The 72,089-nt window shown below is 39.5% G+C and overlaps 1 protein-coding gene across 2 annotated transcripts; it reads right to left on the bottom strand.

Annotated features, from left to right (window-relative positions):
• Positions 1-4,136: 4,136 nt before the first annotated feature.
• On the bottom strand, positions 4,137-15,918 carry IL7 (interleukin 7). Of its 2 annotated transcripts, XM_077186668.1 has the most exons (6): positions 15,501-15,918; positions 11,676-11,818; positions 7,510-7,596; positions 6,591-6,743; positions 5,129-5,281; positions 4,137-5,024 (listed from the first exon to the last, which is right to left on the bottom strand). In XM_077186668.1, the coding sequence occupies exons 1-5, from the start codon at positions 15,508-15,510 to the stop codon at positions 5,135-5,137; spliced, it is 540 nt and encodes a 179-aa protein (XP_077042783.1). In that variant the 5' UTR covers positions 15,511-15,918; the 3' UTR covers positions 4,137-5,024; positions 5,129-5,134. The 2 variants fall into 2 exon arrangements, with proteins under 2 accessions (XP_077042783.1, XP_054500101.2); XM_054644126.2 differs by having other exon boundaries at positions 4,140-5,281.
• Between the last annotated feature and the right edge of the window lie 56,171 nt (positions 15,919-72,089).

The following is a 72,089-nucleotide window of genomic DNA, read 5'->3' on the forward strand; positions in this document are numbered from 1 at the left end:
CAGCAATTAAAATATGTATTTCTATGAATAATTATTCTTACCACTGCAGGGAGGTGGGCACAGGAAAGTGCTTCACCCCCATTTCAGGTTGTAACTATGAAATGGACATATAGGCAGAATTTTTCAAATTTGCCAAAGGGAGTTTGCAAACTGGAGGGAGGGGGAAAGCTCCACCTGAGCATTCCCTGGCTGGGAGGGGGTCAGGCAGGGGCAGCTCTCCTCGGTGCTCCAGCTCTGAGCCTCTCCCGTGTGCAGCCACACGTCCCGTGCCTTCACAGGAGGGGAAGGCACAGGGTGTATTGTAACACCTGACCCAGGCTTTATGCATCATGGAAGTGCTCTGTCATCTGCAAGGGCCTGACTCCTAATCCACCATCACAGCTGAGAGCCAGTGCCTGAAATGCAGGGAGAGTGTTTGCATGATGCCTGATTGCCGAGTCAGTGGGAGGAGGTATGACTGCAGTACTTTAAATAAACAAGATATGTGCACACTGATGTAGACTGTGTAAACATATAAAACTGAATGGTATTGTCTATGTATTACAAAGGTCACAAGAAGTGCAGTTTCCATCACATAGACTTTGTATATCTTCAAGGAACAAACCTGTTATGAGTGTTTTTAATCTTGGCTGAAGAAATTGTGTTTAGTAAGAGCACTTTTTTCAGTTGTATTTCTATCCAGCTTGACTAAGCTATGAATAGTTAAATGGGTTGTATGAGAAGGTGGAATTTTCATCTTTGGTAAAACTTGTTTCAGTGACTGGTGAAAATAGTTTAATTGCCTTTCAAGTACAGCTTATTCCAACTTGTGATTGTTTTGTTGCCGGTTGGTTTGGTTGTTTTTTTTCCATCTGCTAAGTAAGGTTTGAGTGTTGTTGTTGGAAGAAGTGTTAGGTAAAAGACTTCATTAGCTGAATTCAGTAGTTACTTGGTTGATATTTTCATTCCAGTATTCACAGTATAAGAGATTACTCTTGCATACTAGTTCATTTTTTGGTTTGTTTTGGGTTTGGTTTTTTGGTGTTACATCAGTCCAGAATAATACACATTTCTGGAGAATCCTATTTAGTCCCATTCTACTTCATCTTGCCAGAAAACAGCTTCTTCATATTTTCTCTTAATAAGTGTTCATTCTTTACAAAAATTATATTTTCCCAATTTGAACATTTGAGTCAGCAAATCAAATACTCAGTTTAATATGGCTGAATACTGAACCCACATTCTAAACAGAAGTGCATGGTTTACCATAGTTCTATATTTCAGTTTGGCCTTCTGGCAGAACCATGAATGGATTTGGGTGGGATCTGTAAAGTGCTGAGTACAGTACAACTGTTACAAAACCTACTTTATATGATTGCTCTAACTCTTGATGTTCATCCTTCATATGACACTTAATATGTTTCTCTTCATAAGTTTATTTATTAATGTTCTCTGTTTTTAAATGGCGTGTTCATTCATGTGTTGGACGTGATTAATTTTTTGAGCATTGCATTTATTATGTTTGCCTTGCCCCTCAGTACATGGAATATTTGTTTGTGACCATCCAGTGAGGTGTTTTTTTTTTGCCAGAATTCCTTGGTTTGTTTGCCTCTTATTTTGTATATTATGTTTATTTTAAATTGTCAGTTCTGTTTTAATTAATAAATGTAAATCACCACCTAATGCTAATTTGGCACTTGTTAACAATAAAGCAAATATGCCAATAAAGCTTTTTGTGATGTGCAATTTTTTGTAGTGAAATGTAAAATTATCTTATATAACATAGCATACAGGTAGGTAATATAATTTCAGTCTTATTAATATTGTGATGTCTGATCTCAGGTACACAAAGAATAGGGTTTTTTAATTGAGTGAGATGAGATTTGGATTCCTAAGTCACCTTGAAAAACATACCAGATATTTAAATCAGTGTGATCTGCTTATTTAAAGTTAACCCTCTATCTCCTCTATTTCCCCAATTATACTGAGAATTTAGTTTATGTAGAGCCTATCACTGTGACATCTTTAGTAATTCTTTTTTTTCTTCTTCTTCTTAATAATAAAACTGTAAGGCATAGTTAGCTTGATCTGGGTTTGTTCTCCTTCATGACATTAGAGCACTGTTGTATTGATGAAATTATTAAGAAAAAAAGGAAGTTGTTTATATTTTTCTTCAGAAGTTCATTTATGTGAGCAGAAATTACAATAAGGGTTTGGATTGCTTTTTTTTTTTTTCCTAAATATGGATGAATAGAGATCAATGCCTTCATTTTTTTTTTTAGGGGAAACTTCCTTCTACTGAGCTCTTTAATGTACTTGGAGAGATATAGATTTGAAGGGTGGACTATTCAGTGGAAAAGGAATTGACTGAATGGATACAGCTGGAAAGTGGTGGTCAGTGTGTCTATGTGTCTATGTCCAGGTGGAGGCTGGTATCCAGTGCTGTCCCTCAGGACTCTTGTTTTAAAACTCTTGTTTTGGTGCTCTTTTAGTATCTTCATCAATGACACAGTGAGACTGAGTGCACCCTGAGCAAGCTGAAGGACAGGATGCCATCCAAAGGGACTGAACTGCCATGACTTCTCAAATGTCCTCAGATATTCCCTCAGAACCCACAGATGTATTACATCAGCTCCCATGGACTTGTGCACTTTAGGTTCTTTAGATGGTCTCAAACCTGAACCTCTTGCAACAACATTGTGAAAATCCTTTCAATTTAAATACCTACGTTTTTATCCTTGACACTTTCCCATAAATTCCATGTATTTCTAAATCATGGTTTTGACCTACTCATTTCTTTTCTGTGGCCAAATAAGTAAATAAATGCATAAGTGAAGGTGGCAGGCAGGTAGGCATGATGGTGACAATAACATGCACAGTTTTCATTCCTTTGCCAGTTCCTGAAAAGCACTTTAGTGCCACATTTGAAAGTTCAGGAAACCTGAGGAAGTTTTCAAATTGAAGGAACAAATCAAAGAGCACAAGTCAATGCATTTAGCAGTTAGTGTTTACATGTAATTGGTGACAACAGGAAATTTGGCAACAAGAATCAGACAGGCAGGATATTTATTAAGAGAAGTAATCAGAAGAAATCCACAGTTTCATAATCACTTCATTTAAATTTCTGCTCTGGATCTACCCTTGGTCTTTGGCCCAGGGTAGTCCTGGAATTGCTTTATTTCTCTCAAGACTTAAGTTGTGGACTGCTGCTTAAGTAACTTACACTGACTGACCTTTCAGTTTTGTAGTAGCTAATACTGCATCTGTGTATTTTTGTTTTAACTCACACAGCCCTTTGCTTGCCAAGTGGTTATTAGGAAATAAGTGCTGGCTTTCAGCTGTTCTTGAATTTCCAAAAAATATCAAAACAACCGTACTTCAGTCTCAGAGACCAACTGAATCCACAGTCTCCTGGGTCCTCTTTCAGAAGAAAGGACTTCCAGAGAAGTCCTTACACTTGTGCTTACATTCTCTTTATCTGCAGTGTGATACTGGGAAATGGTTCCTTTCCCTGCTCCATAAAAGATTTATGGGTTGGGGTTGGTTTCGGTTTTTTAAGGTGTTTGGAGTGAAAGTTGCCATCTCTTATACAAAGAGCTAAAGAGAATATGTGAAAGTCTCAGTCACAGTTTACAAAGTTACCACCCCTGCCTCATCATCAGCATCAATACATGGGGGGTTGGAGAGGGTGTATTTCAGGAAAGCATGGTATGCTTTGCTCTTAACCTCTTCCCTCTCAGATTCAGGAGAGCAATCTTATTCCAGTCAAACACATAAAACTAGTGCTCTTTACAATCAACTGAGCTAACAGTTCTTTGAAGTACATCCTACTGGTTTTTCGGGTGTTTGTTCTGAATACCAACATTTTTACAGAGTAGTTTTACAGAAAAATTCTGTATAGCACAGATAAAACAATTTATGTTAGTTTACTTCAAACCAGGAAACAACAGGCTGACTTTACTAAAGCTTTCCTGAAGTATTCAGTCCAAGGCAGATGGCTGGTATGAAAATGTTTACCTCAATTGGGCAGGTTACAGGCAGCTAAGAAATGGGTATTTTAAGACAGGAATTCCCCAACTGAGCTTTGAATGATTATCTCTGAATAAAACCTAAAAAAAGAGTAATGGTAGTCAAAAAGTGAACAGCCCAATTTCATAGAAGACAAATATTTTATTACCAAAGGAGTTATATCAAAGTAAGAAACTGCAAAAGTGTAATAACTATAAAAATACTTCTATTTATTCAAAATAAAATATGAGCACTTTATTAGTTAAATGCCAATATATTATTCTCTGACAATATTCACATATTTTAAGTCATGTTTGCCTAACATCTTAAAACATGTTACATAAAATAATTGCATATGAGAAATCACAATCTGAAGCTAAGGAATTCTAGCTCCTCCTGCAGCTAACTCTGGGTTGATCAAATGAATGAGTGTAGTGCTGTTTCCAGTCAACTGAACAACTTACATTCAGGCATCTTCTTCTTCTTCCACAGGATTCAGTCTTGCCTGTGCTTCAGCCAGCAGAAGCATGCTGCATCTCTCAAAAATCAGTACCCTTCTTGAGTTTTTTCAAAAAGCTAACTTTTTCCCTGTTTTTCCAAACCCAAATCAGTTAGCAGACCCATCAGACCCACACCAAAACCACTTCTGTGTCAGGAGAACATATCCACGATAATCTGCTGCTTTGGTAAATTGTTACTTTTGGTCCTTGGTGTGTTTTGCATAAATATAAAGCAACCAGCTACTTTTTCATACTCTTCATACTCTTTTTCTTCACGTGCAGATTCCAAGATGTTTTTGTAAAATCCAGTACACATGTAAGTGGCTGCTTTCATATGACATTATTATAAGGTTACTTGAAGAATTGGAAAATTCAGAGTAGTTTCCAGAGCACAAAAGTTGGACACAGACTTCTGCAGAGTTCTTTGTTTCAAATGCTGGTCTTCTATTTCCACTTCTCGGACTTCAGCAGCTTGGTTCAGCCATTTCTGTTTCTGTCATCTCCAGGAACAAGGTACAGTAGCCTTCCATCAGAATTCTGGCACAAAGTGTTCATATAAGCGAGCAAGTTTACTTGAAGAATGCATATAAAATGCAAAGATACCAAGTAATGCCACTTCGAAAGAAAAGAGCAGGATTCACCTGGAATCACCTGGAAATTATTTTTTCAAATTTATTCCAGCAGGATCGAAGGCTAGATATATTTTCTTTCAGTTCACAAACTTCTTGGTTACATTTCTTTTTGGACTGTTCACCTGTCTCTGTATCTTCTAAACTAAATACATGTGAGCAAACCTGAAACAGAACAGATTGTATGAGAACTGCTTATTCTATTTCTGTAGCCATCTTTCAAAGCAAACCAATTGCTTTACATCTGAATACTGGAGAGACCCTGCCCATGGGACTGTGAGAATGTGGCTTTAACTCAGAGCAAATAAGAACACCTGAAACAAGCCTGTCCAACCGAGAACATGTACATCCTCCATCACAGATTAAAATTTATCCTCCATTTTCTGAAGGACTGAGAAAATAAAGCCAAATAATTTGTGAGCCAAACTTTGACTATATGTGTCAAGACCAGTGGAACAAGACAGACCAGTTCCAGGGGCTGATGCTGTGCCCTAATGTTCAAGATCTCAGCCAGACAAAACTACTGTAGTCCTTGTTCATATTCAATGACTGCTCATTTTTTTCTTTCTAAATTACTTTAATTAAAATTAAATCTTTAAATAAAAGCAGGAATCCATAAGGTTAGGCAGGAGTTGCAAGGGTGACACTGACTTCTATGACTTGACTGGGATGTAAGGCAAATGTTGGATTCACCAGAGGTGACAAAGGAAAATATAAACACCAACATTACTTTGAAGATCTCCTCCCAGACTGTAAGTCTCTCCACTTCAAGGAGAAAAATAAAAAGCTAAATGAAGCCTTCAATCCATCTGTTTAAACACTATATTTTTGGTGCCTATGAGGATACTTTGATGCTGGTTAATATTTTTGTGTTCAATAGGTAACACTGAGCCACACTTAAAAGAACATTCTTCCTTTGTTACAGTAGTCAGTAGATCACTGTGCTACATTTAAGCAGCACCTCAAAAAGAAGATTCTGCCAAAGACTAAAAACCCAAATAGTATCATACCCAATTGTTCTTGTTGAATTTGAGAGATTGTGGTTAAAATAAAGACCAAAGAGATTACAGAAAAGAGAGAATCTCACCCTAATTGTTTGTTGCGAGAAACCAAATTAAACATTACTCTTAGAGTTAGTGAGAAGTTACAACTCTGACAATACTCCAGAGAAGTTTAAATGCCTTCTTTGCACAAGTCTAGTCCTTGTCTCTCACTGGAGAATTAGTTAAGTGAAATTCAGTTCACTACTGAACCAGAGCAGGTATCTTCACCGTAGACTTCCAGATGATTTTCTGAGTCTTTGCACTGGGCCTAATGTCTATTACAAGACAAATACTATACAGAGGAAACTTCCTTTAGCATGGAACATGTGCAAGATGGTTGTATCTTTTAGAGGCAGATGTGATAGTCTGTGTTGAAGAGCTCTAGAAAATAAGAGTTAAACTATTACTCACTAAAGTTGAATACAACTCACCTTTTCTTTTTTAGGTCTTTCACATTTACACTGTAGAACTTGTAATGTCCCACATGAGACGAATGCTGCTTTCTGTCTAAAGGCTTTGTTGATCCTCTGCTTATTAAAGAATCTGAGCATGTTGCATGCCATGCTCTGTAGTGATTCTATTTCCTGTCAAGACAGCAAGGAAAATATGTCCTGAAAAGTTTGTGCACCATTAATTATTTGCAATGTTGGTTTATCCTTAAAAACCCCAAACTCTCCATCAATTACTATTGGTTTCTCTTGTTTTCATAGTGCAAATCTTTCTCAATAAAATACATAACTAATCTGACTTACCTGCCATCTTTTTGAGACATTTAAAGCAGCAATTTTTAGTAGTAATAATAGTAGCATAAGGATGTTAGGGAGAAATCACAGCCGTAATCAAATCAATTGATGCAGTTAGGAAAACAAATGATTTATGCAGCCAGTCCTTTTACCAAGTCATGAAAAAATCTGTAGCAACAGCTGCCAATTGTGCTTTCTGGCATTTGAAATCTGCCAAAACTACTATTTTAAAGCTTTCAGGTCGGAAGTGAAAAGTTTAGCTAATATAACTTTCTGTAAAAAAATTTTAAAAAGAGATTGGGAAATTGTAATATTTACTTCCATTGCTAAAAAGAAAAGTATCTGTTTTGTTTAAAAAATATAGAAGAATCTTCATAGTAGGGAATAAAACCCCACATTTCTTGGATATGGAATGGCTTAATATTTAAATGTTTAAAATATCAATTTACTCAACACATATAATTCCAGATTCAAAAAACAAACCATCCTGAATACTGTGATTTGACTTTTAAAACTAAATACTATCCTATCACCCTATTTTATCCTGGACTGTACAAAGAACTCACTTGGGTTTGTATTCTCTACATTCTGAAAAATTAAATTTTACCTCAGTATCATTGCAGAAAAACACTTTGATATTTTCATATTTTTTATTCTTGCAGCACCTGTCACGATTCTCTGCAGACATTTTTACCTGTAAAATATCGTATATGTTTAGACATGAAAGTACTGTGTCAGTGCTCAGTCACCCTGACAGCAAAAAGCTCTTTCCTGGTGTTCAGAAGGAACCTCCTGTGTGCTGGTACGTGCCCACTGCCCCTGGTCCCATCACTGGGCACTGTGGATAAGAGCCTGGCTCTGCACTCTTTGCCCACTCACTTGAGGTATTTCCACACATGGATGAAATCCCTCTGAGCCTTCTCTTCTCCAGGCTGAACAGCCCCAGCTCTCTCAGCTTTCCTCATCAGAGGGATGCTCCAGTCCCTTCAGCATCTTAGGGGCCCTTCACTGGACTCTCTCCAGTAGCTTCATATTTCTCTCATACTGGGGAGCCCAGAAATGGACACAAATCTGTTCAATTTAAATCTTTATATTCTATCAAATTGCTTTGTTCTTTGGAAATTTTGAGACATGGAGCAATGTTTAAATCTTACAATGGAATTGTAGCATTGAATACAGTGTTTGTCAATGTTTGTCTCAATAAATACATGTCTTAGCTCTAAACAGATGGTAGCACTCACTTTGTATGTGTAATAACAGAAGATGGCCTAAGCAACATCACATGGTCTTTTGCCTGATTATAATATTTTATCAATACTTTATCCTCTCTTGTAGTTTTTTCTTCCACTTTCACACTTGTCATCAAGATGACAATGGAAGTCAACTCAACAGAAGCTTTGTCTTCAGCCTGTATCCAGACATTCCAGTTAAGCCAAAGGGCTTTAAAAAGGCAGCTCACGACAGTATTGTTTTAGATCTCTTCACTTAGCCATGCATATGAGCACATCAGACAGTTAATTCCTAAAGTTTTTCTGCAGAAACTGCCTGAATTTCAGAAGCTCACCCAAGATAAACAGAACTTTATCCAAAAAGTGTTTTTAAAACCAAGAGTTTAGGGAGTCAAATATTCACTGACAAAGGAAAAACCACAAAACAGCAAAACCAAATTAAAAAGCCCAAACCACAAACATCAGGAAGCTAATGCACATCTTTTCTTGCACCACAACAGATATTGCTCCAGTCACAGCACCAAAATTTATAATTATATAATCATTCTAAAAGCTATATATCTGTCACTTCATTTGCTAACTGCTATGAGATTTTCCATCCTCTCTGGCTTCCTCAGATCACCTTTAGTATAATGTACAGTAACCACATCTGAAGGTAATTCATTGGCCGTGTCTAAACCAACCTAAGGGAAATCCTGACCTCAGAAAAGGCATTAGTGAAAATTTAATTACCTTACAGAGATCTATTATATGACTCACTATCCTGCTCTGCAGCAAACCCATAGCTGCTCCAAACATCTGGCTGAGGAACTGAAAGCCACTGACTTTGGCTCTGCAGTTGCAGGAAAGTGCCTGCTGGGCAGTGCTATCACCCACACAGCACACATATTATTTGCTGTTAACTTACAGTAACAATACACTGATTATACATAGAAGACAAATTTATCTTAAACAGTTAAAAGTAAAGGCAGAAAAAATAAAGAAACTTACACAGTAGTTGCTTGTGTATGTCTTCTAGGAAGTAAAAGCTTCAGAGCTCAATACATTCCCATTAGTTTTCACAAACATTAATTCATTAAGGTTTTATTTATGTATTTATTTTGATATACAACATCAAGCTCCATCCTACAATAGGACAGTGGCAAGGCATTGCCCTATCCAGGCCAGGAGAGCCCCTCAGCCTCCCTGACTCTGCATCTTGAGCAGGGCTGGGATGCACCTCATGGATCACCACCACCAGAAGGCAGCAGGATCTGCCTCCCAGAGGATGTTATTCCTTCGTATCATTTCCTCTTATAGGTCAGCTGTCTTCTAACTGCTCACCAAGAGAGTTTGGTTTTGTTCTCTAGGGAATACTTGTTTTTTGTCAGAAATACAACAGCAAACTAAAGGGAATACTCCTCTATTCTAATATGGCCATTAATATTCTCTCTAAATTTGATGCCTCATTCAGGATAAAGTCATTTACAGTAGAGGATATGTATTGTATTTAAATATCTGTATAACTGTTAACTTAAGTAAAAGCAAAGGGGGAAATATAGTAGAGGATATGTATTGTATTTAAACATCTATATAACTGTTAACTTAAGTAAAAGCAAAGGGGGAAATATAGTAGAGAATATGTATTGTATTTAAATATCTGTATAGAGGCTTTGCCCCAGAGATCCCAGTTGCCCTCGATGGGCTGCAGCTGTGATGTCCTTAATTGGGCTGCAGCTGTAACTGATGAAGATGACTGGGATAAAAGAGGGCGGGTAAGCCAGTCACGGAGAGCCTTGGAGGAGCCCTGACCTGAGAGAGAACAGCATGCAGCAGAAGGAGTCAGTGAAGGTCTGTAGCTATGAGAATACATCCAAGAGGTATGGACTCTAGAAATAAATCTAACAACAACAATACGGGACTCTAGAAATAATAAAGAACAACAAGTGGTGATCCCGATGTGATAGTTAGTAGAACATAAGACAGCTGAGAGCTGTGGTGGCCAAGAGCTGTGACAGAACATAGCCTTTGGGTCAGGGAGCTGTGGAGGAGTATGGCCTTTGAGCAAGGAGCTATGTGGGTTGTACATGGCCTGTGAGTCATGGAGAAATGTATGTATTGTAATAGAACATCTATACAACTGTTAACTTGTGTAAAAGAAAAGGGGGAAATATAGTAGAGGAAATGTAATGTATTTGAATTTCTGTATAGAGGTTTTGTCCCGCAGGTCCCGGTTGCCCTTGATGGGCTGCAGTTGCGATGTCCTTAATTGGGCTGCAGCTGTAACCAATGAAGATGACCAGGATAAAAGGGGGTGGGGTAGCCAGTCAGGGAGAGCCTTGGAGGAGCCCTGATCCGAGAGAGAACAGTGTACAGCAGAAGGAGTCCGTGCAACGAAGATCTGCAGCCATGAGAATATGCCAAAGAGGTATGGACTTTAGAAATCTAATAACAACAATATGGGACTCTAGAAATAATAGAAGAACAACAGTCATTTATATGCAGAGAACTACCTTTCTTTCTTCATAATCCTAACCAACATAACATAACCCAAATGTTAAAAGATGATTCCCTGACCCTAAAGGTATTTTTTTTCCAGATGAGGGTTGATGTGCCTTGGGTTGGAGACCACTGCCATAAAGCTCTGAAGGATGGTGGTAGTTTGTAAGTGTGAGGAAATGCAATGACTCCTGATTTTTCCCTTGGAAAAAGGTTGCATATTATTTGTATTTCATGCAAATAGATCTTGATTTAAGACTGCAACAGTATGGGGAATTCTCATTTAGTAACAATCTGTCAGGAAAATCACATTTTTTTGTGGGAATGCCTCTACGAATACAACTGTTTTAAGTGTTCCCCATGGAAGTGTTCTTGACAGATTAATTTATTTGCTAATAATTCATGAGTAAGAATTGGAAGGTAAATTTTGGGCATGGACTGGTAAACTGTTAAGAAATTATTTTGCAAAGCTATAATAAATGTGGCTGATAAAGCCATAATGTAGGAGATTTACACATGAGAATGTTAAGCTCTTCTCTGCTGCTATCTAGAAAATATAATTTGTTTTGGCTAAATAAGATATATTAATGGGTACAAAGAAACCTATTAGAATACAAACAAACTTTTACTGTCATATGAATTTTGTGCCTCTGTGCATTTGTATTCAATGGACAACATAAAACTTCAGTCAAGAACTCTAGTTAGTAGAACAAATTACAGCTGTAATGCTTTCTTCTCTTGATAAAATCATATAAAGAGAAGTAGTAATGAAATTACTTTGGAAAAAAGTACTTTCTGATCAACTATATGATGTATGGCCAAATAGTACATATGTCTGTACATAATGCACAGGCACAAAACACTGTATCACAGAATTTGTACATGCAAATAGGCACTATCCAGATTTCAGAGATTTTAAAGAGACTGAATTGTTGCACCCCTCAAATAAAACCACCATTCCAGCATAATGTGTGACTTAAAATCGGTCTTTTATCATGTTTTAACATTAGATATTTTATTATTAATTGTTAGCATCTAAAAATAAGCCCAAGAAGCTACTACCTACCAGCTCATTGATGTCGTGACTTAGTATATTCTCATACTTCACACGGATTTCTGTTGTTTTATTTCCCATTGCACAGGTAGATGCATTCACTGGAGACAGAACAAGGAGCAGTGGCAGAACTGGTAAGGTAGATCTAAAAAAGGCTGGATTATAAGAACAATAAGGTACATGTTAGTTAATGTCACAGACTGTGTGCTGTATTAACAAATACATTCTGTAATCTGTTAAAATAGTTTAAAAGGGATCTTTGTACAACCAAATGACTTGTGCCTTGCTAGAGGGAAGGATTCACCTCCAGATTAAGACACTCTTTGGTGTCTAAACTCCCCCGTACCACAAGATGATTCAGCCAGTGTGGATAAGTGCTGTTGTGTTGTTGAGGGTCCCCAGGATGAGGTGAGAGATGAGAATTTGACTCCAAGTTCTCAGAAGGCTGATTTATTATTTTATGATATTATATTATATTAAAAGAAATGATATACTAAAACTATACTATACTATATATATACTATACTATAAAGAAAGAGAAAGGAGACATCAGAAGGCTACACAAGAATGAATAATAAAAACCTATGACTGACCAGAGTGTCCAACACAGCTGGACTGGGATTGGTCATTAATTAAAAAAAATTCACATGGAACCAATCAAAGATGCACCTGTTGGTAAGCAACCTCCAGACCACATTCCAAGTAATCAGATAATTATTGTTTACATTTCTTTTTGGAGGCTTCTCAGCTTCTCAGGCGAAAAATCCTAGCAAAGGAATTTTTCAGAAAATATCATGATGAAAGATAAGAGCCTACAGCTATTGAGCTGACCAGCTACTTGGTGACTGCTTGGGCTGAATTCATCCTCAGGGTTCACTGCAAGCATTGTATTTTATTGGACCATAACCACATTGAACACGGGTAGAGGAGTGTTTTAATCATATTATGTTTAGACATTCAAGTGTCTTAACCTGCAGCTGAATCTTGACTATCCATTTTTCCTTTGACAACTACAAATCTCCATGAACACACCTCTATAACAAAAGTTGTTTAAACACCTTTTCAGGCAGACCAAATGTACAAATCCATGCTACTGGCCATAACATGAGATAAAGCAGCAACACAACCTTCTCCACAAGATTTCTGCAATCTTTTTGAGCAAACTTCACTGCCCATCACTTTGCTTGTCCCTGTACTAGACTGCCTTCCCTTGCTCTGACCCCTGGTCTTCTGTCTTTGCATGACATCCAGGAAAATATGAGTTCTGTGAGGATGGGCAGAGAGAAAAAACCAAAACATCAAAAGAACCTGAAGAGACTGACAGGAGGCTGCAGGTGACTCACCTGGTGCTGGGAAAGAAGGAGACCAAGTACGTGATAATACATGATCAGGAATAATTAGACTCTGGCCTATTGCTAGTCTGGCTAGGATAATGCTTAAATTGAAGGTTTGGGGGGGAAAAAACAAAGGTAGAAATTTATGATGGAGGACTAGCAAAGATCACAGCAGGTTCCTGGAGGAGTATGCAGTGTTTCTGCCCATCTTCACCTCTGACTGAGTAAGAACAACAACTGCACACAGAGTACCTGTGAGACAGGAGCCAGGAAAGGAAGAGGGGATGCCCTGGCCCCAGCTGCTATTTTCCTTCCTCTCTGTCAGGGATGGGCTGTTGGGTACAGCCAATCCAGCATTCAAGAGATGGGCACCTCTGGACCTGGGCATCACAAGTAAATCATGTCCTCAGAGAGCAATTTTGAGCAACTAAGAAAACAGCAATGGAACTTGACCATAATTTGCATTGACCCACCTATCTTCTGCAATGCAAGAACCACAGGCACACCACATGCTCACTGCCATTAAAAGAAACACAGTCCCTTATAGCCCATCCCAGCCAACTCACAGCAGACTGAATCCTCAAAGAAGAATGCATACTGACTAGTGAAGCCTTCTCTTTCTGATAGATTGCATGTGAACATGTGATTATGTACACCTCTGCCCTAGAAACAGGACTGGAAAAATTTTACCTGTACAAGCTAAACCACAGAATTCTTGAGCAAGCTGCCTGAGAAATTCTAATTGGAAATTTCACGGGTTGAAAACCAGATTTTCTGACCTTTTCATATACTGATCAACCAAGGTTTATTAATGTCTCAAGAAATCTAGCCTGATGGGCTCAGTGAATCTTAAATGGATCCTAAATGTAGTAAATTTAAAAACTCTGTAAGGTGACTCTATTATGATCTTCAAGCTCAAAGTGGACACACCTGACTTCCACAGAGCTTTATCTTTGTAAATCTCTATGCTAACTATATCTCTGTTGCATGATTTATCAGTTTGAAGGATGAAGACTTAGTATTTTAAAAGACACTTACAAAAAATATTGAAGAACTCAATAATAGGGCAACATTTTTCCAATCTCCCATTGCACCTCTTGATTCCAGTGCAAAAGATGAACTGCAGTGCTTGTTCACCAGTAGGGTAATACAAACAATTTGGATATGTTGCTTCACAAACATACTTGAAGGGACGAAAATAGCAATCCTCTAAATTAAAACAATCTGACTCCATCACTTTAAACTTGGCTTCTCCGGCAACAAGTAGAGATAAGAGATAAGATATTGTACAGATCACCAATCTTTTTTAAATGAGGAAATTACAGAATAAAAGTAGATCACGTGTTGCACACTCATGAGGTCCCTTGGGCCACTGCAGGATGGTAATCAAATTTTTTCAGACATTCCTAAATGAGTCCTCTGGAAAAAATATTAGACAAGTGTCAAAAAATTCTATGAGATCTAGACTGAAAATTGAAAGGGATTTTCTTGAAGTTAGGTAACTTTGAAAGAATGGGAGTTTATGGTGCTCCATATGGCCAGCAATTCAAAAGAAAAAGACAGCATTACTGGTAATAAACCATTTTTCCAGTAAACTCCCAGAAACTCCTAAGTCATATCTGGAAAGCCCCAAAAATTCTCCTAGCAAATCCAGGAAGAGCTAGTTTTCCAGTATTTCCACATATTTAAAAAAAAATGAAACAAAACAAAAAAACCCCAAAACCTCCTGGCTTTTTAACGTTAAAACACCCTCCTGTGCATACACCCGGGGGCACGTCCTCGGCGGCACCCAGCGAGATCCTCGCAGCAGCCCCGATCTCACAACCCCAATCTCGGGGGCGACGCTTCCTCTGCCCCCTTCTCTTCTCCGCAGCCCGCAATTCCCTCGGGGATCGGGTCACTGCCGCTCTTTTCCCTCCGGGTCCCGCTGCACCCGGGCGGAGGGGCGGGCGGGCGAGCGCTCCCGCCCGGGGGCGAGGCACCCCCGGCGCTGCGCCGCACCTGCTCCGGGGGCACCCGCGGGGCTGCAGCTGCCCACGGCAAGCAGATGCCCACGGCAGGCAGCTGCCCACGGCAGGCAGATGCCCACGGCAGGCAGATGCCCATGAGAACGTAGGTGCCCATGGAAAGGACGGTGGGAGCCGCACGGACCGGCGTGGAGCGATGCCTCCCGCAGCTCCCCCGCCCCACGCTGTCCCGCTGCCTCTGCCACTCCCGAGCCGCCCTTCCCGGCAGCTGGCGTGATGGGAACCTGACTCTTTTACTTTCATTCTGCGGGGAAAAGAGAAAAAAAAAAAGCGAAACCGGGAATTTCCCCAGCCGTCACCAAGGGTTTAAAAGGCACCGGGAAGCACCGCGCCGGCAGAGCGGGCGGGACGGCAGGAGGCAGCGGAGCAGGTGAGGAGCCAGCGCGGCCGGGGTGCGGAGCGGAGCGCGGCCGGCCCGGGGGCAGGTGAGGCGGGCGCCTCCTGCGGAGCGGGGCGGTGCGGGGCGCGCTCCTTACCATGGAACATGGTCCGTGCGGAGGCTGTCGGGGAGCTGCGCCGACGGGTCCGCGGTCATGGTGGCGGCGCCGCCTGGGCCATGACGGCCGCAGCCCGCGGAGCGCCGCGCAGGGGCCGGGAGGGGCCGGGCCGGGCTCAGCAGCCCCCCGGAGCCCGCCCGCCCGGGGGCACCGCGGCGCTGTCCGGAGCGGCGGCGGGACGGCCGCGCTTTGCCTTTCCCATGGGGCTCCGCCGGCCGCCGCACTTTCACTTTCTGCTCGGCCGCGGCGGGGCTGCCCGCGGGCCGGCGGCGGGCAGGGGCGGCTGCGCGGCCCCCGGGGCGGGCGGCATCCCCGGGAGCGGCTGTGGCGGGGCCGGGCTGTGCCGGCCGGGATTACATAGAGCCCCGGCTACACGCCCAGTGAGCGCCGTGTGTGCGGCCGGGGAGGGAAGGATGGATCTTGGCACTACGCGTGGAAAGAGCCGCTCATCCGCGGGGAGGATATCCTTGCAAAAAAAAAAAAAAAAAAAAAAAAAAAAAATCACTGCATGTTGTGGAGTCGCTTTTTCAGAGGGGAGCGGCTTAGCTTGAAAGCTGAAAGCTGATGCGCTGCCCTTTCGCTCCCTCAGCTGCCCTTGGATGGGTTGTGGAAGGCGGGACTGCCAAGAGGGCTCTGTCTCCGGTCAAGGGTTACCCTAGGCTGTTGGCATGGGCTCAGAAGTGAAAAGTGGATGGTTTCTGCACAGTTTGTCGTCTACACCCTCCCCTACCCCCCTGCTCTCTTCCCCCGCAAAATCATTTTGTGGAATATGAAAGGATTGAGAAAGAATGGTGGATGGCTCAGGAAGGTGTTTCAGCCTGGAAGACACCCAAATTCTTTAAGGCAAACATGTAGAAAGATGTGCTTTTCTTGGTAAATTCAAAATGCAAAAAATTTTCATGTGCAGTTCAAAAGGCTTGGAATAAAACAGAGTATTAAATATCTTAGTGGAGTCCCCTTCACATCTCCTGCCCAAAAACTTTTTGAGTTTTGAGTTCTGCATCACCCTTCCTGCTCTGCGTGAGCACAGAGAGATGATTCCATAACCCCTCTTTCTTCTCACAAGAGTGCTTTTCTACGGGGAGATAGATAGTGAGGTGAGACTATTAAGGAGCAAGTATGGGGAATCCTCAGGATGGTTTCCTCCCATTCTCTTGAACTGAAATTGTGCTGCTTCCTTCCTGTGTGAGGAGGTCCTTCATCCCCTTTATTGTCTGTGAATTAGACTCTGCTTTAGATTGGCTACACATTTCTCATTTCTTTTTCTTTGGAAAATAATTTAGTCAATTCTTCTTCAGAAGTATTCTGTCAAGATTCAAGACAGAGGAGGTTTTCCACACCTACAGCTTTGAGCTGCTTGATTCCATTAGTGATTACCCGTGACTACGATTTGGGCAGAGAACAGGGATCAGTATTGACACAAGGAGCGCCTGTACTTGCTTGTTCCTTAAATGAGTGCCAGCTTGGATGTGATGTATTGTTCAGTTCTTGAATTTGAACAAGGATTTTGCCTCTTTCTTGGCTAAATTATCTAGCACTTATTGTGTCTTAAGTTGTCACTTTTCTGCTTGTTTTCATTTGCTGTTTTGTTTTTTCTCTTCTGTCAAATATTGTCTAAAAACATCTCTGTGCATTTCAATTTGCTGGCATGTGCGAATCAGAGAATGCCACAGGACTCTTCTTCTGGGGGGAGATTAGTACCTGGTGTAATGCAATAAAATTTGTGAATATCTGTTCTATGGTCAGGTACATAGAGACTTGCATTTTCAATAGTCAAATGTTTTGAAAACACTGCACTATGAAGCTCCAGTCATACAAAACTGTGTCACCAAAATCAACTTACCTTCTAGACAAGTAGTTCTTCCAATTTCTTACAACAGTACATGTGTGTTCACAAAATGAGATTGTTTATGCAGATTGTCAGGGTGCAAAATATAAAGGAAATACTTCTTTAGCTTCTTTGTTTGTTAGTTTTCTGGCTGAAACATCAGGAAGACTGGTAATTGCTTCAATTTATTTTTTTTCTTTAAATAATGTAATTGATGGAAGAAGTCAGTATAGTAGCTTAATGCATTAATGAAAACATGACTGAAAGGTGATGCTGCCGTCTTTTACAGGAGTTTTGCTCTTTTCTTCAGTAGTGGCAGGATTTGATTTTTTTTTTTTTTTAAGATGAAGTCTGGTAAATGTATGGGAAACTTTTTATTCAGTCAAAGTGTCAAATAGATGGTGTGATCTGTACTTTGCCCCATGTCGTGTGTTTAGATCCAGTCAATCCCTCTTCTGTGACCTAACCCTGGACCAGGGCATAAATTTGTGATTAAGATGTTATTTGATGTATTTGTATGTAAAATATTCAAACTTTGTCTGTAACTTTTATGTGTTTTTAAAAATATCTTGAATCCCTATATGCATTTTGTTTTCAAAGTGTTTCTTTTAGTGATTTAGGATTATTTTGGGGCTTCTTTCTGAAAAGATTACCTGCCAAAAGATCAAATTCGAGTGTTCAGAAGAATTCTGTATTTTTTAAAAGGAAAACCAAACAGCAACCAGTTGAAAAATTAAATGAAGGAATTTAAGATTGATTATGTGACTATTGTCTTAACAACCCATTTTAATCAAGAAATCATGAAAAGAGTCCTGAACATATAAAAGTCTATCCCAGCTGAGTCTTACCTTGTTTAAATGACTGGTATCACTTTACCTGTTTTGCAAAACACAGTTGATGCTGAGCTGTAATGGAGACATCTTCCTCTGGAGTGGAATTAAGCTGCAGCTTGTCTGGGGCTGTGGGTAAAACCTTTGGAGGTAGAATAAAACTGAAATATTTCTGTAGAATTTCCAAGACATTAGGTGTCCCACTTCACTTTCATACCTGGAGAATTTACAGAGCTGACTGTTTTAATAGGAGTTATATTAGCTTTATTATGTAGATAAGTAAGATTCCAAATAAACAGTCTCTGGAAAGATGTAGTCCAATACAGGGCTTTGCTGCAAATGTGTGTAGTTTTCTCTTTCACACTACTTTTGAAAATAACTTTTTAAACCATAAAAGAGAGTACTGAAAATTGTGTATCTAACAACTGAAAGGCACCAGTAATTTTAGCTGCTTGTGTATGAACATATGTCACGTTCAATACATTTCCTGAGGACAGTTTCTCTAAGCGAGTTTAAATTTAGAGATCCTCCTGACATGATCAAATTCATTCTTAGAAAAGCAGGCATTACATATTAACCTCTACCAGAATACTGATATTGCTACATGAGAACTACATGATTGCAAAGCACAAAATTTCTTGTTACGATTCAGTTCTCCAAAGACTAAGAACGTCTGGGATTGTTGCTGTCTTTCTCCAGATGTTGCTTGTCAACTTGAAAAGCTCTTTTGATCATGACTTTAGATTTGACTTTAGGCTTCTTGCAAACTTACAGTACCATTAGTATTGTTGAATAACATTAGTTAAAAAGCCATAAATATTTTTATGTCATTTTGGAATAAAAAGTATGTGCTCCAGTTGCTGCAAACTGGTGGAGTTCAGAAAAGTATGACCACTCTTATGCTCTTATTTTTAAGAATAAATATGTCTGATAGTTAAATTTTTTGTAACTAACTGGGGGAAGGTGGGGGGAAAAGAGACATATTGGCCCCTATTCCTTCCACTAAATAAAAACTGAACCCACAAGACAATCCCTACTTAGCTGGGATTCAGTTACGTTTATTGTGCACCCAAAACTCTCATTGTTGCTCAGGTCTGGGAAGTTCTAATCTTCTGCTGTATTTGGGCTAGACCAAGGCACCTAATATTATCATGGCACTAGAACACTCACTTTTTATAAATTATTGTTGCTACTTTTTGTGTACAAATCGTTTGCCCGGTCACTGAGGTGAGCACTGAAAAAAACACACAAACTGACTGATAAACAGGTTTTAATATGGAATTAGATCTAATGTTCTTTCAAATGTAATGTATGGATCTCTTTTTCTTTGGCAAGAATTAAAGAAAAAAAACATTTCTGGTAAACTATTAAGATAAAATTTGTGGGCATGTGGGAAACTGACAGGAATGTTTTGTTATCAAGCTGCAGAACAGAAGGGGTAATTACTTTCTCTTCCTGTCCTGCTATGCAGGATGATGCCAATAAAGATTTTATCAAGAGCAATATGGCAAATAAGTGTGTTTTGAGAAACCACCACTAGGAAGGGGAGGCCTCCCAAGGGCAGCACTGCCAGCGTTGAGATGGTGGCACTCAGGCTCCTCTCTCCTGGCTGCCAGGGCTCTGCCCCCAGCCCAGTGCATGGATCAGGCTTTGCCTCAGCCTCCCCAGAACAGTGTCTGCTGGTGCCTGGGGTGTGCCCGAAACCCGGCTGGGACTGTGCCCCTGGGTCACATTGTCGGCTCCAGTGGGACGGTCCTCCTCACCACGCCAGGCTTTGAGCTGATTCTTGCTTGTTTCAGTGCCTCAGATGAGGCTGAATGTGGGAGAAATTGATATTTCAGCCGGGAAAAAATATGAAAATCCTGTTCCTGCTTTAGAGAGGCTTAGAAGAAAGAAGGGGTTGGTTGTTAGTTTCTGTCAGTGCATATTCTTCTTCTTTTCCTACTTTAATGAGTGACTTTTTAGAGAGGAGGGGAGGCCTGGTAACAGCAATAATCATTGCAGATATTAACCCATATTGAAATTATGACAATTTCATTGTATTTCAGGGTCTTGGAATTTCCTTTGGGTTTGGTGCTGTGTTTTAAAGAGTTTATTTTCCAAAATTATAATAAAATATTTTTCATTATTTGAGTAAATCTATGTGTCTTAGTGGTCATTCTTTTTACAATGTTATATATACAAGTACAAAAATGCATTTATTGAACTTTTTAATTTTCTCCTCTCCTTCATTGCCCATTATTTGTTTTGAGAAAATGTGGTGAGTTGATTTCAGGCAAACTGTCCTTGAAATAATACTCAATTTCTTCCAGTTTTTAGCTTTTCCTTTTTTTTCTTTTAATATTCTTTTAAATTTATTTTTTTAAAGAGAACTGGAAGTCTTCCTCCAGGGTGGTTTTAAAGGCAGCCAGAAAATCACCCTGAAAAGTCACAGCGAGTTAATTGGCACCACTGTGGTAAGGAGTAAAATTAAATATCTACAAATTTTTAGAACCAGAAGACTACCTGAGGAATGAGTGTCAGGTCTTAAGTCTTGGAAATATGATACAGGCGCTAATGGTTATTTTTATCCTTGCTTTGGATTAATAAATGTCTGTTTTCAATTACAGTTCCAATGAAGGGTTTAGGTCTGTTCCTAAATTAATTAAAAGACATTTTTTTCTCCATCTGAAAGAGGTATTGGAGGGGAGGGTTTGTTAGTTTTTCTTTGGTTTCTCCTGTAAAATCTCCTCTCTGATTAAATGTTTATTCTAGGAAGAAATATTCTGTGTCCTTCCTACATAACATAAAACTGACTCCTTTTTCTCGGTATGAAATCTTACTTAAGTATGATGAATTCTGTGAACTTCAGGCTTTTTGATTTTGCCAATCATACCTTTCCAGCCTTGGTATGGTTTTACTTTATCAGCTTTTACTTGATTTAAATCCATCCACTTAAAAAACCTTAGGAGATGAACTCTTAACTATCAAGAAGCTGCATTTATTGCATGATGGTAAACTATCCTGAAGAGGAACCCTGTTCTTAAAACTTAATTTTTAAATTAAATTAGTTTTAATTTAATTTTTAATTAAATTAAAACCAATTTAATTTAAAAAAATCTATACAAATTGTTTGAATACAATGGTTTTAAATAGAGAACTCTTATTGTAAGTGTGGATTTTGTGGGCCTAATCCTGCAACCTGTGCCTGCTTAGCCCCAGTTTACCATACCTAGCTTAGATGCTTGTTTGTAAGCAAAACATTAATTTGCAGATTTTAAACTTGAACTTCGAGATTTCCCCTCTGAAGATTTGAATTATTTTTTACATTTATTTTGCTGCTGTCTGGAGTTGCCCTGAAATAATTCCAAATACATTTCTATCTTTGAAGATAACAAATTCTGTTGTAATAGTAATGGAAACCATTACAAATGTGCCTTCCTTCCTTGATGTGGGATCTCTCTGTGGTTACAGTGGGAGGGGGTGGTTAAGAAAAACTACAATTAAGATATGATCTAATAATGCAGTTTGCCCAATAAGCATCACCTGGAAAATCAAAACTGTCAGTGCATGCTGAGACTTGAATTTCTTTTTTTAACAATGTATGCTTATATATTACATGAAGATCTAGCCACAGTATTTCGTAAGAACAGTGTGTGGGTACTGTGGGTTTTTTTTATGTACCATTTTAAAGGGCTGAATTTGAAACAGTGAATGGAAATGTGTGTGCTTGTTCTGAGTTGTTTGGTGCTTTTATTGCCTTTGGTTTGTGTTGTTTCCCTCAGCAGAGATAACACCACCAGCTCTAAAAAAAGACCTGAAATTATTTTAACCTACAGAAAATGGATCATAAAAGTGAGTCCCAGTAGTAAATCTTTTTTTTTTTTTATTGTTTTAAATTACATTAACAAATTGTTCCCAAAATATACAAGACTGACATTTTTCAGAATGGTGATGAAGACTCAAGCTAAACATGACTGTTGAGACTCTCCATGCCTTGCATCCACAATTACTACTGTCTAATTAATCGGTCTTTAATAGGCTGTTGTGATTTCAGAAACATGTTCTTGAATGTCCCACCTTGTATTGAAGATTTGGGTCTCTTTTTCTTTCATTTAAAAGGCATGTAATTATGAAGAAATAACACCAATAGGAGATGCAGCTAATAAAGGTTTGTATATTAATAGTAAAGGCTTCCTAACTCTGCAGTTCTTAACCCCTTCCTCTCTAGAAGTATTAAAGAAATATACTACACATCTCTTAGCTCATATCCCTGGTTTATTTGTTGGAATTCTGGGCCATACAGTTTTGGAAGGAAAAATAACTAGCCTGTAATTTACAAGTTATTCCACAGACAGGGTTCCATTTTGCCATGTGTTTTATTTGATGTGTTTTTATAGGGGCACTGAGAAGCTGTGGCATTTTCTCTGTGTGTCACACCCAGCGTTATCTGTTATCTTTCCTGACCCAGATGATACAATTTAGTGCCTTTTGTCTGTGTATGGCTAAGATTAGGGCAAGGCTGTGAGCAAGGCAGCTGAAGATGTGTTTAGGTAAGACTGTATGACTGGGAGATTGCAGGAGGTGAATGGGGGTTTCAGCAGGGAGTCAGGGCTCTCTTTGGGAATCCTAGTCCACCACTGGCGACCTGGGCCCCCAAATCAGGAGGGCTTGTGGTGGAGCTGCAGTATCTTCCACAGATACTGTGACATCATACACACTGCCTTGAGCTGCTTCTGAAGAAAACCCTGGCAGGAGATCCTGTGCCACAGTGTTTGCACATTTATGTTGTGATCCCTTAAGGGACTTCTGGCACAGCAAATGCAGTCTTACTTGGGGCACTCCTGGGAAAAATACCAGTCTCAAATCCACGGGACATTCTTCTTGCGCTTATCCTGCCCCAGCTTAATATTCCTGTGCCCTGCTCTGGTTTTTTTTGAGTGCAAATACTTTACCCAGTAGTGGTCATAACATAGCTTGTGAACCTGGACAAGAGTCCTCCCAGCCAGTGCCAACTGGTGAATAAACTAGCACCTTTGCTTCCATGAATTTGGACTGAGGTGCTCAGGAGATGTAAGGACTGCTTCCACTAGTTGCAGATCTGGGACACAAGCTCAAATTGTTATCCCCTCAATTTCCCTGGCATGTAAACCTCTCCTCAGTGGGAATCAGAGCTCACTGTTACTGTTTGGCAGGTAGAAGAATAGGAACTTCCTTGGTTTGTGTGCTTTTAGGAAAAGAGTCTAGGAGACAGATGCAAAGAAAGTACCAAATTTTCTGACTCATATAAAGGAATAAAAGAAATTTTTACTGTTGTATAAACAAAGACACCTTGGATTGTTACCACTTGGAGGTAGTAAATAGAGACTGGATCCAGAAAAATTGCACATAGGGTCTCAGTATGGAGATAGCCAGGCCAGGTCAGCTGAGGCATTGACCAACCTCCTCTAGTGGAAGGTGTCCCTGCCCACAACAGGGAGGTTGGAAAAAGATGATCTTTAAGGTCCCTTCCCAACCCAAACTATTGCATGAACTCTATTGGTCCCACAGCAGCCAAGGACCCTGAAGCCCTGCTCCTGCTGCCTCACCATAGCTGAGTAAAATAGCAGAAACAAGCCAGTGCTATCCAAATGGGTCACAGAACTCTTTAAAAGCCAAGTTTGTCTCACAAGAAGTGTTTCAGTTGATACAGTGGAGCATATGAAACTGTGAAGACAACATTATACAAGAGTTTGGACTGGAATACCAGAAGTACGTTCCTTTGTTGCTGGATTGCACAAAGAACAACGTGAGGACATGATGATGCATGAGCATCACTGTCATCACCTCCAGTAAGACTCCATCTCCCAGTGACTGACTTCTCTTGAGCTGGGTTCTCAGTGCACTTTGGCATATGGCTATTAGTGCATACACAGCTTGCCAAGAGCTACTTAGTGCATGGGAAATGCTAGGGATCACCAGATTTTCCATTTTTCTCCTTCAAAGATTATCAGTCTCTTCCTATTCTGTCCTTCCTGATCACTGTTTGGAGTCAATGTGTGGCACAAGGCTGTAACAAGTCAAGTCACAAGTGTCTTCTGGTCATCTAGAAGCCACCTGAGGAAGGATTCTGGAATAACTTTTAACCAGGTTAAAAGTTAACCAGAAGCTTAAGCTCCTGGAAAACTGCCTCTCCCTGGTTCTGTCTGTGGATGCCAAGCGTTTCTCACAGTGGCTTGTGAGAATTTTCAGGGAGTTGTAAGAATGTGATAACTTGTTAGTATAAACAATCTGCAGGTGGTGTTTTTCTACTTGTCTCTCTGTTCTTCTCAAGGATGAAGTATGAGAAAGGTGTTTTTGTTAACTAGCCAATCAAATAGAGTGCATGGTATCACTCTGTATAAACCACGCGGTTCTCTTGAATAAAGCCTTCTTGCTCTTTCTGCAATACTGCCTCTCACCTGTTCCTGTGTCACTCTCGGCACAAGAGTGACACTGTCACAAGATCTTTTTGCTCATTCACCTGTGAAGAAGCCCTCCATCATCAGTAACTTCTGCCTTGGCAATTTACCTAAGAGCTTGTCAAGAAAACTTACATCCTACAGTGACTTTTCAAGCTTGTCTACATCCCAGATGGAGATCTACCCAGGCATTGACCAGAAATTGATGTCAGAAATTGATCAGAACAAGGCAGGACAGCCCCATTAGGGAGGGGGAACTGGAGGCCATCCATCCTTCTGCTCCTTGCCTGGGGACATAAGCCTCAACATAAGCCTCAGAAAGTGATCAAGGCATTTTCCACTCGGCACATCTATAGAAAATTCAATGGGATGCCAGCTTCCCTCCCTTGGATGTCTGGATTCAGTGGGTTACCTGCCTCTCAGATCCTTCTGGTGAAAAGTAAGTCTATTCTTTGCCCTCTTCTAGAAGTGTTTCAAAAAGATGCCAGGTCCAGAAATTTTAGAAGTGCTCAGGATTGTCAAGATTGGAGTTACCACTACCAAACCCTGAAGCACAGCTTGGGTGAGTGGCTTAGGTAGAACCAGGAGGATTATCCAGAGGCAAGGCAGTGCCAGACCAGCTGCTAAGAAAGTTATCAAATATTCAGGGATTCCTTCCCTCCCTTTTCATTCCTGTGCCCAGGGTGTGCACCAGGGATGGATGGCTTGGTGTGCCAGCCTGAGAGGGCTGAAAGGGGACTGGCTCCATGGGAATGATAAAGTGTCCCATGTTCACAGGGAGTGGGATGTGACAACCTCCCCTTCCTGGATTTTCTGCACAATTTGTGGGCACAGGTGAGTAGAAAGCTACAGCATTTTGCTTTTTGCTCCAAAAACACTTTGTGGGAATACTTTTGTTATTTTGCCTCACCACAGACACAAATTGAAGATTATAAATAAGGCAGATTCATATTTCTTTTAAAATAATATTTAAAAGAATAGCAGGAAGGTAAAGTGTACATGATTTTTTGGTGCAACATTAAAGTGTTGGAGATCTCCTTTGGAAAAGCTTAATGGCTAGCCTGTTTTTTTTCCCTTATCAGTTCTCCTCACTCCATAGGGAGCCTGCCAGAATGAAATCAGTCTGGTGATAACTCCTTCTTCAGAGATAGCCTGAAACACAGATGTGAGTCTGGTTATCGTGGCAGGAGATAGGCTGATGGCTGGGTGGCATGGAGGTGGGGTTGGCTCAGGACTTTCCTGTGCTGACTGCCCCAGGGGTAAGGGATAAAGCTCTGTGGCCTGGGCCATGTGTGCCTGTCAGGGACTGAGGCACTGCTCAGCACCTTCACATCCTACAGTGTGTTGGCATCACTGCACTCAAAGGAAACAAAGAAAGAAGTTGTTTGAGAATAAAACGACAAAGTGTGGCAATAAGTGTGCAGTGTCAGCCACAGCCAGCTCCCACATAGGTTTCTCCTTGTTAAATTACACCTCCACACTTGGCTGTTTCTGTCTGAACAGGGGCACCAAATAAATGGGAGGAGGAGAAGGGGAAGGAGTGGGTAGTCTGGAAATAGCTTTCACCTTTCAGGCAGGCAGCTCTCTGCATGATGCTCTGGGTGTGGGACAGGCTGTGGTTGTGCCACATGTGAAACCCTGCCACGTGCCACGTGGCAATCAGAGTCAGCAGCTAAAGAAACCAGTGAGTCTGGGGAGAAAGGTGCCCGAAGCAGGGCAGGCTGGAAGGGCAGCGTGCATGAAGGTGCAGGGGCTGCTGCACAGGTTTCCGTGCCTCGCAGTGATTTCTGGAGCAAGGCTGTAAGCCAAGCACTCTGAAAAAGCTGAAGGTGCAATCGGGAATGCAGGATACTTTAGCCCCAAGAGAATGAAGTTGCTAATATGTTGCCTTGCTTAGGAGGAGAGAGCTGCCTGTTGGTGCTCTCCGCACTGCTTGTGCTTTTAAAAATTAAATTGTCCATTTCTTACTATTTGAAAACACTTTTGGAAGGGACGACTGAGATTGACATACAGGTTTTGGTTTTCACTATCTCTGTAATGAATGCTGAAGAATTAGGAGATTAAAAAAATTGCACTAAAAGTGAATAAAGTATGTTTCTCTAAGTCAGATGTCTTTATCTTCTATTATTATCAGGATATCTCAAGTGTCATCCTTTCCTAGTATCTTCACCAAAAAAGGTTGAACATCTTTTTTTTTCCAAGGCTACCTTGAGGGGAGGAATTAGACTAGAACAGAGTTTTTAAGCTGGAGCACCCACTGTACCCCCCCCCCCCCCCCGATTATCTTTAGCATTAGTTATACATAAAATTATTGATACAAGATCTTCTTGGCTCCTTCTTTCTTCTTATGTCCCTTTACCTTTCAGCTGAATAAAGAGGTCTGTTCCCAGGCTGAAAATACTATTGATAGATTATTTTAGGAAAATTTAAGTAAAAACAGACTGGTTGACTTCTGAAAGGAGAAGCACTGAAGAAAAATACTTGCTAGGATGGAACTTGTTCACTTTAGCTGCCCACAGGTAGGTGAAAATTGGCACAGCTCACACAAAACATTTCTAACGTTCCAGTTAAAACTTGAAATGATCTGTCATCTGTAGTAAATATTTGTTCTGGCTTTTGCAGGTATCTGTCAGTGCTGGCTGGGTCTGCCTGGGTGTGCCAATGTTAAAGGGTGGCCTTCCCTCCCTTGCTGTTTCAGGGTGCTTACAGTAGGGTGGGAGAGGAGGACCTGCTTTGGAGCAGCATGGAAATAAGTGGCAAAAGCTTTATGGAAAGTGTTTCATTGTTCAACAGAGTTAGGGCCAAAATAAAAGGTGTTGCGTACAGTGGAAACATTTGCATGCTCTTTCTTATGTAATTTATTATTTGTTTTGTCCTTTATCAACAAGTGATTTGATTCCCTATCCTCCTTTTCAATAACCAATGAAGACTTTGTTTGCTTTCCCCTTTCTGTGTCACCTGTGAGGCAGTTTTTTTGCCCTTGAATACAGATTTGCCCATGGATGCAGATTGATTTCAGAGGTACACGTTTCTGAATAAGATATGCAAAAATGTAATATCAGTAGAAGGGCCAAGGCTGAAAGATGATTTCTTTGGTTTATAAACTGATAAACTGGTAAGTGTATTGCTAACTGAATGCAGTGGCACTCACCACAGTGATTATTATGCAGTTAACTGCTTCATCCAAGTGCAGCTGTCAGTGAGTACCATCATTAAAACTTAACTAATTAATCAGAACTACCACTGCTAAGTGTCCTCCTGATTGTTTCTCTGGCATGGAAAATGAAGTATGCAAATGAAATTGTCTTTTATCTAATGGGTCATTTGCCTCTTGCTCTGAAGAAAATGACCCATCAGGTAGCAGTAGTGCTCTACATTTTCACAAAGTAGGAGATAATTATGGGATACTACCATACTTCCATATGGGATATGGAAGGCTAGTTAGAAACCAGAAGAATTATTTCTGTCACGTGTTTATTATCTCTGGTGGAAGTTCAAGTCAAACAGTTCAGAAAACCAAAAACTTATGAATTCTTTCACTTAGGCATTCACTAAAACTGATGGTCATAAAGCACCTGATATTTTTTATTTAGAATGAATAATTGTACACCTCAAGATGCCTTGTTATTTCAGATGCATTTGTAGAAAAAATACTGATTGAGCCCAGAATAAAGAAAATTTATTGAATAAAAGTGCCCTTTTTTTGTCTTATCTAAAATCATATTGGAGAATTCTGAGTAGGTCTTTAACAAAGAAAATTGACTAAATTCAGCAACTTGCAAAAAATGAGAATATATATTCAGTCTCACCTCCAAAACCACAAAGGCCCAGCAGTCATTCTGGGTCTCTGTTTTCTGCCTTATTGTTTGGGTGACTGGAGCACTGCTCAGAGGTTGGGAGAGACGTGCTCTGCAATCCTTGTTTAGTCTGACAGATTTGGGCCAACACATACAGCTGAAACTTGGCAGTCCAGGTACCCTGCAAAATTAAATTCTGCATAGACATGTTTACCTTTTTATTAGCTACAAAAAACCACATTTTAAGGATTAAACCAAATATTGTGCTCTGATAAGTGGAGATGTAGCCTTGCCAATTTGGGAACTTAAATGGCTGATGGTTTACACATCAGATTTGTACTTCGGTATAAAACTGCAGTGGGTATGAAGCTTTCCCTGTTACTCATCTCTGGCTTAGGCCATGTCAATAAAACTGTCAATAGACAGTGAATTAAACTGTCAATAGGTGCCAGTTTAATAAGGTCAGATATGGTGTGTACTTCTAGAAGTTTTAGTAAGTATTCCTAGAGATGCTGGTTAATTTGAGATTATAGCACTCTGACCTCCTGTTTTATGTATTTTTCTGAAATTGTATGCGCTTCAAACATGGATTAAATTACTTGTCATAGTAGTTTAACTTCTACTAATTCCTTCCAAATGTACCAAACTTTCCTAATGTGCCATAATTGTACAGATGTCTCTTTCTGGATCCATACTCTTCATTCTTGGAAAGATAGAGTTGGAAAAAATAAAATAAAATAAAAAAAAACAAACCAAACCTGTGCAGAAGTGGATTGGTTTCTGGGATACCTGTTGTCTTCCTAATTAATCTAAAAGTTCTGGGCTATAAATCTATACAGGCTACTACTCTGAGGCATAATGATTTGATATGTGAGGGTGTAAACTGCTGACAGTGAAAGACATAAATTCTTCTTTTATAAACTTCAGTGATTCACATATTTAATAACTTACTTCCTTGTAGCACCAAGTCACACTATAATGCAGTGGTTGTTGGACATAGACCTGTAAAGCTCCTTTCATAGTTAAACCATAACCAATACTTACTGTTTGAATATTGCAAAAGCAGTGTCTTGGAAAAAGCAGAGGTTTTGCTTTCTCATTTGATAGAATGCTTTTATTTGTAATGTATTCCAAGTTATTGTATAGTTGATTTTTAACCAACTGCCAATTACCAGTATGCCAAACACCCTGACATAGTACTGGTAGCACTTGGTATGTAGTTGCAGATTTTAAAATATTTATAATCTCTATTTTTTTTCCATTAGATCTTCTTCCTTTTTAGTGAAAGGATTATATAGGAATTGAACAACTCTCATTTCAACCTTTTTTTGTGCAAAAAATAAAAGATTTTTGTGGTCAGGAGGAAAACATTTCAAAGGCTCAAGAGAATAAATAAGTTTGTTAAAACTGAGGCTTCAAAACCTTAGATCTAGAATCAACCTTAGTCAGTTTTGGAAATATTTAATTGTTGTCAGTACTTTACTGAAGAGAATTTATTTACAGCCAGATAATACTTGGCTTATAAGCAAATATATTGTGTAAGGAGTCCTTTCCTACACACTAGATCATCTCTGCAGCCTTCCTCCTCTTAGCCTAATGCTATCTAAGCATTTCTGCCAAAGGATTTATATCTTCTTATCTCAAAATGCTGGTTTCATTGGTTGATATGAGCAGCAAGCTGTCTAACATGAAGATACACAGTTCCTCCTAGTTGGGTGAAAGATTCAATGCCTTTACCGGAGGAGTGGCTTTAATATAAACTTGTGCATTGTTGTAAATCAGGTAATCAACATGAGAGAGGGGATTATGAAACCTTGCAGTTTGCAGCCAACCTGATAGGCAAAGCTTGCTAAAGCTAGGTTCACTCCCTGATTTGGGTTTTTTTTCAGTGCATAGTGCTGTACTACCACCACTCTGTGCAGGAGCAGGGCTTAAGGTTATGTCTGAAATGTCCTAACACAGCTCTTCATTCTTCATGATGGCTTTTCCTAACAGACCAGAACCAAAAATTGCTTGCCCTTTTCTAAATAGCAAAGGTCAAAAGTAAATTACACTCTAGTGTGCTTATATTTTTATCCTCAGATTTGTATTGCCCTGATAAATTATGATGTATTCCATTTATGATCATGTGTGAGTTTGTATGAGTCGTCATGTCTGAGTTTTGCAGAGCTTTAAAGAAGCACAGATGTTGGAATGGTGTTTTCTGGCAACCTTTCCCTGCCTTTATGTCTCTGAACATTTTTCTGTGGGTTTGAAAAATGTAGCAAGAAAACATTTTCGTAGACATGGATGCTCTAAATATTTGTTCCTTGAAGGGTTTTGGAATTTCTGATGTGCAGAACACTTGTTGGTGGCCTTCAGACAGCTGGCTGATCATGTTGGGCCGGCACTGCTCCAGGCTCTCCGTGCTTCCAGGATGGTATCTCATCCAGTTCTGCAGGGTAGGCAGGGATCCTGTGTGACTGCAGATGGAAGTAGGGGGTTTTGTATATTCACTGTGATATGACCACATCATAAAAGCACTTGAGAGCTTCCATTCTATTATTAAACATGGGTAATGCTCCCTGGAATGAAATTATAGCCACTCAGGCCTTCTCTCTCGATTAAAAAAAAAAAAAAAGACTAAACAAACCATTACATTTATATGGTTTTATTTGCTCCTTTGCATATCCACCCTACTCTCAGGATTTTCAGGGGGTTTTGTGTGTTTGTTAGACTTCATCTTCTTCAGTAGTATGAGATGGCATTGTGGTGGTCTAATACGTGAGATATATTTTAAATAGATTTTCCCTAGCCTAATGATTGAGGATTTTATTATATAATAAAAACTCCATTTGTCTTTAATGTCAAGATTTTGGGTTTATCCACATGTGAATGATGTGGACTTTCTAAACAACTTTTCAGGCTTGAAAATTAGTGACAATATAACCCCAGAATTTCTGTAGGCTAGCCCTTCATTTCTGAACCCTTCACTGCAGAAAGAGCAAGGAACTGGGAACAGGAAAATTACTCCAGGAGGCCTAGTCCTGAGAGGAGGTCAAACCCTGCTGTTACAAGGAACTGGAAGTGTTTTGCACCAAAACAGGGTTGCAGGTAGGGATGCTCTGGGGGAAAACGAGTCTATGTCCTTCTGACCCTGAGCTGTAATCCTTCAAGTTCTTCTCAAACAAGGAAGGCTCTCTCTGACAAGCTTCCTCAAAATAAAGGGTTAAAAATTAAAGAATTGCACTGAGAAGAGTTGTAGATGAAAATGGATTTCAGTACTTCAGTGCAACCTCATGTACCACAGTTCTTTGTAGATTTTAGCTAATTAAGTGAAAACCAAAAGCAGATTCTTTCAGGCTTGGATACACCTCAAGATCAGCATCCCTCAGTATGAATTCTTGGGAGGAAGATGACAAGCTGTCAGCACTAGGTAAAAATTATGGGGTTTTTTTAAAGATACGTAATTGAAGGGTGTGACTAAGTAGTTGAGACTTCCAGGAAAGAGAGAGTCAAGAAATGAATCAGCAAACATGAAGGAAGAATATCTAAAATGTCAAAGACCAGACATCTGTTATGAGATATGAATTGTTTTCTCGTCTTCTATTTCCATCAATTCTCTCCTTTCTCAGGCTACTCTGTGTTCTACTTTTGCAAGTGTAGTGATTAGTATTATTTGACTATTCAAACACTTTGATTCAGAAATGAGGAGAGAAAACAAAAATATGCCATGAAATAAATTATGATGCTTATTAGTGTAAATGTAATACTGTAATATATTGATCTTTATCACTCTTTGTTTCCAGTCTCTGATTTTTTTCCCTTTCATTAAATAGGTTATCTGATACATCCTTATGTAAAAGTTTGAAAGAATTTTTACTGGTTACTTGAACATATTCCTGTTCATTTTTTTACTTCATGTGAAGTGCAAACTTTTATAAATAATCTATTTTGGGAGACATGTCTACAATTTATACTGTTGAGAGCTATTCAATAGTAGTTCTTCTCAAATTAGAGAATTTTGAGCAGCAATTAAAAGGCAGGATGTTGCATCAGCCAACATTTTATTCAAGCCCAAATTAAAATTGTTTGAAATTGTTTGAAAATTAGAGCTGCTTGCACTCTCTGAAGACTTGAAAGACAGGAAAAGTGCTGAGAAAATGGATGGAGTAGGGGAGAGGAAGAAGGGAAAGAGGAAAAGTAGGGATAGGTGAGTGGTTTAGACCAGTCAACTATCTCCAGTTTCCAGATAAATTCTGGAATGACAGTTCTAAATACATATAAGTACTTGAGAGATCAAAATGAGATGAATTATAATCAGCAAGTTGTGTTGAGCCAATATTATTTCTTTCTTTGTTAGGATAACATGTCATTTGAACAGAGAGGAAGCTATAAATTTAATCTGCCTTGGCATTATTAGGGCTTTTGATACTGTTATTTATGACAGACTTGTACAGTAAGAGAAATATGGTCAAGATAATGTATAATTAGCTGGGTGAGGGACCTAGAATTCAGATTTCAAACAAACTTGTCACTGAGAACACTATCAAAGATGTGGAAAATATATTTTGGAAGGGTGTCCCCTGCTAACCCATGTATTTATTGCCTGTGTAATGGAGAGTGTGCCATGGCACTGTGAGGGGTGTAGTGCATGCCTGAGGATAAATACTGCAAAAAGCCTCCATGAGCTAAGGTGGTTCTGGGAGCAGGAGAAGGAGAATAAGCATTTATTGATAGGAAAATGTTAAAGATCTGCACATGGTAGCAGTGAGCCAATACAAAGCAAAACACAGAGTTGGGAGTGTGACTGTAAAGCAGACAATAAATAAACATTGGCCTTTTCTGTGCCATCTCTTCCTGTGCTTTTCCCATTACAATATGTGTGGACGGGGCATTTTTTTCTGTCCTTTATGACCTTTCCCTGATGGATCTGCCTTTGTGCTTTGGACAGCCTCATACTGTCCTTCATGCTTCAAAAAGACTGTTGCCCCTCATTCATTTCCTCATTTCATTTCAAAGTTGTATACTTTCTTCTTGAGTTCAGATAACTTAGGACCCACAAGTGATCTCTTTTTAAGTTCTTTTTAAGTTTCATCTTTTTTTTATATATATATTATTCAATTGCTTAAAATTTTTTTGAGGTGTACGTCTTTCTTCTTTTCTGCCAGTGAAATATAATCAGTTCCTTTGAAGTGTTATCTTCCATCTTGGTGTGCCTTGCTCCTCTTCCTCCTTTTTTTTTCTTCCCCCAGAAATGCTAAACCAGCACATAATGGTTCTGCTACTTGACCTACCTGTGTGTGCACAGCTGCTTCTCCTGGCAGCACTGCTGACCATTGGAAGTGTTCTCTCAGGGTGTGCTCTCCTGGCACAAGGTAACAGGGTATTTTTCCCCCCCAGGCTTGCTCTGCCACACATTCAGCCTACAGCAATTACCCAGTCCATTCTCAGCTATGCTAACTGGCCCAGGCAACCACACTTGGAATTTCCAGCATTTAGGGGCTTCCATTCATATTCTTGCATTTCTTTCACTGGTACAGATATTCTTTCAGATGTCTGAAGTGTTTTGTAGGACTGTTTGTTTTCATTCCCGTGCCAGCTTGTATTTTAAGGAATTTTAAGGACTTATTTTAAGGAATAATCATGCCAGATCACTTTCTCATTTCTAGGCAGAGAGGATTGGCAGATCATCGGTAAAGACACTTCCTGTGAGGAGAGGAAATATTAGTGTTATGGTGCTGTTGGAATGCAGATCTGGAGGAAGATGACTGGAGCATACTCAAGAAAAATAAAAGTTGACAAGAACTGATGCATACAGTTGACATCAAGAGAGCAGAGATCCTTTGGAGCAAAAGGAAGTGAACTGTCTGATTATTGCCTACCAAAGAGGAGGAATAGGATTTACTCATTGGTAAATCTAGAAACTGAGCACAGTGGGAAAGAGCTAGATAAACCAATGGGTGATTGATGTTTGTAATTAGTTTGCAAATAAATTCAGGCTAGATCTTTGAAGATGTATTCTAACCAAGGGAAAAAAACCCTCATATTTCTGTGTTTTAGCCTATGTTGTGGCAGAGATAAATAAAGATTAAAAAAAAAAAAAAAAGTGTGGTAACAATATGAAAATACTGTTGCTAGGAGCTATTGGAGACAAAATAAAATGGCCAATAGCACTTTTCAGTCCTGAGCTATAGCAAAGATTTTCAATACACTAAAGTCTGTCTCTCATACTCACTTTTTTCTTTTTGTTTCTTGATACAAACACTTTTATATCTGCTACATAATTAAAAGCAAGAACAGATTTAGCAAAGCCACACTAATGTGTTTGCTGATTCTTCAAAGTTTGGAGTTAAAAATAGTTTTCTGGGGAGAGAAAAGATGATTTATTTGATTTTAATGATTACCTAAAGAATTAACAGTAGCTCCAGGTTATGTTTAGTTCTGTCTCCCCAAGAACTGATAACTTATCTTAAAATCAATGGTTGCCTAATGACAAGCAATTATTATATAATTTTATTACTTGCAAACAAAAAAATATTGTCTTTGTCTGTAATGATGGGCAGAAACCTAAAGTTGTGATTTTATCAGAGTTTTGGAGGTTTCAGCATGACACATACATTGTTTTTGACATTTCTGTAAGCCTCTGCAAGCCTCTCTCTAATCTCTTGTTATGCATGGAACAATTTCCATTATGCAATTTGTCTTTTTATCCAAGGGTGAAATGAGGAGGCAGACTTGGGTTTTTGTTTTGTTTTGGCTTTCTTTCTTTTAATTCTCTCATATTTTAAAAATATTTTTGCAAGAAAAAATCTAATTCTGTGCCAGTCATCTTTGCTGAGAGCTTTGGCTGGCTGAGAACCAGCAATACTGGCAGAATCAGTGCTTGCCACCTAATTCTTCCAGTTCATCTGAGTAAGTGGGTAAGGTCCTTGTAGATGTAAATGTGCTGACCGTGAGCTTCCTCAAAATACTGAAAGAAAATGTTGCAAAGGCCAGTCCCAAGAATCACAATGAAATGAGGTCTTATTGAAATCAATGAGTTCTTATTGACTGAGCATCCTTTGTGCTTTCACAGATTTGACTTATTGCAAACTGGATTCTTTACAAGCAGCACTTGTTTTTCTGAAAACTGAAAGTGAAAATAAAACACATAATGAATGTAAGAGAAAAAGTGCAACCAACATAACAGCCTCAATTTATGAGGAGCAGGAATTTTCCAAATATGTTTGTTGTCTCTGCCAGCTTTCACTACTACAGCAGTTTCAAATCAAAATTATTATATCCTCTCAAGGAACACTACTTAGCATTGTTATTATTATTTACTTTATTGCTGGCATGGGTGCTTACATAGTCAGAAGGATCAGGCTAACCAAACAGTTCAACCTGGGATAATCAAGTAGCCTGCTGTGGATAGGATTTGCATTACACAGACATTTTCAGGACTAGAATATGTGTGAGAGGTGTAGGAGGTGTCCACTCTCTCTCCAGGAGCGCCCATTTTATTTATTTTGGCTGCACTTTCCTAGGAAGCAGCTGATGTATTTGCTCTCTTTGCTGTCATGGAGGGAAAAGGAACATTTTACTGTGCTGGGAACATTTCACCAGTTCAGTGGAGGCCTGCAGAGGCTGGGAAAAATGCAAGTAACCCTCTCCTAGGGCATGCTCCTGTGTAAAGTCACACACCTCTCTTACTGACAGTCTCATGGATTTTTCTTTTTTAACTTACAAGTTGCAATATCTATTACTCCTTATAGATAAAAATAAAACACATCATATAAAACTTGCTTTAGTTTATTAATGAACAGTGAAACTAATGAGTGGCATTTTAAGTGTGGCAGAACAACCCTGTTATGCCTGTAACGCCATCATTTTCCTTTTGTATCTATAAGGCTGCACAACTTGCTTTTTTAGAAACAGTTTTTGTACAAAAATTGACTTCTCCTGTTGTGGGCTGTACTTTGAGTGCAGTGATGAATGAAATTTAAAAATGTTGCTTATTTTGACATGCCATACTAATTAATGCCTGATATAAAAATCCCATAGAAAACTTCATGTCAAAGTGAAACAGCAAAGTATCTTCTCAACAGCCAAGCACAATGGAGGATCCTCTTGTAAGGATTTAAGTCTAAATAATTCCTTTTTCTCCCCATGGTTCTTGTTCCACTTTGCATTTTCTTCTGCTTAATGGGGGAAATAAAGGACTCAGATAATGAAGGACCATCAAATAAACATAAGCATTTAGTAAGATGATGTCATCTTCATATTTTATGGATCCATGGAGAGCTGAATCGAAACACAAAGGAAGAAAAGGAAAATACTCATTACTTCTGTATCTGACATTAGCTATTCTTACCACATTGCAGCGTCACTTTTTATTTCACTCATATGGAAGAGATTCTATAAAAAAAAAAATTGGAACATGTCAGGAAACAACCCCAAGGATGAAATATAAATATTATCTTTGGTATTGGCTCTGTTTATCCTAGAGGTAGACCTTTGTGTGATGCTGTGTGCTGACAGAGAACTCTGGCACCTTCCATCTTCAGGCGCGGTGCATGCAGGAGGTGGAGGTGGAAGGTGAGTGTCAGATGGGCAGAGCCAGGGAAGTGCTGAGGAAGGAAAGGAGCCTTCTGGAGCTTTGCTGAAGGCTCTTGAAGAATTGGAGCATTCTGTTGGTGAGTGCGGTGGTTTAGTGTAGGAAGCCAGTGCAGATAAAGGAACGATCTTTTTTTGTACAAATCAAGAGTGCGAAGGCCTTTTAATCTGTTCAATGAAAGAGTTTATCTTATTGTTCTGTAAACTTTAGGGCTGGGAATATGTAAACGTGTAACCAGCATGGCAAAACCGTGCCTATGGCTCTTGTTCCACGAGAGGGAGCCAGAACTGTCTTTAAAATGTCAGCAGTAAAAGCTGCGAAAAGCCGCAGCCGGAGCCCTGCCCGAGGCCTAGGCAGAGTTTGACCCTCGGAGCTGCCGCTGCTCCGCCGGGCCCCCTCACACCAGGGCAGCGAGGGACACGCTCCGATCCCCCCGGCTGCCACCGCCACCTCCTCATCCTCCTCATCCTCCTCATCCTCCTCATCCTCCTCATCCTCCTCATCCTCTTCATCCTCCTCATCCTCCTCATCCTCCTCATCCTCCTCCTTCCTCCGCGCTCCCGTGCTGAGGAATCCCCGGCAGTGTGAAGAAAGCCTGCAGTGGGTGTGCTGAGACACGGGTGCCTCACTGCTGGTGCCCCTGCTGGGATGATGGGCAAAGGATGCTGCCCCTCATCTGCATCTGCAGTTCATTGTTCGGCTTAGCTGAGGCAATAAATGCAGGAGGAAAACTGGGGGTGAAACTGGAATTAAGATATGCAACACCTGCCACTGCAACAGAAAGTATGAATAGTTTTTGGATCATTGAGTTGTATCTGCAAAGATGTACTTCCTACTGACTTAAACACTTACAAAACAACAAAGCCTCTAATTGGAATCCTTCTAGGAATACATGTGCTACATGGAAAAAACCCAGACCCATAAATTGAGATAGTGGATGATGGATTTCAGAAGAACTTACGGTTTTGTAATTGACTGCAATGAAAATTAACTGATCTGAAGTAAGAGTTAGTGATACTAAAAAATACCATTGCTAAAAAAACTTTGGCAAGTAAGTGTCCCTTAAGGAGGTCAGCTGGAACTGCTGGTTAAATTGAATCCCATGCTGGAAATGTGGAGCTTACTGAGCAAGGCTGTACACTGAGGGGTTTGTGAAGATGCCTTTTCAGGAAGATTTCTGAGTCAACAAGCGTCCAAAATCTGAGACAGGTTTGCAAGCAGGAAAGCCTGAATGAAACATTTTGGAAAACCTTTAAATGAACAAAATATAAAAATGCCGTTGTTTTAAAGTTAACAATTTCAAGCAAGAACAGTCTAATTTTTTTCAGGATAAATGATTGCTTATTGCATCACTGGATTTTACAAAGCAAAAACCACTATTCTTGAGGATTTGACAGTCATGTGTGAAAGAGAGCCAAAACCCCTCAGTTACAGAATCATAGGATGGGTCATGTTGGAAGGGACCACAGTGGGTCATCTGGTCCAGCCTCCCTGGTCAAGCAGGGTCATCCCAGAGCACATGGCACAGGATTGTGTCCAGATGGTTTTTGAATATCTCCAATGAGGGAGACTGCACAACCTCTCTGGGTAAGGTGTTCTCGGTCATCCGCACAGTAGAGAAATTCTTCCTCACATTCAGGTGGAATTTCCTGTGCATCAGTTTCCACCCATTGCCTCTTGCCCTGTTGCTTGGCACCACTGAGAAGAGCCTGGATCCATGCTCTTGACACCCCTCCCTTCAGTTACTCACAGACATGGATGAGGTCCCTCACCCAGCTGCCTCTCCCTGGGATCCACTGTGTGTGTCCAGTCAGGCTTGTTGGCCTGGTCTGATGGACACGACTGCCAGAGCTGAGGGGCATTAATAGCTGGTTAAAAGAGTGAATGAAAAATTTTGTCTTTAGGCAGGGGGTATGTTCTGGATTGTAAAGTATGGTTTTAATTTATTTGTAGAGGGGTGTGAATGTGTGTGGATATACAAACACTTGCTGCATCACACTCCAGGGTGGAGTTAGTGAGTCTTCCTTGTGCTGTAGTGGGAGAAAGGTGAAGCACCAGGCAGTATCTTCTTTGTTTGGCTCCTAAAAACGTCACTTGACATATGTAAAACTGACCTAATCATAACCAGAAACTGAACTTGGTGACTTTTGCCAAGATGAAAAAGCTTTTTTTTTTTCTCATGATGTACGTCACTGCTGATCTCTCCACCACTTTGCCCTTTGGTCTGCTAGAAGCAGCCAAATACTGAAACATGATACCCATGAGGATTATGCAAACAAAGGGAATATTTACATGTAGAGAATAATATTGACATTTGCATCTGCCTTACAGTGTCCCCTCAAATTACACTGAGCAAGAATATATTCAGGCTTCTTTGTTAGATTTGCATGCTGTATGAATTATGACTGATTCTTAAAAGTACCACGTGCATTACTAGTAAGCTCAGACACCAATGAATGTGTGGCTAAAATTTAGAGTCAACCCATGGTTGACAGCTAATGGAAACAGATGGAAGACTGTATACAACCAAAATGCACTCAAAATATCTCATGCCCCGCAATGGGAAGTGCACTCAAATTTTTCTTCAGCCAGCTTGTTTCATTGAAAACAGCCCTTAAGAGTAATTTATCCTCTTTTTAATGTTAGCAATCCTATGAAAAATGAGTTTCATGGGAAGAAATATCTGTGAGAAGCATGTTAGCAAGTGCCTTTATTGTTAGGTAAAAATAACATTTTGTCTGACAAGGGAAGAAATATTTGCAAAAAACTGATATGGGTGGGTTGTTTTTTCTTGAAGATTGTTGTTATATAAATATTACAAAATCGTAAAGCAAACACTTTGAATGAGAAATAGCTTTCTCTCATTTGTTCTCCTTTCTTTTTTTGGTTCATTAAAAAAGGGCAAAAAAACCCCTTGACTTAGGAAGTCAAGGGTTAGGAAATATGCTGGTACACTTACTGACTTCTTTTTTTTTTAAAGTGGCAAAGGCAAAAGAGGCTGTGCTGACCTTTATGAAAGAAGAGATCCATGGGGAAAGGTTTCTTTTTGATAGAAAGGAAGCTATCCAATTCAACCATTAAAGGTAGTGAAGGAGGATGTTTAAGTCATCTGTTATTCCAGGGAGTCAAAAGCAACCTCAGGCTGTTATTTCTCTAAGGCTAAAAGTGTACTTACACAGAACATCTCATTTACAGAAACTATAAAATACTTTGATGCACTCAATTTAATCAAATAAGCTAGCTATCTGTTAGTGTTTCAAGGTAACCCTTTTAAAATATTTATTGTTTTGCTTTCAGTATTTATTTTTCTCACTATGCACATAATCCCAAATTTCACATTCTGATTATTATACTACATAACTCTCTGTGTCTTCTCTATAGTACAAGGCTGTCTATTAATCAGCTGCTTATGCAAAATGCATAAGTTCCCAATGCACATCTGGATATAAAAAATAGTTATAGATAATCAATATTTACTAAAGCAAAGAGTGAAAATTAGAAGTCTCTGAGAGGTGTAGGTCTAATGATAGTACAGACAATAGTACATAGCTCATTATGTAAACACAAATGATTGTACTGTAGGATAGATGGTTTACCTGTGAAATTAAGGAACCTAACATTCAGCATGCTACATGTTCATTTAGAGAAGAAGAAAATACATATTAAAAAAAAATCCTGACTATAGTGAGCAGAGGAGACATCCAGAGTAGTAGGTCCCTGTTAGCAGCTTGTCTCTATTTGTTTGTTTTCCTTACAATAGATTGAATGGCTATGCATGTTCTCTTGTTTGTTAAAACTTCTCTTATGAAGGCAGCCAAAACCATTGAAAAATGTTTTAATTAGAAAAAGTATTGTAGCTTCACTTGGGCAGTGCTCTCATTCAGTGGAATTCAAATGAAGCTCATGAAAAAATGCTGGGGGAAGAAGAACTATATAAAAAATGCAAACTCCCAATATAAAAGCTGAATCATTGCAAAAATGAAATTGCAATGCCACAATTCCCAGCATAGTGGATAATGAGCAGAATACAGTGGAAGGAAGGTAGTGTGAGAAACAACTGCTCACTTTGAAAATTTAAAGAGGTTTATTAAACCTTGACAAAAATACAACAAAAGGACTACATAAGGAAAAATTCACAGCACTGGGAACTGCCCTCGTGGATACCTCGTGGCCGGTTCATCTTCAAGATGGATGCTCAGTCTTTTCTACCCCTGGGGGTTGCATCAGCCAACCCTGGCCCCTCCCAAACTCTGTCAGTCAGCTCTTCTTTGCCATTCATCAGTGGAGACTGCTTTCTTGTAACTCGATTGGAGGTCAGGTGTTGCCATGCTGAACCCCCTAAGCACCCCCAAGCTTTTCCATTCCCAGCTGCCCCATGCAAGGGACACATGTGCACACTTTCTCTCTACCTGGCCTGGACAACCCAGGCTGTCTGATGGCAACAATACAGGGGGGGAAAAGGGAACTATAGTAACATAACTATACATCACTAAAGGTTTTCTTAATATTCACACAATAGTTGTCCCTTAATCGTGAGAGCCAATCATCTCATTATCCATCTATAACCGTAGCCTGGCTCTCCCACACTCACTCTGTAACCTAACTAAGTGCATTCTGCTGTCTAGCTCAAGTGTAGTTTAAGGTAAGTCCAGCTAAGCAATTTAAGTTCAAGCATTTTGGTACAGATTGTTCTGATGTCTGTAGAGCATCTCAAGTGCCACATCCAGGAAGGGAGCTCATTCTAGTTCACATGTTGTGACTTCTCCATGCCGTGCAGTTGGGGATGGGGTAGGTGGGACACCCCATCCCTTCCCCTACAGCGAGGTTCCACAGCGTGTAAATCTCCTGACCCACCCCATGCTGCTCCTGGTCCTGCTGAGAATGTGACAGCTGAATATTGCAGTGAAGTGTTGATGGCTGGATGGTGTCCCCAAGAGATGGCAACCTGCCAACAGGTTCTAAAATAAGACCTTTGTAGCCTTTGCCATGCACTCTGGGCTCCCTCTGGGAATTTTCACTGGAACAGGACAAAATAATAGTGATCATGGTTATAAAAAATGGGACTTCAATATGTGCTGGTGGTGTTGATAAAGCTGGGAGCTTTCCAGAACTACTGCATTTTATCCACAGGACATGAAAACTAAATACAGGTAGCAATGCTGAACACAAGTCAACACAAAATTTTAAATGAACAATTAGATAAACTTGAAATTTTTTTAAATCTCCATGGAATATGAAAAGAGTCAGGAAAAAAGCTTTTACACAAAAAGATATAAGAAAATACAAGCTGTTTTGGAATTTATAAACAATACCTTGATAGATTGCTTTAATAAATTCAGAAATAGAAGAGGACTAATAGGCAAAAAATACAATAAAAACCACAATGAAAACTGAAGCTGTCAAGGATTCATTGATGTACATATAATACATCTTATAAAAAAAGCATAATATATTAATAAATATATTATATAATAATATATATAAATATATTATATATAAATATATTTTATATATATATATATATATATATATATATATATAAAAATAAATAAATATTCCAATAAATATTCCCTAGAAAACTCTAAAGCACACATTTATTGAGTACCATCTCAGGTAGGATGACATCTGTTAATGATTAGTGAAAACAATCCTAAGTTAAAAAGTCATCTTTACAAATGCATATAAAAAAAAAGAGCTGGCTGGTAAAGATGTATAAAATTACTTCATCTCTGTTTGGAAATATGTTTCTCTGTTTTAGATGCTTACTGCAAATGAAAAAAGTATTCTAATGAAGTGAAAGTACATGATGGGTAAACTGAATCCCTGATGTAAAGCTCTCCTTTGAGTTCTTGACTGTGGGACTGATGTTTGTGGGCTGAAATTATTCCTGCAGACATTTGAAATTAAGGAGAATCCCAATTTTCATGCAGAATTCAGCTCAGCTGTAATTACATTAAATACCACATGTTGCATATACATGCATTTCTACATGCTTTTAAAAAATAATGTAGCATATACTTTGTATTAAGTGAACATTTACTTAAGAATATGTAGTAATGTGAGCATGACACACTGATTTGTGTGGCAGCATGAAATTAGTTTTATGCTACAGTATTTTATGTCTGCTGAATCAAAGAAAGTTATAATAGCTCAAGGGATTTTCATCTGACAGGGGTGCTTTCCTGTTTGTGTTTTTAAATAGTAACATCATATTTTAATTAAATGTTGTGTGAGATTCTTTTTTAATCTTTTTGAGGGTAGTTGAATGATAAAAGCTGAACCATGAAAGGTAGTTTCATATTATTTTAGAGTATTTATTACTTCTGAAGTATTTTCTTTTTAAAAAGGAAATTAAAAAAGTTAATTTGAATGAAAAACATTGAAAGAGAAAAGGAGAACAGTATACATGCAGCATTTGCAGTAATAATTTGTTCAGAACGTGTTGTGCCTGCCTGAAAAAGGATTTGTCTAATTACTGAAAAATAACCTTCTAAATCTGTGATTTTAACCTTTGCATAATGAAAGGTAATAGACCATGTAAATGTCTGGTATAGCAGTTTTCATATTCCTTTTTCACAATTACATTTTACATTTTGGTTACAAGTGGCTCAGGAACAAAGGCTTCTTTCACTTTTCAGAGGGGCATGTCCACAGCTGCATGCTGTTGATTTGACATAAGTTTTAGCACCTTGATAGAAAGCTACTGAAAAAAAAAAAAGTTGGAAGTGGAAGTATATAATTGCATCCCCAGACTAAAACCATGCTTCAATGCATTCTCCTTTCTGGAGCTTTTGTCCTGAAAGGCCAAACAACAATTACTGGCAACACTAGACACTGACCAGTCCCTGCAGCACAGAGGATGTGGATGTGTAAGCACAGACAGAGTCTTTCACACTGGATCACAATTTCTGGCAGCAGTGAGGAAATTAATTGCAATCTCTTCCGGTTTCAATTTTGTCTTATCTGTTGTGGATTGAAAAAGACTTTGGGTGACTGTCCCAAAGGACTGCCCCAGTCCTTATGACACAGGGAGATAGGAAGCAATTGCACAGGATAAGCCAGACTGTTTGCTCAACAGCACAGAGAGCTTTACCTGGAATTATGCCTTATGCACATGGAATTGACTTTTCCCCCTTGCTCAACTCCTGAAGTTGACACTTTGCCAGCTGCCCACACCAAGCACTGCAGAGTCTTGCAGCAGCAGTGGGAAATGATGTGCAGGCACAGTGGGCACCCACAGTGAGGGGGGAGCCAGCTGGGAGAGGCATCCCTGGGGAGATGGGGGTTCCCAGGCCTCGCTGCCTCCTGAACTGTGCCACCCTCTCCCTTTTGTGACTGTCCCCCTTGCCAGAGAGGGGAGGGAAAGGCAAGGGCTCACTGTGTTAGCATCCCTTGCAAAGCTGGAAAAGCCATGACTGGTACATAAACCCAGGCACCAGGAACCAGCCCACTGGGTAGGGAAGAGCTTGTTTTCATATTTCTCCATCTCTCTCCACAATAGGACATTCCATCAGCTTTCTTTGCTGTGATTTCCTTTTCCTTTTTATCTTATTTTTTTTATTTGTCCAGCTGTTCCACTTTTTGAACCCATGATGTTTCTGAAGTCAAAATAACAAGTGCAAGATAAAATAGTTTGCCTAGTTTAGAATATATTTTCAAGGTGATGAAAGGTTTGGGATTTGTTTTCAAGATGTTCATTATAGGAATTGGCTCCTGTGTTAGGAAACCATGTTGTTTTAGTGGTTTCAGTCTCTAGAGCTAGAGAAAAACAGCTTGTTTTTTTTCTCTTCAAGGGCAGTGGAACTCAATCACATCCTCCAAAACTGCAGATAACAGAAGGTGATATTTGGCAATGGAGTACTCATGTGAAAGACATGTTCTAAAAATCTTTCAGCCCTCAGGAAAATTCATGTATCATGTGAGGAAAACTTTTCAAATTTTAGGTTGTTGTGAAGTATTTGACATAGGTGACCAGAATAGCGCATATTTTTTAATAACAAAATGTAACCATGTGTTGTTAAAAGTGGCCTGTCTGCACTCAAATGAGCTGAAAGGTGAAAAATTAAAGGCCTTTTACTGTGACTATGGAAGACACTTCTAGGTTCTAAATGGGAGAAAAAGCAAGTATGTGTCCCCTCTGACCCTTTTAAACCATATTAACATTCCTGGATTTGTCCATGATTCATACATTTTCAGGTGGGTCTGTTTGCAAGGAGCAAGCCTTATTGAGGGCACTCCTCTCTCCATACACCCAAAAATGAGTCCCTGGTCAGAAGAGTGTTGGCAGCACAGGTCACCTGCACAAAACCCAAGGTGTCTTGCCCACAGATTGCTCACAGACCTTTGTTTTGGATCTGTAAAAAGGGTCCCACTGTTTAGCTGTTTAGCTACACAGCTGTATTGTAAAGCAGTACAAGTTGTTTTGTACAACTGGGCTTCCAGTACATTTTCAGACTCACAAGGTTGGGGATGAATACTTAACTGCTGCACATGCAGAAAATGACAATGAATTTTTGCATGTTCGTTTCTACAGTGTTGGTCTTTAATTCAGACCAGATAGAATGTTCTTTGCCTGAACATTTTCCCCCTAATTCTGGCTCTCAGGAAACAAAGGGCAGTTTCAGCACTGAATACACAAGGCTTATAGACCATGGCTGGCTGTGCAGCCATTTCAGGAATGGTAACCATAGCTGTGAATGTGTTAGTTGTGAATGTGTTACCTTTTATACTTCTCAGCAGCAAATTCACTGATTGTTCCCAGAGACCTCCTGAGAAACAAGTTGCCAAGTAACTTGTGATTTAGCTCCAATATGCAAAAAAGCATCTTTCAACTTCTGTTTTTTCTGCTTTTGTGCTTCTTTAATCTTTAACTGGAGGTGTTTCAGCAGTTGTCCTATATGGCATTCCTCTGACATTGCCTCGGGTGCCTTTTTTCCTTGAGTGGAAATAAGGAGCCATGATTTCCATCCCGCGTGTACCTTACTAAACCTGTAGCTCCCTGAGGACTGGGCAGCTTTGTCATGGTAGTTGACCATGTAATGGTGCCTCTGATCAGCTCAGTTTCACCCATGTTGACAGGCTGCTAGAGCCCTGGCTGGACAAGGGGAGATTTCTTTCCCCCAGAGCCATCCCCTGGAGGGGTGAGGCTGGACCCTGGGGTCAGGTCAGACAGCCTCATGCTCCTGCAGCTCGAGTCCCACCTGTGTCTGGCCACAGAGGTTTGCTGTGCAAAGTGGGCTGACAAACTGTAATTTAATGCAGTCATACAATGCTTCAGGCTGGAAGGGACCTTAAAGTTCATCTGGTCCCAACCCTCCATTGCTGCCACGGGCATGGAATCCATGGAACCCATTTCCCAGACGGAGATAGGTTTGTACTCATGTGATCAATCATTTTCCAGTAACTGCTGCCAAAGACTCTGTGATGTGGAGAATCTACTCATTTCTCTCAATCTATTTTCAGTTAAAAAAAACCAAACAGGATGGGAAATATATCCTGGCAAGGTTTCTGGCATATCTGGTTCCATGATTCAGCATTTCATAAATAAGTAGTTATTTACATCTGTTTTTTCCTTTGTAAACCATACTGATGTTTTATTAGCAACGGCAAACTATCTTTTTTTCTGTTGACTTTCAGCTGGGGCCAAGGAATTTGCATGAGTGTTACTATTTCTGGCATGCCTAGAGACTTTTCTGGTGTTGTCAAGAACAAAGTGTTTTAAAGAAATGCACAGCCAAAGAGGATTGAAGATCTGTGCACACAATGTGTGATAAATTTGTCAACAATTAATTTATTAATGAAAGTCACAATAAACAGAGGAAGCCTCTTAGGATATACTACTGGAAATCCCACAGGTATTTCAATTTCTTGAACACTTGGCTATGTGAACAGAATTTTCATTAAAATGCATGCATTTTTGTGCTGGTAATTCAGTCTGAAAAGCAAGCTGCTGTTTTTTTTCCTCCATTCATACATGCCCTTGAAGTATTTTTGGCAGCAATACCAGGAAGACAGTCACTTCACCAGTGATTCTCAGTGCTGCATGGCAGAGGATGGGGGGTGTTTATGGTGCCTTAATGGCAGCATTGGAGCAGATGCTGTAACATCTCCCAGCTCAGGGAGCAAGCAATTCCTGTGGCTCACATGGTCCCTCTGATTAAGTGCTTCTTGCTGCTTTCAGGAAGCCATTTGCTGCCCTGCAGTGTTCTCTAATTCACACACACTTGTGTGCATCTCCATTTAATTTGTCTCTCCCCCACTCAGCCTGCTGTGCACCAGAATATGGAAGAGCAGGCTTAACCTCACAGTGATCTGCTCTGGCCCAGTGTTTCATAGACAGAGGCCAAGGCTGTTGCTTACTCTGTAATTTTACTAACAAACACCACAGAAATGTTACCTAGTTTTTCAGCTTTAGATTGATCTTGATTAGGAAAAAAAAAAACCCCACATGTTGTGATTAGAATAGTCCTCAGCCTCTTTTAGCACAAGCAGGGTTAAATATTGAAGTGAAGGGACATACTTTCCATTTTCTGTCATGGAAGTACAAGTGGTAACAGTGATGACTGTGTAACTCAGGAGGTGAAAAATGACCAACCAGTGATGAGCAAACACTGGCAGAAAACATAAAAGCAGACACATAATTCACAGGCCAGACAGCAAGAGATAAGACACTGCATACGAATCAGAATATGTGGGTGTGAGAGCAAGCAAGTGCTGAAGAAGAGGATCTGACTGCTTCACTGGAAGTGCAATTACACAGAAAGCTCTTCTGACTGCATTTCATCAGTAAATACTACCCAGTGGCATAAAACTGGTAAAAAAACCCCCCAAAGAGCTGTATGAAAATGGCAGGCTTGCTTCCAGGCAAAATAAATGACAGTGAGTTAAAAATGCCAATATATAATATCTGCCTTACAAATAACTAGCTTTGTTCCTGTTTCTTTCGGAGAATGTTTAATTTTGGCTCAGACTTAGATTTTTTGTTCTGTTTTCAGCAGACCATTTGAACAAGACTGTGCATTTTGGATATCAATCACCTAGGTATGTTGGCTGACTAAATGTACCTTAAATCAAGTAAAAATTGTGCTTCTTCCATTAATTAATACATTTCTTTTATTAATATCTGTTTAAAAAAATCACTGAAAAACAGAATACTGATATTTCTTGATTTTCATTAACACCCTATGCTGTAATAAAATATAAGCCTCTGCTTAGTCATTTGGTAAAAGATCTTTATGGGTGGGCTGTCACTGCAGGTATGACCTAAAATAAGAGCAGTGTCCCAGGTTGTCAGGACATTTTTGGTTGGCTGCAAAAAAGAAAATGAGGATACTCCTTCCAAAGCTGTGTGAGAAAGAGGATGAGACCCAAAATGAAGAGAATTTGTTTCACCAAGGAGCTTCAAGATTTTAAATTAAATGAAACATTATTTTTTTTGAACTTTTCTCCTTTTTTTCACCAAGCTCTTAATGGCAGGTTTTAAGGTTGATCTCTGTGGTTCTTTGGCTTGGGATCAGCTTGTAAAGGCTGTTGTGAACCTCAGCTCTCCTAAGGTGCCTTTTCCTGCAAGATCAGCACTTAAGCCTAAAAGAGCTTCTGACACTCAGGGGACCTGGACCTGGGGAGAACCTCCTGCCTCTCCTGTCAAATGCTGGCTGTTCCCAATTGTGTCAGGTTCAAGCTGACTGGATCTTCAGAAGTGACAAACCCAGGTTATGCTTGATCCCCTTAGAAGAGTTTTAGATTCAGACCAGCAAGGGTTCATTTTTCACCTCAGTCAGTACTTTTACCATTGGTTTTGGTATTGCATGTCTATGCTGCCCTATTTGTTTCAGTACTGGCTGCTATTTCCTTGTTAATATTATTAGTTTTTTAAAGAACATATTTAAAAATATATATTTATTATGGATTAAGAATACTTGTTCTCCCAAAGTCACAAACTGACAAACAAAACATTTTACTTGCATGCCCCAAGTATTCAGTGAAAGACAATTTATGAGTAAAACGCATAAACACTTTTCATTTTTCCAGTTGCTGAGCTCTGGGTCACTTCACTAAGTTTGTGGAAGTAGCTGATTGCACTCTAGATTCTTAAAGTCAGACTGGATTTCCTGCTTATCTGTTTACTTTAGCTGTCTTTAATGATCCAGTACATATGGCCTGATGCACTAATACTGGGTTACAAGCCATCTTGGGTTTTTCTGCTGAAGAAAGATGCAATTACTGTGACTGTTTCACTCAGCCCTTATAAAACTTGGCTGGAGTTTCCTACTGTCTTTCAGAAGAAGCTGAACTCCTTCAGTGGAGCCTTTTCCATGCTTTTGCAAGTTTCAGGATGATCCCATATGAATATTTAGTTCCATGGGTTTCATTTGTGTATTTAAGTACCAATACAAATCAGTGCATACTCAAATGTACTTCTCTGAAGGTTTTAAAATTTTATTGTTATTATTGTTGTTGTTTTGTTGTTATAATTGTTCTTCCCAGCTGGTGATACTTACCTTGTCTGGATCTGGTTTAGCCAAATGACAAAAACCCAAATTCTTAAATAACAAGCTCTCCATTCAGAAGTCTCCTGGCTCAGTCTTGCAAATTATGTGCCTGAACTATTCAATTTTTAGTAGTGTGTCTAACATTAGATTTTAAAAATTATTTGTAAATCAGGCAAAAGTGACTGAGTGAAATATAAATATGATTTATAAAAATAGAAGTCTCCATCAGGATCTGCTGTTCTGGCATTAAAAAATAATAATCAAGCTCCTAACCTAATTTATTCTGCTCAGCTGGATTAATTTTAATATCATACAGTCTGCAATATTTGTCAATTTTTCACTTATTTTTTTGTAATGTACAGATTACATTCCATTATGTTTTGAGGATGGGGTCTCATTAAATATCCTTATTATTTTGCTTTTGCATGATATTTGTGCAAAATCTAGATTTGTCTCTTAACATGACTGAGTTGTAGTTCATATTCAAGTGGAAAACAATGTGGGCAGTTAAATGGGAATATTGTGTGGCCAGACTACTGGGGTAAGGGACATTTATGGCTTCATTTTCCCATGCTTGCATGGGCAATGTGAGAAGGTAGGTAATTTTCTAAGTAGACTTAGACTGATGTGGTTAGGTGTGAGATACTGGGTTAGGTGTGAGATGCTGCAGATGGATGTAGGAAGTGGGCTTGTGTGTGGGACTGGTTATCCAGTCCAATTTCTCTTTCTGCATATGGAATATCCAGGCTGTAGGTGAGCAGGCATGTTTTGCTGTTTGGGAAACCAGGTCAGAATAAGTGAGTGAGGTCCATAAAAACACCAAAATATCAAGTAAGTGATATTGTATTCTCTTTTCTCTTCTTCTTCCAGAACACTTGGTTCAATCTACCCCAAATAATTAAACACTCCCTTGGAAAGCATTATCAGCCATGTAATCATAATTCTGTCATGAAATTATAGTATTCAGATTAGGAAACCTAAATATTTTTTAAAATTAAGAGGAAACTAGATATGATGGAATAAACAAAAGCTGTTAAACTAATTGCAAACTGGAATATATGTTTGACAGTATGAAAATTACAAGTGAAATACAATTAATGACTGGAATAGTAACAATCTGATTTTACTCACTATGCAAAGTTTAATTTCCTATCTTGTAAATAACAAACCTCATAAACAAGCCAGCAGCTAGATTGATATAATTAATCAGTTTTTATTAATATGCTGGTGGTGGGTGTGTTTTAAACAATGAACATGGAAAATGCATAGAATTAGAAATGAAAAGGATCCATGCTTTCAATGAGTAATTTTTTTCCTTAGCAGGGTATAACAGCCTTGTGGAGGTCACTGGAGAGGAACTGCATCTCAGTCAGCTCTGGCAGTACTCCTGTGGCCAGTGTCATGGTCTCTGCTGCTCCATCTGCAAAGCCTCTGGTGCTGCTTCTTCAGCTGGGCACTGTGTCACCAGGGAGCCTCTGCACCCCATCAGCAGGGCAGAGTGTCCCTCTGCTGACTCACCACTGCCCTTGCAAAAACTGTTCCACAAGGGATAAATCCTAAGGGAAAAATGTTTGAGGTTTTTTTGTTGATTTGGGGTTTTTTTTTTGGTTTTTTTTTTTTTTTTTTTTTTTACCTAAGCCAAATAGTCCCAGCTGTGGACCCTGGTCAGAGTGAAATTCCAGAAAGGAGCATTTGGAATGGTTTCCTTTACAAAGCCATTATGACAGGGAAATCATGGAACCATTAGGTTGAGAAAGAACCTCAAAATCTCCAAATCCAACCATTGACCCAGCACTGCCAAGTCCAGCACTAAACCATGTCCCTAAGTGCCACATCTACACATCTTTTAAATACCTCCAGGGGTAGTAATGCCATTGGATGGCCAATTGAGACATCACCTGAAATACCACTTCACTAACTGTTATCTCTACTAGTCACTGATGTGTACTATAAAGAATATGGGTTTCTGTTATTGTGATTAAATTGATTTTACATGTCAATATTCTGGTAGTCTCTGAAATCTCATATTTATTTCTAATTATATGTTTGATAAAGTGGTGGCTTTCTTTTCTTTGCTTTGGACTTTTGACATGTTTTAAGAGGAAATGCATCACCAAGATTTACCATGCTGGAGCCTTGAAGGACCAAATACTATTTGTGGGATGTGCAATTATGATACTACAGGAAGAGATGCCATTTATGTTTTCCACACACTACTAAAAATCTTATCAACAAAACATATTGTCATTGGACAAGCAAGTGGCCTTAGCTTTTCTGACAGCTCTCTTTCTAGAAAGCCATTATAAATATAAGATATTGTAGTATAACCTCTTGTTGCTTTTAACCTAAAAGCAACAAGAGCTTGCAAGAAAAAGGCTGCAAGCCCACCAAAAAAAAAAAAAAAAAAATCTCCAGAGACTGATGCCTTTCATTATCAGGAAAAGCTGACTTTAGTGTGAATTCTTAATTAATGCTTCAAGTCATCTTGGAGAATTTCACAGTGTTTCACCCATTTTATTTGGAACCTCTGATCCTGATCAGTCAATATATATGAATTTCAGTCCAAGGCATCTTCACCAAAAGGCCATTTAATCATTTTACTCAATTAAATATAATTTTAAGAAAATTAAACACTGCCTGTAGCACACTTCCATTTAAACAAAGCCCTAATAAACTGGAGAGAGGGAGAACAAAGGCAGCTGGGAAGGTTCAGGATGCAGAGCTGATCTGCTTTCTGGTGCCTAAGGCCTGGCTGCTCTCTTGGGTAAGGGATTGTATGAGCTCCTGAGCTAAATGTAGGGCCTGACTACACCTAATGAGCCTTAGAGTGCAATCAAAGAGACAAATATGATATGTCTGAAGATATGAGGTTTCTTTTTCTTCTTTGAAGACCTTTGGAGTCCTCTTCTTCATCTTGATAAAAGCACTATTGTATCCAGCAATGTTTGCCACTGAAACTGTGTTCCAGCCTAATATTGAAACCACAAAAGTCTGAGTAATCACCCTGTTTTATTCTTTACATTGACCAGTGTCTCTACCTTGGCATCACTGAAGGAAAAGGAAACAATATTCTAAAGACTCTAACATAGGTTTGTTTAACTTAATCTCTGGCTTCAGCCTACAGTACTTGTGAGAAAAATATATTAATATGGGACTTTACTGTTCTCAGAGTAGCCTTTGTCAGGAGTGAAATGGCTGAAACAAGATATTTAAAGAATCCTTAAAAGTGTACTTCAGTGTTCTGATCTTCATTTTTTAGAGCTTTTTTAAGAAAAAAATCAGCCTACCCTTCTGAAAAAGAGCTGAAAAACCAGTCACATTTCTGAGAAACTACATTTCTTCTCTTGTAAACTACCCCCTGACTGTAGTTGATACTATGCTCTGTTGGATTTTGCATCTTTGGCTCTGAAACAGTGATCAGTATCTATGGACCTATTTTACAAAATTAATTTCAGCAAGGAAAAGAACAGCATATTTGGATTGAAAAAGGCCTTTTACATTCTTCCCTTTCTACCTCCTATAAGCACAAGTTCATTTCTACAGTACACTGCTTGCTCCATAAATCTTTGCTTAAAAATCTAGGGCTTTACATCTCTGAGAAAACTGCGCCAGAGCAACACTTTTTCCTCACACATTTTCCTGAGTCAAAAATTCCTCCTAATCAGCGTGCACACTGATATGCTGTTGTACTCTACTATCTTCTGTTTCTGTTCTTTGCAAGGAGCAAGAGGTTTTTACAAAACTTTTCATGTTAGTAACTATTTTGAGCTCTTACCTGTGTGGTCCCCAAAAACAGTGAAAATACAGACTCCATTTTTATCTACTTTTCATATTTTTTTAAGAAACACAGCACAACTATGCTTTCTTATTCACAAAAATGTCTGTAATATGGCACAAATATTATGACCACAACTTTTTAAGCAACTCACACGTACATATTCCAGTTTCTTCTGAATGCAGAAATACTTGCTTCTGCCAAACTACACTTTCTTTGTGAAATGTGACACTGATGCTTTCATAGAGTAATTTATCCAGCTTTCTCTGATCATTTTCACATGTTCATATGTATATACTTGTCACTAATTCTATTCTTGGGGTTCATCGTGTCTGGGTTTACACATGCTGGCAATAAACTAAAATTTTACTGCTTCTGGAGACTTAGATCAGGTTTTTTTAGTAATTTGCTGTGATCTTCTCTCTATAGGCATATAGAAGTGCTGTGAAAATGAGTCTACAAATGGTCTTTTAAATCAAATGGATTGAAGGTTCATCAATCTGAAACTATAGATAGGTGTAAGTATGCCAATACAAGAACAACATTGAAAATTGGGACAAATTTTGAATATCTCAGAACAGTAATTTTTGTTAGACATATCTTTATTTACAAATAAAAAACAGTCTTTAAATCTTAAAGGATTAAACAGTCTGACTTTCTGCCTTTATTGATTTCATCTATAGTCTTCTGTCATATGCTTTGAAATACTGACTGCAGCATTTGCAGAGTAACTGTGCCACTGAGGGAGCACTCACTGAGCCTGATTTCCCAGAATGATTGTAGGCAAAAGTCTTTCTTATTTGCACAAATAGAGCTCATGACTGTGTGCACAGACTGTATCCTAACACGGCCACGGGGGCAGCGTTCCTAGTGCCAATCAGTGCAGCACTACAGAAGCACTTGGAGAGCAAATGAATGTGCACTAAGGTCTGGCACTAACACCAGATGGACTTCAGGGGAAGTTTCCTTTACAGCTTTGCAGGCTGTGGATCACATATTTTAGGGAAGGAGAATATTTTGGGGCCCCACTCCAGGTTTGGTTTCATCTGAAAGAAATTTCATGTGCGTGTTCAGAGTCTGGTCCCTGTGTGAATGTAACTGATGAGGGAGGATGATCAGAAAATTCATCTCAGAGGTGCACTCCTGAACTGAAGTAAGACTGAAATCAGGACATTCAGAGCTAGTCAAGCATCCAATTGTTCTCTTCAGCATACATGTCATACCCTATTCAGGAGCCAGGAGCATAATGAGTCACAAAAGCAAAATATTCCAATGCCTGTTTACTTTGCCATATGTGGGGTTTGGAGGTTTTTTGTTTCTGTTAATTGGTTGGCTTTTCTTTTAAATTACATATTCTCCAGTGTCTTATCTTTCCTAGAAGAAAAAGGAAATGCCCTAAGGGACCTAGATTGCTATTGTGATCAGCCAAATTTCTGGATGAGTGCTTTGAAAAATGGCTCTTCCATTGCTAAAACAATGGCTATACTCCTCAGCCATATTGTGTAATCCATCAATTCTGCATAGGTTTATGGGTTGAAAAGAAGTCTAGAGAGAAGGAGCAAACAGAAGAGGAGGACTCTAACTAGGCAATAAACGTTATTAAGTCCCTTTAGTTGTCACAATTTGAAATGTGCAGTGTGAGATGTGTCATTTAGTTACACATGCACTGTCAGAGCACCCTCAGGGAGCATTAGCCTGGCATTGAAAGTTACCTTAGCAATTCTGCTCTGAGAGAGGAAGAAAAGGCTGAGCCAGATGGGGAACTTAAAGCCTTTGCCAAATCATCACCAACTTCAGAGGATTTTTTTTTTTTTGGGTAGGAAAAAGGAGAGGAAAACAAGGGAGAACAGGATACTCACAGAGGTACTTTGCATGTTTTAGAATAGATTTTGTAATTTAAATTAAGCTTGTATTTTCATTCATAGTTTATATGAACTAGGAGAGTACTAACTCCTACCTGGTTTCTCTTCCTTTTAGCTAAAGGAAAAGAAAGCAATTTTCATACCACAGTTCTTGAATTCAAAACCAGCACAGGCTGGTTTTCCTCAAATTTAATGAAGTGCCAATCAAAAAATCATTCAAGCTTTGTCCCAGTGAGTATATGCTTCAGTCTTATTCTAAATCATGGCAAATAAATTGTGGTGTTCAAAACTCTGCATATCATTACATGTGCTTTTTATGATAATAATAGACTTTCCCAATGACACAGCATCTTTTCTATCTTAGCAATGAATATTATGTGGGAAGTTCATAAAATTATAATTTGATTTTAATTATAACAGCACAATACATTTCAAATTCCCTAGAATCTTTTTAAGGCCAGACAAATATCCTTTGCATACAGAGTTATTATTTTTTATGATCTTCAGGGATTTCTAGAAGTATAAGAAAATCCAGCCAAAAAAGCCCTAAAAATAGAAAGTCTTCCTATTGACACAATGAATTTAGGCTCAGTCATGAGCTATCTTTTTGAGTGTTCACCTTTGCAAAGAAGGCACAATGTGCAAGGTAATCAGTGCTGAGTTTCTCAGCTCTTCTGTAGTTGGCCCCACAGGAGGAATAGAACTTCTGAAACTGTCCTGATTTTTTCCCTATAAATACCAGAGATATGATAGAAACTTAGTTCCATGGAGAGCTGTGCATTCTGACTCTTTGGCAGACAATACTTGAACTTCAAAGTCTACAGTGACTCATAAAAATGATTTTTAAAAAGGAGGAATCTTTCTTAATTGAAACAAATGTAATCAAAAATTGGAAAGCCTCACTGCCTTCAATAGAATGTGTTGATCAGGATTTACTAAGTTAAGAAACAAAGATAATATTCTGCTTTTCCTGTGGCTTCTTTCCCCTGGAGGACCCTGGGTCATTTTTGTTTTGTATCTGTTTTGCTAGCATTTAGTCCAATTATAACACCTGTACTCAGTTCTCCAAACACCATGAAGCAATGCAGATAAAAGAATGCAGATTATAGAAGATTGATAGAATTGTTGCTGGAGATGTATTTACAGAGGCATTGAGATTTCACCTGAAATCCCTCTCAGGTACTGTTTGGTACAGCTTGGCCATAGCCTCCTTGTGTCTTTCTCAAGCTTCCAGCATTAAATTTTACAGCAAACAAACAAACACATACCCAAAGTATCTCCACTGTCGCCTCTCTCCACAATGACAGACCATGTAAGCTGAATAGTTCATATTTTGCATGAATTAAATTATGTCTAAAAACCTACTATCTGCATCTCTGATGATCTTTGTCATTCATCATTTGGAGAGTAGTACAGAATTCAGACTTCATTGTGTATATTCTGCTGTTCTTGAGATTATGACTTTACTTCTACTGTACCCTACCATTTTCCCTAACACGTCTAGAAATAGTCTAATATAAACTTTAGAAATTATAATCTTGATGTCTTATGTCATTGCAATGCACAAACCCACATCTTCAGTAAGATCAGAATCAGGACCTTTATTTTTCCAAAGCAAGCGAAATCTTGGTGCAAATAACACAAAGGTACAAAAATAAAAACAATATAAATATATGTATACTTTGACCTACTATGTATGTAGTGCCATTGTGTCTTTCTTTTCCCAGTCCAGTCGAGCATGCAGGCTTCTTGCTTTCAAGCTCAGCTTGAAAGTCAGGAGTAAAGTCACTTTCTGTGGCAGTTTTATCATACTGGTGACAAATGTTAGCAGTGAAGATGTGCACAGGAAAGAGAACTGAATTTAGAGTATGGGGCTGCCTCTATTATCAGTACACCTAGCATGGCCCAGTGTCTGGCTTATGGACTACCCAGTGTCATTTAATGTGTTAAATTGGTAATATTTTAGACCCTATCCATGCCAAAACCTCCCTGTTCAGATACAGAAAGATATAGCATGGGGTATGGGAAGGGAAAAAGGGTTCAGTGGTTTGGGTGTGAATTGTGGTGTTGCTTGCACTTCATTTACTGTGGCAGGTGCAGCCCCAGTCTTTATATTCAACCCTCTGAGTGTTGTGTTCTACTGAGGAGGAGTCAGATATGATGAGATGTTGACAGATGTGATTTGTTTTAGTCATAGATTTGATAGGGAAGGAGCTGCAAGAAACAAGATATTGAAGTTCATAAACAACAATTTATAAAATCCATTAACTGTTGTTATTTTTACTACAGAAATCTCAGAGCTCTTCTGGGGACTGGAAACACCTTCAATTTTGAGCATGAGACCAGAGGAGGACAAGTGTACTGATTTTTTTTTCATAATTGTAGTACACTTTCAGATTACCCACTCTGCTAGCTCCATCAGGTTGGAGCTTGACTACCTCTTTCTTAAGACAAATTAATTTACCTACATCTTTCAATAAGTTTGTGAATATGAAATAAGTTCTATGAAAAAGAAAAAATAATGAAAGATAATTAATTTTGTATTATAAAACTGTGGGTTACCTTGATTTTTTAACATACTCATGGAATAATAAGATTTTTGGGGTTGGATTGGACCTTTAAAGGTCAGGTAACCCAAACCCCCTGCAGTGAGCAGTACAAACAAAGCACTAACATACCAACACTAGCAACAGGCTTTGGATCCTTCTAATTTTTGATGACTAGCGAGGGGTGTATACCTTTGACAGTAGCCAAAAGATTCCTGATTCATTTTCCCTGGTTAAATTCTCTAACAGTAATAGTATATATTGAACAAACTCATTCAAAGAATATTCACAGTGCACAGAGGTTTCATTGAAATTTCTCTAAATGTTTCCTAGCAGAACTCTTTGATTTGTGCTCTTGATCAAGATCAAAAGCATGATGTTTCCTTTTGAATTGTAAAACTCTGAACACTATTAAAATGCATTTTCATATGAGACCAAACATCAGGGTTTTCTTCTCCCAACCTCAGTCTCAGAAATGGTTGAAATACAAAGACTGAAATATTAGGGGGGAGAAAAGGTACAATTCAAGTAATAAGTGGAACAGAGAACTTTCATTTAAAACTGTTGACAATTGGAAAAGTTCTAAGGAATTGGAAGTAAAGCCTTTGCACATGAAGCAGAGTTCTATTCAAGTTTGTCGTGGACAGCTTTGCCCATAGATAGTGATGCATGAGACATTTTTATTTTTGTCAAGTATTTCATACTGAATACTTGCTGAATTGTTGGTAAAATTCCCATCAGCAAGTTGGTTAGAAACTGCCTAGAGCTATTTGTTCTCTTGGGTTATGTGACTAATTTTATTAAGTATTACTTATAATAAAAACAATTAAGCTCCAAGCCAGGGCTCTGTAGGTATGGCCAAGTACTCACACTGTTTGCTCATGGCAACTTGCAGTCTAATATGAAACAGGTCCCAACAAGCCATGGAAACAATAGTAGGCAGTGATCAAACTGCACATGTCAGTGAGCACAACAGCACTAAGAATATGTTTTCATGCTGCCCTGGCTCTGTCTCTCTGCCAGTAGTTGATCTCAGTGACACAAGTTCAGACTTAGAGCATGTAACTTAGGAGTACTAAATCATTGAAGATTGTTTTAGAGGCACATAAATCCCGTGTGTGTGTGTTCATCAATAGATGCAGGGGCATGCTGTGTCTCAGGTGCTTCCTGAGCTGCCTTTGGTGTGGCAGTGCTGGCAGGAGGCACGGCAGCAGCCCCAGCTCCTCGGCTGCAAGCGCAGGAGGGCGAGGCTGCAAAGGCTCTGCCATCAGCAGTTCCCAGGCTTTGGATGTAGCTCAGTAACAGAGACTTGTTTATAGCTCAGACTTAAAAGCATTTATACAGGCTGTCTGAAGTTGCTGAGGATTCTCAAATTTTCCTGCAATAGCTGCTGTCACAGTGACTGCAAGTAAAATTGTCCCATGGGTAATAGCTAGACCCTCATTCCTCAAAATATTTGTATCTATGTATTTGGCTACCTTAAAACAACATGTGCAATGAGTAAACTATAAACTTTTATATGGAGAAATTAATGACCCATATGTGTTCCTTTAGTGATGTTGCAATCTACTTGCTCTGTAATTAAGATTCAGCACAGCAGGGATTACTATTAAGACAAATCAGTTTCCTGAGGAGTAAAGACAAAATTGTTCTTTTGGCCTGTGGCCCTGATGTTACATATGAACTTTGTCCTCATAGAAGGCTTGTAGTCTTCCTGGCAATTCCCACGCTGCTTGATCAAAGGTGACTTTCAAATTCAGTGAATAACATCTGCTATGCAGGCTCATGATTTGTCACATTGGGCATGGTCTTGCTCTGATAAGATCAGAATTCTTGGAAGAAATAGCAGCAATAGAGATTTGAAACAACATTTGTCAAATTCTCCAAATGAAGCAAGCTTGGGGTGGACCAGAATAATGAATAGGGTATCTTCAAAGCTTACTTAAGTAATACCTGCATTGAAAAGCAGGAGTCTTTTCTGTATGGTCTTGTTTACTGTCATTCTTAGAAAATTGTGGACCAGAATAATGAATAGGATATCTTCAAAGCTTACTTAAGTAATAGGTGCATTGAAAATCAGAAGTCATTCCTGTATGGTCTTGTTTACAGTGATTCCTAGAAAATTGTGATTGCATGCAGTCATGGTGACTGACCTAAGTTCTTCTGGTATCAGAACTGAAGTTAGTGTAGATCTTTAGATCAGCACAATGCTAAGGGAAATGCTGCCAGAGATTCTTGACTCAATGAGAATTAAACAGAGCCACTTTTGCTCATTGTTGCAATTGTAACGCAGAGTGCCTCAACTTGCAATAAGACAGGTTCTGAAACTGTCTTACTGCACTTTCTGCAGATGTATTTTCTTCCCCAGGTCTATAAGAAAATCTAAGTAGTGGGTTACTTGTTTGTTTTTTATTGCCTGTGGGCCAGCAAGTCTGGGGAAAACCATCACAGAAACAGAGTATGTTTCAGGGTCAGTTACAGGTATGGAATAGTTTTATGGGGGCAGACATGCTAAACACAAGAGGTTGCCAAATACTAGATCAGGCAATAACATAATGTTTCACACAATCCCAGAATGGGTAAAGTTGAAAGGGACCTGGGTCGTGTGATCCAGCCTTCCTGTTCAAGCAGGGTCTTCATAGAGTCAGTTGTACAGGATTGTGTCCACACTGCTCTTGGATATCTCCAGGGAGGGAGACTCCACAACCTCTCTGGGCAATCTGTTCCTGTGTGTGGTCACTGCACAGTAAAGAAATTCCTTCCTCATGTTCAGGTGGAAGTTTCTGTGCATCAGTTTCTGCTTGTTGCCTCTTGTCCCATTGCTTGGCACCACCGAGCAGAGCCTGGCTCCATCCTCCTGACAGCCTCCCTTCAGATACTGACAGACATTGATGAGTTTACCTCTCAGATGTTTCTTCTCAAGGCTGAACAGGCTTAACTCTCTCAAACTATTCTCTCATAAGAGAGATGCTCCAGTCCCCCTGTCATCTCCCAGTAGCCCTCTGCTGGACCTGCTCCAGGAGCTCCATGTCTCTCTTGCTCTGGGGGGCCCAGAACTGCACACAGGGCTGGGCAGAGGGGCAGGATTGCCTCCCTCGACCTGCTGGCAATGCTCTTCCTAATGCACCCCAGGACAGACAAATTCAAATCACTTTGAATTTGTGGCCTTCTTGGCCACAAGGGCACTGCTGGCTCATGGACAGCTTGTTGTCTGCCAAAACCCCTGGGCCTTTTTTGGCAGAGTTGCTTCCCAGCAGGTCAGCCTCCAGCCTGTGTTGGTGCATGGGATTATTCCTGCCCTGGGAAAGAACCCTACACTTGCCTTTGTTGAACTTTGTTAGGTTCTTCTCTGACCATTTCTTCAGCTTGTTGTCCAGGTCTTGCTGCCTGGCTGCACAGCACTCAGGTATTTGTCTCTCCTCCCAGCTTTGTATCATGAGCAAACTTATTGAGGAGCCACTTCATCCATCCCATTGTTCAAGTCACTGGTGAACAAGTTAAACTATTTAGCCTACTTTCTGTGTGATGCCTGAATCATTTACCACATTCCTTATCTTCAAGCCCAAAACATCATGAACTATCATTTTAGGTAAATTATCATATCTATACATCACCATTTATATATATATAATTCATATATAATATATTTACATATTACTTTGGGTTTGTGAAGCATGGAAGATCTTGCAGAGTGTCAATTGTTACTGTGGCAGATGGCCCTGGGTCTGCCAGATGTGTTGAGACACTGTAATTCTTTTGGTGAAAAACTAGGAATGCTAACTGAGGCACAGAAGGAGATGAGAGGGCAATGAAATTTATAAGAACACCTGATTTTTATTGATCCATGAATAAATTACTCTATGTCTTGGCCCTGGTTTAAAGATGTAATAGATTACTATGAAAGTGAACAAGTAAATCTTTTTTTTTTCCTAAATAAAAACTATACTAGTTTATATAGTACTCTTACAAGGAGCAAACTGTGATTTCCTGTCCAATTTCTTTGATTTTTGTTTTGTTTTATGTTTTTTTTCTTTATACAAAAAGCTCCCTGTGATTATTTGATGAACAAATAATATACCCATTTTTACGCTGCCCTGTGTTAACAGAAGTACTTATCTCATATCTTGACAGTTTGTCAATCTGGAACATGCTGTTGGCTGTGATCTCACAGGCACATGCTGAATTAAGTTATCACTGTCCTGCCACTTTGCAAGGAATTTGGTTTGTGTGTTTTGGCAGTGTCCACCTTGTTTCTCTGTCTGATTTACTGGGAAATAGTCTCACATTTAAAAAAAAAAAATTATGAGATGAGAGCATTTCTTCCTTCTCATATTATTTTTTCTCTCTATCTCCCTTTGCTATATTAGTTCACTGGAGAGAACAAGCAGGTAAGTCTGTCTTGTCCATGACAGAATTTCTGTAACTCATGCTGCAAGGATACCCTTCATCAGCATTTGCATCCAGGGGAAGCAAACACAGCAGTGCTTGACTTTGCTGCAAAAAGAAATGAGGTTTGAGTGTCATGAGCAGTTCACACCACCACCTCAGTAAATACCAGTGCTACTAGAAGAAAATAATACTCAGATTTAAGTGTCCTGTTGCCTTAAAGAGGTTTATACTTGGGTGAAAGACCCCAAGAGGCAGGTAGAGGCTGGCTGTAGCAGGAGACAAAATTTGTACTTTGCCAAGCCAGGCCTGTGTTCCTTTCCTTTTCTCATGACCTTCTCTAGCTGTTGCTTTGCTGTTCATCACAGTTCCCAGTTATGACTCAAACATCTTGTTGAAATACATCAAAGAATATTTTATCCCGGCCATGAGCACATATCTCATTTACGTGGTGTGTTTTAAACTATTCCACAAGCTCTTCTTATGGAGGGCTTTGTTTCTCTGTCAGAGAAATTGTTAATTTCCCTAGTTCTCAGGAGAGTAAAAAGCCCTCTTAAAAATGGACTTATCTGTTTCCAGCCCCAGTTCTGGCTGGCTTGGATATATCAGTTTTCTACTTAAAGAAGGACTATGACATTTTCAGGAGGAATTCATTCTCAGCTAAATAAGGCTTGAAAATGGGACAGACTTGCATGTCTCATCTTGTTCTTGGTGGGAAAAGGCTTTTGCAGTCTGTGCAGGTGTCTTGCATAGTTTGGTTGTCCAGTGTTACTTATGACATATCTGTTAGCCAAAAAAAGGTCAAAACAAGTATAATTTGGTTTTGCAATTGTCTATGAAAAGCTTAACAAATATTTAATAAACAAATTCATATGAGTGATGGAAGGAATTAGTAATAGTGGATCTAGATAAGAAAGTCTGGAATATTTCTATGCAAATGCATGCTGTTGTCTCTTGGTAAAAATTACAGCACAGTCAAAACACAGACAAGTTTGGGCTTTATTTCAAGTGCAAGTTTCTAGTTTCCTGTACTTTTTTCTTCTTATTAAAGTAAAGCAAACAAAAAATTCCAATAAACAACTAATGGATTTTTTCCCCCATGTTTTTCTAGTGAATTTTTGTTATGATTTAAAATGTGTCTTTGTTAGGATACATTTTGATCTCTGCATTGATCTGATTTCCATCTAATCACAAATACTGGGTATCAATTATCTCAATAATTCCTCGTCCTCCATTTAAAAAGAAGTCTCCTGTGGATAATAGCCTAGATTAACAATAGAGGAATTACATGTATCTGTAGTGAAAAATACCACTATATTACAATGAAAAACTGAAAATAAATTGCCAATATTATTTGGCCTGAAGCACAGAAGAATTTGGGAGCATTTGCCTGAGGTACAGCAAGTGATGAAAATCTTAGAGAAATTTTTTTTTTTACATTAGCCATATTTTAGTGAAACTCAGTAATATAATAAGTCAAAGATCACTAAATTGAAGATCAATAAAATTAATTTTATAAACCATGCATGGCTGTGGTTGTGGTTGGGTTTTTGTGTGCATGGGGAGAGAGGGAGAGAGAGACCTAAGTCCTGCCACATTTTCTGCAACACAAACAAACAGGTTGTGAGTGGATTAATAACCAAATATCTCTTGAATGTGTTCTATGCTCTGATGTGTTTTCTCTTTTTCACTGGCATTTAGTTTATAAAAATCTTAGTGTATCAAATTACATGGTGTTACAGCAGCCCTTCTTGCCTTGCAGTACAGAAATGCAGGACAACTACAGATCTCCTCAGCAAACCCTAATGCCCATTGTTAGATTGTAATTTAAGACATGTGAATTCACCATACCACTGATGAAGGGGGAACAAGAGGCTTCACTTTAATGCACATTATTAATGTATCTCATGACAGCTATAAATCATGTAACTACTAATTTGGCATCTAGACATAAAGAAGGGGAAAGTTTTCACAGCCAAATAGCTTTCAATTTTTCTCCTTAACCAGAAGATGAAAAAAACCATTTGGACTCTTAAGAAAAACTATTCTTATTTGAGCTGTTCATTATTTAAGACTTTGGGTTCAGATCTTCAAAGAAATCCATGATTTCGGGTTTTGTTGCAATATCTCTGTCTCTTAGAATGGTTTTAGTAATTTTTTTAAGCACTAAAGTGTTCCCTGCTTGTGAAAACCACTTAACTATTGCCACAAAGGTACTTTGATCTGGAAAAGATGATGTTTCAATCACTGCTAGGGGGCAGCTGCCCTAAAGTTTCTAATTTTTTTTCTTTACACCAGAAGCATAGAATACTTTAACCATTTTATCTGTCTTAAATAAAAAGCCTACAATAGCGTTAGGTGTTTAATATGGATAAGAGAAGCATGCTTTCAAGTAATGGAAATATAATAGAAAAAGCCAAAATGAATGTGCAGACCTCTATAATAAATCTCTTTTTAGCCAGTATGATTTGGAAGTTCATTTCAGAGGGAGAGCTAAAGCTGATTTCTTTCATTCCCCAGCATCACACGAGCATGCTTAGATTATTGGACACTGCCATGTAAATGGGAATTTTAAACTTGTTCTACTCAAGGGTGAGAATTCAGAGCTGGCAGTGAGCTCTGAGGCAGCATGAGCACCTCTCTCAGTCTGGCACTGCTGACAAAAGAAAGGCATCAGTCAGAGCATGCTCAGATCATGACAGCATATTAGGACTTTTCATAGAATCATAGAATTGTTGAGGTTGAAAAGGATCTTTAAAATCATTGGGTCCAAGTGTTAACTCATCGCTGTTATCTTCACCACTAAGCCATTCAACAGCTGCACTTTTTTCCAACATTTTCAGGAATAGTGACTCAACCACTTCCAATAACCCTTCCCTTATAACTCTTTTTAATGAAGATTTTTGTTATAATACCAAATCTAAACCTCCCCTGGCACAACTTGAAGCCGATTTCTCTCATCCTATCATTTGTCACTTGGGAGAAGACATTACCATAACTTCACTATAACATCCTTTCAGGTGGTCATAGAGAGTGATAAGGCCCCCTCTGATCCTCCTTCCCTCCAGGAAAAACAGCCTCTGCTCTCTCAGCCATGACCTGTGCTCCAGACCCTTCCCCAGCTCCACTGCTCTTCTCTGGACATGATCCAGCACCTCAGTGTCTGTATTGTAGTGAGGGGCCCAGAACTGAAGACAGGATTTGAGGTGCAGCCTCTCCTGTGATCAAGCAGGACCTGCCTTTCCCAAACCCAGGCTCTCTGGGCCTGATCCCCTGGCTGTCCTGCATGTGCTATGGAATGGCACTCAGGGTGATCTGCTCCACAACCTTCCCTGACCCCAGGGGAGACTGACAGGCCTGTAGATCCTCAGATCCTTCTTCCAGCCCTTCTTTAGATGGGCATTACATTTGTAAATTCCTTGTCAGCTGGGACCTCTCCAGTTAACCAGAACTGCTGGTAAATGATTGAAAGTGCTTCAGTGAACACTTCCACCAGCTACATCAGTACCCTTGGTGGATCCCACCCATCCCCATAGAATTGCAATTGTCTGAGGATTGCAAGTGCCTAATTGTCAGCAGGTACCTGACCATTTCCTCTTGGATTACGGGAGCTTCATTCTGCTCTCCATCTCTGTATTCCACCTCAGGAGGCTGGGACCACAGAGAATGACTGGTCTTGCTATTAAAATATTGAGGTAAAGAAGGCATTGAGTACCTCAGCCTTTTCCTCATTCTTCATCACTACCTCTCCATTTCCAATAACAGATGGAGATTCTCCTTAGCCTGCCTTTTCTTGCTAATTTATTTATAGCACAATTTTTTGCCAGTTTTTACAGCAGTAGCCAAATTAAATTCTAGTTGGGTTTTGGCCCTTCTAGTTTTCTCCCTGCTTAACCTCACAACATCCTTGCAGTCTTCCCACATTTTCTGCTCCTTCTTCCAAATGTCGTACAAAGTTCCCTATTCAGCCAGACTACTCTTCTTCCTCACTGGCTCATTTTTTGGCATATGGGGACAGCCTGCTCCTGGACCATTAGGATTTCCTTCTTGAAGAAGGTTCAGACTTCTTGGACTCCTTTGCCCTTCAGGAGTGCCTCCCAAGGAGCTCTGTTAAACAGTCACCTAAACAGGCCAAAGTCTGCCCTCTGCAAGTCCAAGGTGGCAATTTTGCTGACCAGAGAAGAAAACTCTGTAACTTGGTGACCACTGGCCATCACATCATCCACCAGTCCTTCTCTGTTCACAAAAAACAGGTCCAGCAGGTGCTTCCCTTGGTAGGTTCCCTCACCATCTGCATCAGGAAGTTACCTTTCACACACCCCAGGAACCTCCTAGACTGTTTCTTCTTTGCTGAATTGTATTCCCAGCAGACATCTGGGAAGCCAAACTCCCCCAAAGAACAAGGGCTAGGGATTCTGAGACTTCTCCCAGCAGAAAATAGAAATATTAATTTCTAATAGAAATAGAATATCTCCTCTGCCTCTTCATCCAGTTTGGGTGGTCTATACCAGCCTCTCACCATGACATCTGCCTTGTTGGTCTTTCCCCTGTTTTTTATGCATAAAAATTCAACACTGTTGTTGCCATCACTAAGCTCTAGGCAATTGAAACACTCCCTAAAATATAGGGCCACTCCACTGCCTCTCCTTCCTTGCCTGTCCTTGCACTCCAGATGTGTCAGTCATCTCATCATGTCTCTGTGAAGGTAACTATGTCATGGATTTCCAGCTGCACAAAAAAAAAGCTCTTAGCTTTCCTAGGAGTAGAGTATATTCTAGACTCAGACCTAATTCTCTGATTAGGTCTGCTAAGTTGCTGTTTTCCCCCTTCTGTTGTTTTTGGTGGTCTCACTCTGGGCGTTTGGCATTCATTGGCTATGAATGTGCTGAGGACCAAATGCCGTATGGAGTCAAAAAAACTGGCGCACCAGTTCAGTGATTCAGCTAAAAATCTTGTGTGGAGATCTAAGGCCAAAAAGTCATGCTAACCTACTCAGTCATTTCAAACGTGTCTCATAGAAACTGCTATTCAGGGAACATTTACAGCTACAGATGGCTTGCGGTCAGGAATAGTTTTCCTATGAATTTCGTTATCCGAAGGGATTCATTTCATCTTGTCCTGTGCCAGCTGGGTGCAGCAAAGAACAGTTAGTTACTCACTGCTCTTTATCCTTCTAACCACCAAGTGTGGGACTCTCCTGCTTTTATTAGCAATGATGGAGAGTAAACAGTATTCCTTTGGACCCCATCTCCATGTCCATATTTTTATACTGGATAATGGATTTGGCTTGTGCCTGTTTGTTTGCTAATGTAGCTCTTTGCACTAGCTCTCACTCTGCCAGTTTTGTAGTGCCTGTAGCCAAGCAGTTATGACCCCATATTATACAAGACAGCTCTAGCTTGCAATGGCCATAAATCCCATTACTCTGGCAGTTTGCAAAATTGGGCAATTCCAGAAAAGCTTACAGGACCAAATGGCTGTTCAGCAGCAGCAGCACAACAAGGGCAGAGGAGATGGATAATGCCAATCTTCCCCCTCAACTGCATAGACGTGAATGCACTGAGTAGCAAGAGCCCACATTTTCTCCTTAGTTATCTCCAATCATCAGCTAAAGTGGCCATCAGGGAGTACGAGAGACACATTTGGCTTCAAGAACAGGCTGATGATTGCTTAAATCACAGCGTAAATGTACTTGCTTGAGAGTTTTAGCTTACTTCCTGCCATTGTCTCTGTCCAGTAATGAGCTGTCGTGCTACACAAGTATCTACACCTACCTGCCTTATCTGGTGCAGGATATCCTCCTAATCAATCTGTCCAGTGCAGTCCATGTGCACTCTGTTATCTTCAGTTGTTATTCTGTGGCCTGCAAACAGGTTGGAAACACAGCTTTAAAGCTGAAGATGTGCAAAAATGCATTAGCTGTATTTCTGATGTTTAATGTGAGATAAAGTAGCATATTTCATATTTCTAAATTTAATATGAAAGCTTTTTTTTTTTTTTTAAGTTACACTTGGTGCAGTCCTGGGTGCTGAGCTAGGTGCTGTTGATGATGATGACATTTCATGCAACCCTCACTGAGATCTACTACTGAGATCTTCCTTCCAGTGGAAGGAAGAAAAGCAGACCAAGTCTCCCCATCTCAGTTCTAACTCAGATATTTTCATAGGGAAAAAAGGACTTGAGAGGTCTTGTCAAGAACAAGCAATGGGTCTGTAATGTATGAAAGGAATTTTTAGGTGCTCTTTGCCCCCTTTTCCTTCCTGAATAGTATGTCACAAAAACTGAAATTGAGAGAACCCTGTCAAAAATAAACTATTCTTGAATACTTTTATGAACCTGGGCTAGAACAGTCTTTCTGTTGTATAGCAAAGGTGCCAGTTTTCCTTTTATTTCACACCTTTAAATATTGTAAAGATATTTTTGTCAGAGCTCTAGTTTTGCTGCAAAATGTTGTGCAGTACAGAATTCTTCATTGCACTTGTCCTTCTGTTTTGGACTACCTCTAAAGTCCCCTGATGACTAAGGATCAGAAGGAAATTATGAGTTTCAGCTCTTAACAGCTGTCATTTTTTGTGTGTGTGAATGTTATTAACATTCTACCCCAGCAGGTGGATGAATCTGTCCTCCCAAATCTGGCAAAGGTTTTCTTGCACCTTAGCACAGAAGGAGAACATTTTTTCACCCCTCTTCACAAGGGTGATTTTTCATGTGGATCAACTATGTGTAATTCTCACTGAGACAGCTGGGATATTTTGATCCCTAAGTAACTTTTTACATCTCCAGTTTTACCAATATGATTTTCTTTGCTTATTCATAGTCTTTGAAAAGGCTGGTTCTCATTACTGATGGATAATTGTGCATTCCAGCTCAATATGAAATAGTTGGGTGGAGAGAACAGCTGTTGATACTTCCATAATAATTTAGAAAGCCAGTGGGTTGTAGCTACAAAACAAATGAGCCAGATTGTGCACCTTAACCACATTGAGTTTGAATTTGCATTTAACCAGTTTTGTTTCCTTGCGCAAAGAACATTACTGCATGAATAGTCCAATGGAAGTCCCATAGATCAATGGAAGTACTTACAGAACACAATGCTGTCGATAGGAAGCTGGCAGAACCTCTTTCTTTTCTCTGAAATTTCCACCTGCCTCTGCTGAGCTATTTTTTCTCCCTTCAGGAAAGCTACTCTGAACTACTGGAGCTGTGCTCCAGTTCAGCTGATAACAGTAGGCATTTTTTGGTAAGTGATGTGTTATATGGCAGAGATTCCCATTCCTAGTCTGTGGGCAGCTATGTTAGCCCACACTCCACAGTTTAGAACCACACACTCTCTCCTTTTCCTTTCCCCCTGCCAGTACTAAACACAGCAGAGAATTCCTGGTGCCCTAAGGCCATGATCAGCAGGCATGCGTGTCTTTTGTGTCCAGGTTCAATTTTTTTTCCCTGTTAAATGTGGCTGCATTTCTCCCTGAACCCTAAGAAACATCTGCTTTGAAGAGCTGATCACTGGTCTTCCCCAAATAGCTATATTTACTGATCCATGGAAACAGAAGATAAGAGCAGAGAGAAAGTATTATGGAATCCTATTTTTTGTTTCTGTATAGGAAGAAACGTCTTGGGGGATTTTAATGAGCTCTTGGGCCGAGCACCCCACAGTGCAACACTCTTTGGTGTTCATGACAAGTGGCCTTCATTGCCATAGAGAATTTTATGCCATTGGCAAACCTGACTGCAGCTCATTTGATTGCTATCAGATTTTCCTTTCTTACCTTTCTATGCATTCCTATATGCCTAAAGAGTGTGACAGAAGGAAATGAAATAAAGCAAATGAAATAAATAGTTTTGACAGAATCACAATATTTGCATTGCTAATCTAAATGGACTGTTTTCTTTGAAATTGTATTTTGGTAAGACTCTTGTTTTTATAGAAACAGATTTGCTGGAACAGGGATTCATGGCATTTAAGAACATTTCCTAAACTGGAAGCTACTGGAGCAGCAGAACTTTTACAGGCCCAATTGCCTGAGATCAAGAGCACTCTCTTGATAAAATGTCATGACCTTTCCACATGAATTTTTCATTGTTAACTTTCTGGTACACTGAAATTGGCCTTTAGGAGCAAGAGGTGACAGTGCCTTCTAGTTCTAAAACATTTAATCTTGCCTGTGAAAGCTTATATGGTCAAAAAGATACTTTGATTACAAATATTAGGAAAAAAGTCCTTAATTCTTAATTGCTGCTCTGTAATTACAAACCATTGTCTATAAAGAACACAAGATCACAAGATCAAAATTAAAACTTACAGAAATTTTATTTTACTGCCTTCAACTCTTGGTCACTGTTTATTGGGAGCTATTTCTGTCAAAAATTCCTTTTTTTTTCAGATCTTGCTACCTAGCCTGAGATGATTTATGATACTATTTCACTTGACACCTGAATGGTTGTTGCAATGATAATATGCTAACTTTATTCCTTTACTTTCATTGCTATTGATTCAGTTAGTTTTTCTTCTGTGTTGGTATAAAGATGGTCTATTTCAATATGTGAAAACCATGTACCCATAGGAATTCATTTCATGCATTTTTCTTTTGATGAAAGCTTTGTAACATTTTCAGAAGCAATATCCTTTAATAAAATCAAAGCTTCCAAACTAGTTGTACAGGGAAATACTATTCTGACTTGTTTAATCTTTTATGAGCTAGTGTATGGCCACTTTTTAAATGCAAGTTTCTGCAGTTTTTATCATGTTTGATTTATAAATTTATTACTTCACATTAGGCTACAGTGAATTACCATCAGCATATTTTTCTTGTCTAGACTATAGCCTCTTAAATATAATTTATGTCCTGATAATGAAGGTCGGGATTTATAGAATCCTGAAGGACTACCCCTTAATGCATCTTTCTTTTGTCTATGTTGAATCTTTCCCTCTATGCATATCTGTAGCTCTCTTCTTCTATCTTATTTGTCACCTTGGTGACAAATGGTGGGAAGACCCACCATTTGCCAGGGCCGAGTTCTACAAAGGCAAATGCAGGATCCTGCCCCTGGGGAAGCATAACCAGTACAGGCTGGGGGCTGACATGCAGGAAAGCAGCTCTGTGGAGAAGACCTGGGGGTCCTGGTGGACAAGAAGCTGTCCAAGAGCCAGCAGTGTGTCCTTGTGGCCAAGAAGGCCAGTGGGATCCTGGGGTGTATTAGGAAGAGCATTTCCAGCAGGCTGAGGGAGGTGATCCTGCCCTTCTGCTCAGGATTGGTGAGGCCTCACCTGGAGTGCTGTGTCCAGTTCTGGGCTCCCCAGTTCACAAAAGATGAGGAACTACTGGAGAGCGTCCAGTGGAGGGCTACAAATATTATTAGAGACACCTCTCTGATGAGAAAAGGGTGAGTGAGCTGGCACTGTTTATCCTGTAAAAGACAGAGGGCAATCAATTCATCATTTATCAATACATGCTCATATCTTAAGGGTGGATATCAAAAGGATGGTGCCAGACTCTTTCCAGTGCACATTGGGTGACTGTGGTCACAAGGGTTTTCAGGATGAAGAAGAGATGAGAATGTTGACTCCATGATCAGAAGGCTTGATTTATTATTTTCTGATATATGTTACATTAGGACTATACTAAAAAGCAATAGAAAGGAAAGGTTTCTTGAGAAGCTAGCTAAGCTAAGAATAGACAAGAATGAATAACAAAGATCTGTGTCTCAGACAGAGCAAGAGCCGGCTCTGCCATGAGTGGTCAAGAAATCCAAACACCCACAGGAGACCAATCATGGGTCTACCTGTTGCATTCCACAGCAGCAGATAACCATTGTTTACTTTGGTTGCTGAAACTGCAGCTTCTCACAAGGAAAAATCCTAAGAAAGGATTTTTCATGAAAGATGTCTGCGACACATTGGCACAAATTGAAACACAGGAAGTGCCTTCACAGGAAGTTGCATGGTGTGGGAATGACCTGGAATAATTCTCTGCTCAGGGGCACTGGCATGGAGCTGTGACTTCCACAGGGTGACAGAAGGAACTTTGCTCTGTAAGGATGTTAGGGAATCTTGTG

Source organism: Agelaius phoeniceus, chromosome 1, assembly GCF_051311805.1.
Source record: "Agelaius phoeniceus isolate bAgePho1 chromosome 1, bAgePho1.hap1, whole genome shotgun sequence".
NCBI classification, from domain to species: Eukaryota; Metazoa; Chordata; class Aves; order Passeriformes; family Icteridae; genus Agelaius; species Agelaius phoeniceus.

Coding starts and splice junctions, on each gene's coding strand:
- IL7 (XM_077186668.1), bottom strand. Junction 7,597..11,675: donor GTCACGACATCAATGAGCTG/GTAGGTAGTAGC, acceptor GATATTTTACAG/GTAAAAATGTCTGCAGAGAA. Junction 5,282..6,590: donor AAAGACCTAAAAAAGAAAAG/GTGAGTTGTATT, acceptor GTTCTGTTTCAG/GTTTGCTCACATGTATTTAG.